At 42.6% G+C, this 72,089-nt stretch overlaps 1 protein-coding gene across 1 annotated transcript; it reads right to left on the bottom strand.

Moving 5' to 3' along the window:
- Positions 1-46,481: 46,481 nt before the first annotated feature.
- On the bottom strand, positions 46,482-70,749 carry LOC128693584 (nuclear factor Y-box B). The gene is made up of 4 exons (XM_070097433.1): positions 70,607-70,749; positions 61,199-61,288; positions 56,311-56,418; positions 46,482-47,312 (listed from the first exon to the last, which is right to left on the bottom strand). The coding sequence occupies exons 1-4, from the start codon at positions 70,622-70,624 to the stop codon at positions 47,151-47,153; spliced, it is 378 nt and encodes a 125-aa protein (XP_069953534.1). The 5' UTR covers positions 70,625-70,749; the 3' UTR covers positions 46,482-47,150.
- Positions 70,750-72,089: the final 1,340 nt, after the last annotated feature.

The following is a 72,089-nucleotide window of genomic DNA, read 5'->3' as shown; positions in this document are numbered from 1 at the left end:
AAGGCCCGGGCCGGGAAAATACCGGCTAATCTTTAACTAACTAACTAACTACAACCCAATCTCAGTTACATGCTCTTCCCCAAAAATTAAACCCCTATACAATAAGAAGTACCTAAGCACATACATACGTGCCTCACTACAACCTCTTTTCAAGCATTGAAAAAAAAAAAATCAAATCCTAAATCAAAAATCAAATCCTAAGCCTCACACTTATACTAAATAAATATTAACAAATATTACTAAATATTAATACAGCCTCTTCCACCGGCTGAGCACATTATATAAAGTAAGAGACTAAACCATACTGTCCCATTACAAACTTTTAACGAGGCATTACAAATTTATGGAAGTCATTATCGTTCCATCTAGCAGCAACTGGATGAGCACATTATATAATTCTAAAATAAAGACAGTACACTCGCAAAAAAAAAAAAACCCACTACACTCAACACAGACATAATTTAAAAAACCTCTCATTGCGATACAATTATCGCACATGAAATATGCCCAATAAAGGCTATAAAACCGCACTCTACATAAGCCCTAAAGCTCTTCACGGTCTGAAAACTATAATCTTGACACCATTCACAATTAAAACATGAATAAGGTCATGACGACCCTGACTCCTCAAACACAGAAATTCTCCATTCAGGTACTACGTAATTACTTGATATCACCTTTGCTTTCTGTGCCCACTTGCATGCTACATACACGTATGCCACTCATCTACACCTTCATATACCCTCATACACCTTACTCACACCCCTCCCCAGGAGGCGACCCCGCTGTGTCCCCCTGAAAACCCCCTTTCCGTATGTATTCCCCAACCCCCCCCCTTACTCACTCAGCCCCAGTCGTAGATTTATGAGAAAACCTAACGTTAACATTCTATACCCTTCCGAAAAATCCTTCTCCCACCTCCTCCCATACAGTTCTCTATTACGACACATCGTACGATAAACCGTTACCGCTAGTACCCGCCTCCGCACCTCACAATTCCCCCTCCCCCTCATCACCCACAATATATATATATAATCCACTATTATATAATCCAAAGCTCTTATAACACTCTCATCGAACCCTCCCACATCTAGGCTTAGTGCACGCAGAACCGACACCCCTCGACCCCCCACCCCCTGTACTACCCTACTTAACCAATACCTAACACCCTCCAGTTCCCCACAAAAGTATACTGCATGGAACGCCGTCTCATCCTCCCCACAGATTCCACACCTTCCGCCCACAATTACCCCTCTTGTTCTTAAAACCTCCCCCGACGGTAGTATGCCATGCAAAAAACGATACATTACCTCTCTTACCCTAGGCTTTAACTTCAACCTGCCAAACCTATACCAAATACTCGTCCATGCGTACATGGGGAACAATCCCTCAACTGGTACAACAATCCTGTCTACAAGCAGCTTACACAAAACCCCTACTCGAATTTTCCTGGGTTCTCTAACCAACATCAAAGCCCTCAAAATAGTTTCACATTCCCTCAACTCCACACCACCATACAGCTTACTCAACCTATCATGTACTTTTCCCAGCTGCCCTCCACTCACACCTTCGCGCAAAACCTCCCATTTAAGAAACACACATTTAATCCTCCTCCTCAGATCCAACAACCCCAACCCACCCTGGCGCACAGGTAACATTACAACCTCTCTCCTCAGCCAATCGCACCTTGAACCCCACAAAAAGTTAAACACTCGTCTCAGAATTCCCACAATCGCCGTCCCTGTTAATGGGAACACGGCTGCTACGTGCCAAACCTTACTATACAATAATACATTTATAACAATCACACGTTGCCCGAGAGTCAAATGATGAGGTCGCAATGCACCCAGACGTCCCTGAATCCTTTCCATTAATCTATTCGAGTTTTCCTCCCGAGCAGCTTCCAAATCACCCATATAGGTGATACCACAAATTTTTACAGACACCGTTTGTTTTCTCACAACGTTACATCTCCGCCCCCCCTCCACCCAATCACCCAACCCCATGATCATTGACTTCTCTCTATTTACCTGCATCCCTGTTGCATTTCCGAACTGTTGCACAACATCATCCAAAACACCCAACGTCATCCCCTCCCGAACCAGGACTGTTGTATCGTCTACGTATCCTATGATTCCCGGCCACACTTTCCCTACCCCACCCCCCCTCCCTCCACTCGTGTCACATACACAACGTTCAACCATTCTATAGAAGGGGTCCTGAATGCACGCAAACAACATTTGTGACATGGGACACCCCTGCCTAAGTCCCCTACCCATTACAATCCCCTCCCCCAAGCATCCATTAATCTGTACCCTCATCTTGGCACCATTGTACAACGTGGATACCCAATTAACTATTTCATCCCCATAACCCTGCCTCCTAAGTATAGCTCCCAATGCTCCGCGTTCCACCCTGTCATAGGCCCCCTGCCAGTCTAAAGCCAACAACGCCGCCCTCCCTCCCCCCCCTTTTGACTCCACAAAACTTCGCAGTATTCCATGACCCTCAATCATCGACCTTCCAGGCAAACCATACTGCGTTTTCGAAACTACTCTCCCTACCACACATTTGAACCTATTACCCAAGACTTTAGCGAACAACTTATAATCAGCACATAACAGGGATATGGCACGGTACTCCTTGAGGGTGTGCTGCCCCTTACCCTTCTGGACCAACACTACAACTGCTGTTGCTTGCTTGTCCCCCATCACACCCTTCTCCTTCATCTGATTAAATAACCTACCCATGAAACCCCTTATCACCTCCCAATGTTGGAGATAAAATTCAGCCGGGAGACCGTCTATTCCTGGTGCTTTGCCTTTCCTCATTCCCCTTAAAGCCAACTCTATTTCCTCCTCTGTTATTACCCCCCCTAAAGCCTTTCTATCACTATTCCCTAAATTACACGTCACATACTCACACACCTTCTCTAAATCCACATTTCCCACCTTCCCACTTGTCCAATACCCTTCATACCATTTATCCGCATACACACACATTCCTTTTGTAGTTAGTATCTCCTGACCCATTCTATAACCCCCCGCCATCTCGTGTACCTCTAACCTCGGAATAGCTGTAACCTGCTGTCTTTGTTTTTGACGTCTCAACACACACGCCGATGGTTTGTCACCCCATAGCACCTCCTCTACCCCTGCCTGCACCCTTACCGCTTGAAACCTCTCATTTTGTAACTCCCTCAGTCTCCCCTTGACCTCGACAATTTCATCCATAGGATAGTTGCCCCCCACAGCCCCCTTCTCATAACAGCCCCTTAACCTGTCCTCCAGATAATTTGAAAGCCCATATTTAAAATCATTTATACGTTTGCCCACCCCCACATAATATTTCCTAATCCTTTCCTTAGCAACACAATCCCACCATTGTACGACATCTTCCACTCCCTGTGCCTCCTCACTAAGCTCCTTCCATAGGACAGAAAATCCCTCTAACCCCTCCTCATCACTCAATGCACTTATATTTAATTTCCAGTAACTCCTGTGTATTTCTGCAAGCGCCTCCCACCCAACCTCCACCAACACTGCTCTATGATCTGACCATGCTACTTCAACAGTTTTGAAAGCTCTCACTACAACCCCGTGAGAAAGATACACTCTATCTAACCTCGCTGCATACCCTCTCCTAACAAATGTATGCTCTGTCTCCCACGCCCCCCCCTCGAATGCGTCTCTTAACCTAATATCTCTCAATAAATCTCGTAGGGCCACCGACACATAACCTGCCCCTTTCGGTTCCACATCAGCCCTCCTAATGACGCAGTTCCAATCACCTCCTACTATTGCCACCTCCGGTAATGCACGGAAAAAAAACACAAGGTCCTCGCACACAAACTCCTGCTTCACCTGTACGTTATTCTCTGCAGGCGCATATACACTAATAAAAGCCACACGTTTTCCCATCCACAAACCATCTACGCGCAACACCCTTCCCCCTCCCCCCCCCCTCACTTCTCTGCAAAACAAACGGGCTCGCCTCCCTAATTAAGATACCCACCCCCCCTTTTAAACGGGCAGATGGCAGGGTTACCACCTGAAACCCCTCCATCTCCAACACCCTACCCTCCTTAAAATTGTGCTCCTGTAGGAACACAACATCCACTCTAAATTTATTCAGAAACTTTCGAAACCATTCTCTCTTTACACTATTACACAAACCATTAACGTTTACTGTCATACACCGGAGGCCTTTTAAAGTTTCCACCCCTGCCTCCTCTCTTCACTCTTCCTATGGCCACCAGAACGCGTGGGACCACTTGTCACCTGCACACTTCCCTCTCTCCCTCCCCCCTTCTTTCGGTGCCTCCTGTCCTGGCCACCACTACCTTCACTTTCTGCCCATATTTGCTTCCCAGTCCGCTGCGCTGGCGTTAGGACATCATCTGAATCCGATGCCGCGGCTCTCTTTCTTGTGACAGGCGCATCCTCCATGGCTTGGTCTGGGGATGCCTCACAATGTACCTCTACCTCCACTGTACACAGTGACAAAGATCTCGGTGACACCTCAGTCACGCTATCACTCCCTTCGTCCGAATAATTCTGTTGTTGATGCCCCACAGCCTTCACCTCATCTTCTACTACCCTGCCAGGAGCATCCACCTCCTCAGGCGGTGACAAGGACTTCAGAACCTCGGCTAATTCCTCCTCAAGTTCCAACACTTCCTCCTGTACTTTTTGCTCAACCCGATCCACTGGAAGTGTGTCTGGACCAGGTAACTGGTCAAGGGCCTCACCCTCTCCCCCAGCTTTATACGCCTCATCCACTATCTCGCTCCATAGACGACCACGCCCTCCTTCACGTCGTTGATCAACACCTGCTTCCCCTGGTGTAGAAGCGGATGTCTCCGCCTCTGGGCCAGGAGCTCGTTGCCGCTTCCCACACTCCGCCGCTATGTGATCGTATTCCCCACATAGTCGGCAGGTACGCCTTTGCCCCGCGTATGACACCATGACCTGTGTCCTGAATTCCTTTAGGTACACGTAAGACGGTATGGGGTGTCGCAATGACATTTTTAGGTTAAAAGTGCCCTCCGGCATACCTGTGTAGGCACCCGACACCCACTTACCATGCTGGGCCACATGAACAGTTCCGTATTCCTCAAATACTTTTCTGATATCTGTCTCATCCGCCTCAAAGGGGACATTACGCAATTTAATCCATGTATAATGTCTGGATACATCGATCATCCTCACACACACAGCTGGTGTTGCATCAAGACTTACGTCCTGAAAACGGTTGACCAACGACTCGTAAACCGTTGCTGAGAGCAGTTTCACAAAAAATCTACGTGCTCCGTTCAATGCTACGCCGTACAACTCTTCATCCTGAATGCCATACGTGTCTCTGATGATTTTAGGTAGTAATACCTGGGCTGAGGCTGGCGTTATTGCCCCACTGAGAAGTTCAATACCGACAGTGTTAATCCTGCGTCTGTAACTGCACGCCATGTTGACTAATAGTAGTTCTCCTGGTCTGACGACAGAGGCGCGACAAGCACCACCTCACACTACTGCTGTCAGGGAACTGAAGAGCGTTTGCGCAGGAGGTCTGCACGGCCCAATAGCGATGCAGACAATGACTCTGCAGTTCTAGAGTTCTCAGGTAGGGTATTCCAGATTTTAGGGCCTTTGACATACATTGAATTTTTGTAAAGGTTTAGTCGGACACGGGGAATGTCGTAGAGATGTTTGTGTCTGGTGTTATGCCTGTGGGTTCTGTCACAACTATCAAGAAAGCGTTTTAGGTCAAGGTTGATATTAGAGTTTAAGGTCCTGTAGATGTAGATTGCACAGTAGTAAGTGTGGATGTACTGAACTGGGAGTAAGTTTAGGTCTATGAAGAGTGGGGGGGGGGGGTGTTGCCAGGGATGGGATTTAGTGATTATTCTTACTGCAGCTTTTTGTTGGGTTATTATTGGCTTTAGGTGTGTTGCTGCAGTTGATCCCCAAGCACAAATAGCATAGGTGAGGTATGAATAAATAAGTGAGTGGTATAGTGTGAGAAGGGCATTTTGCGGCACGTAGTATCGTATCTTGGAGAGGATCCCAACCGTTTTGGATACTTTTTTGGTTATATGCTGGATATGGATGCTGAAATTCAGGTTGTTGTCAAGGTATAAGCCTAGGAATTTGCCCCCATTATTTCTGGTAATTAGAGTGTTGTCAATCTTAATGTTAATTTGTGCATCTCCTGCTCTGCTACCAAACATAATATAGTAGGTTTTGTCAGTGTTAAGCGTAAGTTTATTGGCTGTCATCCAAGTCGATATTTTAATCAGCTCCTCATTCACAATGGTGTTGAGGGTGGCAAGATTAGGGTGAGAGATGACATTATTATTATTATTATTATAATCAAAAAGAAGCGCTAAGCCACAAGGGCTATACAGCAGAGAGATGACATAAGTCGTGTCATCAGCAAAGAGAATGGGTTTCAGGTGTTGGGATACGTTTGGAAGGTCATTGATGTATATGAGGAAGAGCAGGGGACCAAGGACACTTCCCTGCGGAACTCCAGTATCAAGTGGCCGTGTTGCTGATGCTGTGTCTTTAATGGTGACGTACTGATACCTATTAGTAATGTAAGATTTGAAATAAGCAAGAGCATGGCCTCTTATACCGTAATGATCAAGTTTGTGGAGTAGGATGTCGTGGTCTACTGTGTCAAAAGCTTTTCTTAGGTCAATAAAAATTCCTAGTGGATATTCCTTATTTTCCAATGCTGTGTAAAGCAGATCTAGCATTTTTATGATTGCATCATTAGTGCTTTTATTTTTCCTGAATCCAAATTGGCAGGGGTTGAGTATGTTTTGAGCCGTTATAAATGAATACAGTCTCCTGTGCACGAGTTTCTCAAAGATTTTGGATAGCAATGGTAAGTTAGATATTGGCCTATAGTTATTTAAATCTGTAGGGTCACCACCTTTATGTATTGGTGTAACCCTTGCCATCTTGAGTAGTTTCGGGAAGGTGCTAGTCTCTAGTGACTTGTTAAAAAGTAATGAAATAGCATGCGAAAGGACATGGGCCGCTCGCTTGTACAGTAGTGGTGGGACATGAGACAGATTCCCCGAGTTATTTTTAAGTGACTTTATAATCTCAGTGACTTCCGTGGGCTCAGTTGGTGCAAGATAGAAGGAATTAGGGAAATTCCCATCTAGGTAGTCCCCGGCATGGGCATTGGTATGTGGGATTTTACTGGCGAGATTAGATCCTATGGTTGAGAAGAAGTCGTTTATCTTGTTAGCTTTGATGGCTGAACTAGGTACAAGGTAATGAACTCACAAGTTACAAAGGTAATGAACTCACAAGTTACAAAGGTAATGAATACTGTAAGAATGGTTACTTACGTTTATACATGGCTGCAATCATGAACAAATTTTAGAGTAATGAGCAATTCACACTTCCACACCTGGTCACAACTGTAGTGAGTTATTGGTGCAAATGTTGATTGCCGAGTCTCACACACACACACACACACACACACACACACACACACACACACACACACACATACAAATTCATACACACACACACATAAACACACACACACACACACACACACACACACACACACACAGCGAAGAGGCGGGGCCAGGAGCTATGACTCGACCCCTGCAACCACAAATAGGTGAGTACAAATAGGTGAGTACACACACACACACACACACACACAAACTCATACACACACACGCACACACACTCATACACACACACACACACACACTCATACACACACACACACTCATACACACACACACACTCATACTCACACACACACACACACACACACACACACACACACACACACACACACACACACACACACACACACACACACACACACTCACACATACACATACACACAAACACACACACACACACACACACACACACACACACACACACACACACACACACACATGCACATATGTGGTAATGCTTTATTTACAGCTAGCAAAGTCAGGGTATTTCTCCAGAATGGTCTGTAATATACCACTGTGGATAAAATACTTAGCCATTTCTTGAACACTTCTGAGTGAGTTGTTTCTAAATTCATTAATTTTATCACACTCCAGTACATAATGACGCAAGGTGTGACAATAATCCATCTGGCAAAGTTTACATTTCGTTTGGTCTACATCTGGTGGTGGTGATTTAACCTGCCAAAGATACTTGTAACCCAGCCGGAGCCGGGCAGTAGTGACATCCAAGAGTCTGCTTATTTTGTTGGATGCACCATAGACATGTGCCTCCTCCTGCATGATAGAATGATGATAGATGGACTCACTGGTGTCAATCTCCCTGAGCCTTAAGTCCATAAAATTCAGTTGAAGTTCTTTTCGTATTATTGTTCTCAAACTACTACCTGACAAGCCAAGATTGTAATCTACTCCCTCTTTGAAAGCATACAGCTTAGCCAATTTATCAGTTCTATCATGCATCTGAAGACCAATGTGAGATGGAATCCACAGCATGTGCACTCTGACTCCACTGTCCACAATCCTACCATACCTGTGTCTGGCTTCTGACACAAGCATGCCACAATTTATGCTTAATGAGTTGAGAGCATTTATGGATGACAGAGAATCAGTTACAATTAAACTGTCAATCTTTGATACATAGATGCATGTGTCAGTGGGATGTAGTGGTGTTTCATTAGGTTTAGTTAGGACAATATTCTTGGTTTTTCTCAGTTTGTGGGTCCCTAGAATCTGAGAGAGTGTTTTCCAGGTCTTTTTTATATCTCCTCTAGTGTCTGTGAATCTGCTGGAGTAGTATAGTTGTTTGGCTTTCTTTATTACTTTGGTGAGAACTGATGAATAGTGTTTAAGAATATCTTTGTGTATTAAGCCCTGTCTATATTGCTTTTCATATTGGTGTTTCTTGTCAATGGATTTCAGAATGGTGCTGGTTAGCCATGGGCAACCAAGTAAGTTTATTCAGGTACAGATACACATAAATACAGTAACATAAATTATCATACATAGAAGCATATGTGTGGATTTCTTAGGATGACCCAAATAAAAAATCAAAGTGATTTTATTTCCACTGGGATTCTTGTAATGACCTGAGTTTATTACCTTTGTAACTTGTTCATCTATCAAAACTTTGGGGTACAGTCCCTGGACCCATTATGTACATCTGTAATGTTTTGACTACTACCCACAGGATGGGTATGGGATGACTACCACCCACAGGATGGGTATGGGATGACTACCACCCACAGGATGGGTATGGGGTGACTACCGCCCACAGGATGGGTATGGGATGACTACTGCCCACAGGATGGGTATGGGATGACTACCACCCACATAATGGGTATGGGATGACTACCATCCACAGGATGGGTATGGGGTGACTACCACCCACAGGATGGGTATGGGATGACTACCGCCCACAGGATGGGTATGGGATGACTACCACCCACAGGATGGGTATGGAATGACTACCACCCGCAGGATGGGTATGGGATGACTACCGCCCACAGGATGGGTATGGAATGACTACCACCCACAGGATGGGTATGGGATGACTACCGCCCACAGGATGGGTATGGGATGATTACCGTCCACAGGATGGGTATGGGGTGACTACCGTCCACGGGATGGGTATGGGGTGACTACCACCCACAGGATGGGTATGGAATGACTACCACCCACAGGATGGGTATGGGATGACTACCACCCACAGGATGGGTATAGGATGACTACCGCCCACAGGATGGGTATGGGATGACTACCACCCACAGGATGGGTATGGGATGACTACCGCCCACAGGATGGGTATGGGATGATTACCGCCCACAGGATGGGTTTGGGATGACTACCACCCACAGGATGGGTATGGAATGACTACCACCCACAGGATGGGTATAGGATGACTACCGCCCACAGGATGGGTATGGGATGACTACCGTCCACAGGATGGGTATGGGGTGACTACCGTCCACAGGATGGGTATGGAATGACTACCACCCACAGGATGTGTATGGGATGACTACCGCCCACAGGATGGGTATGGGGTGACTACCGTCCACAGAATGGGTATGGGGTGACTACCGCCCACAGGATGGGTATGGGGTGACTACCGCCCACAGGATGGGTATGGGGTGACTACCGCCCACTACTCCCAGGTCCTTCACATTAGTTTTGTGGAAAATTACATTTATTTGAATGTATCATTATGTACATAACAGTAAATGAACAAAGATAATTATTATTTATCAGTTAGACAAGTAGGAATTTGGGACACCTAGGTCGCAAAAAATGTCCCCCTTCGATACCTACCACTGTCATATCCACAAGTTGCTCTAGACCTATTAATTATAAATAAAATATACATCACCAGGAATTCTGGTAAATATATAAATTTGTGGAATGTATATTAAAAGTAAAAAATGGTTATATATACACACATTTACATAACAGAAGGAGAATATCTCAATATCACTCACCAATTTGACTGGAGATTAAGGTGTATCATACTCAGAATGGTCTGAGCTTGCTACCATCTGCAGCTCATAAGACTGCCATCCCCACGAGCCCCTTTGAGGCGGGGTAGATGGCAGACCAGAGGCCTAGCTTCTTCCTACGAGCCCCGTGAGGGCGGGGAATGTGGCTAGGCCTGGGGACACTTGGTCCCAAAGATGAGGAGGTACTTGTACCTCCTCCCATGGGAGACTTAAGTCTCGAGACACTCCCCAGATAGGGAGCCAAGGCCGGGTCACCACTACTTGGAAAAGACCCGGGCCGGGAGAATACCGGCGAATAAAAAAAAAAAAAAAAACATACAGGCCAACCCCACCTTGTTGCCTGTTTATTCTGTCACATATGAATACGTTATAACCTGGTACTCATATTCCTCTGTCAAAGTGATCCTTTATGTGGGTCTGTGAAAGCTGCAAACATTGCATTTGACTCTGTGAGAAGTCCATTGATGTTTTTTTGATTCGCCAGTACTCTCCCGGCCCGGGTCTTGGAAGGTATCTTGTCTCTTGCTGGCTTTAAACCATGTATGTTTGCTGGCACTAATACCTAGCAGTAGGTAAGTACCTGGGTGATAGCCGTTTGTTGTGAATTGTCTTTAAGGAGAGGATAAGATGAGAGAAGATAAGATTTTGGTCCGATTTTTAACCCCTCCAGCCACCCAAGAAAGTGCGTCATCGAGGGAGTCTCAGTCTTGTTCCCCAGGATGCGACGCACGCCAGTCAACTAACACTCAGGTACCTAATTGCTTGCTAGGTGAACGGGATAACAGGTGTAAGAAACACGCCCAATTTTTCTACCATTGTTGGGAATCGAACCGCGGACACTGTGTGAAGCGAGAGTGTTGCCTACAATGCCAGGGGCCACCATAGATTAAAAGATCCTAATGGATATAGGCCTAATGGATATTAACCCTCCGAGTTAATAATCAGAAAAGGATCTACTTTTAGGCTTAGGCCATTACCGACAAATTACCCAACTATTGCATTAGTTACCCTTAAGATATTTCCGTTCTCTAAATTGAAAGTTTAAATAAATTAATTAATATTAATTAAAAATAATTTACAAAATTATTACTAAAATTATATTTCTATAATAATTATAATAATAAGTCTTGAAAAAGAAGTGTATATTTTAAACAGTAATATTGTAATTACATAAAATACTGATATTTTTATAAAAACAAATATTTTTTTATTCTTATTTTCTTCCTCACTGGTGTAGTTAATCAGTCCGTCAACCTAAGAAGAGTATTTTTTAAAATACCCACTGGGTATTGTAAGATCCATATAAGTACCTGTAGGGTATTGAATGATAATTAAATAACATTCGCTGCTGGCTGCGGTGGAGTGAGGTTGTGCTTTGTATCCCTCTGCTTGGCGTAGATGTTCCCTTTAACAAATTCACTATACCACAACTAAATAAGAAATGCAAAGATAGGCTAAATACTGTCACGAGCTGTTGCTGGCTACCTCAACTATAGTGCTAATGTGAGAATGATGTACATAGCCTATGTTAGGTCCTTAATTGATTATGCTGTTGATATTACCTAGAGAAAGTTCTCTCCGACCCTTGGAGTTTTTTTTATATTTTATTTAAAACAACATTACAAAAATATATAAAACTCATGTAGAGCTATAAATTGTCTGCATCGCTCTTGGGCCGTGTAGACCCCCTTGCCTGACGCTCCTCAGTAACCTGACAGCAGTGGTACGAGGTGGTGTTGTGCATTCGCTGCCTGGATGAGGTAGAGTGCGGTCGTGCTTTGCACCCCTCTACTGTTTTCCCAGACGAGCTACTCAGTCAACAACATGGCGCCAGGTGTGCGCAGGAGAGTGAATACTGTGGGCATTGAACTCATTAGTGGGGCTTTAACGCCTACGTCAGTCGATGTGTTATTGCCCAAAATTATAAGAGACGTACAGCATCAGAGACGAGGATTTATATGGAGTGGCACTTAACGGTGTATATAGAATTTTCGTGAAAGTGCTAACTGCTCAAGTATACGAGGCTTTGGTTGATCGTTACCAAGATGTCAGCATTAACGTAACACCGGCAGTGAGGGTCAAGTTGACGGAAGTATCACGACATTATTTGTGGGTTAAGCTCCGAAACGTGCCTTTTGAGGCTGATGAGGTAGATATTCGAAATGTATTCGAACGTTATGGAACTGTACATCTGGCCCAACCTGGCAAATGGGTAAAAGGAGCTTATACAGGATTTCCTGAGGGTTCTTTTAATCTCAAGATGATGCTAAGGCATCCTATACCCTCGTATGTATATCTCGAGGAGTTTAGAACCCAGGTAATGGTAGCGTATGTGGGGCAGAGACGTACGTGCCGAATATGACCATATGGCAGCAGACTGTGGCAAGCGGAGTATGGCTCCTGGGCCGGCAAGAGGCGGAGCACCTGTGCATGAGCACCCGATGCCTAAGGAAGAACGGGGTAAAGGAGAAGGGCGTGGTCGCATGTGGAGTGAAGAGGTGGTGGCTCCTCCTGTGGAATCGGAAGGAGAAGTGGTGATCCATGAATCGCCTGGCCCATCAACAGTACAGTTGTCAAGTGAGGAGGTGCAGGAGGGCACAGCATTGAAGGCTATTGAGGAGGAGTTGGAGACGGTGATACAGGCTATGTTACAGTCTACGGAGGTGGAGAGTTAAAGCGAACAAGAACCTGGGTTCAGGGCAGGTGGTGTGTGTGGGGAAGGGGAGGATCAGGTGGCACCTGTGGTGGACAGTGCGAGTGCCATGGAAGGACATGGAGGCGGATTAAGGGTGGTAGAGGTGGAAGTCCATTGTGCTGGCTCCCATGACTTAGATATGGAAACTGAGGGAGCTACAAGGAAAAGGGCAGCAGCGTCAGATTCGGACGATGTTCTGACGCCGGCGCAAAGGCTGGGGAAAAAGACATGGGGTTATGGTACCCAGAGTGACTCTGCGAGAGGTCCACAACAGAAGGGGGGGATGGTTGGGAAGGAGGGGGGAGAATGTGGCAAAGGCACAGTCCAGGGGAATGGTCTGAAAGGGAAGAATCTTGACATGAGGCGGGGAAGGAAACCTTAAACTGGCCTCAGGTGTGTAACAATAAATATTAATGGTCTGTATGATGGTGTTAAACGTGAGTGCTTCAGGATGTTTTTGAATAGGTACAAGGTTGACGTAGCTTTTGTGCAGGAGCACAATTTTAAGCTTGGTCGTGAATTAGTGGTGCCTGGGTATCAGGCTTATGTGTTGCCGTCTGAGCGTTTAAAAGGAGGAGTGGGTGTGTTGATCAGGGAGGCGAGCCCGTTTGTATTGCATAGGAAAGAGGGGGGGAGGGGGGAGAGTATTACGTGTGGAAGGATGGTGGATGGGAGAGAGAGTGGCGTTTGTGTGTGTGTATGCCCCAGCAGAAAGTGACGTGAAAGTGAAGATGGATTTTGTGTGGGAGGAGCTCGTGTACTACCTACGCACGTTACCGTCTGTGGCGATTGTGGGGGGGATTGGAATTGTGTAATTAAGAGGACAGACGTGGAACCCAGAGGAGCGGGATATTTTTCCTCAGTCTTGGGGGGCCTGCTTAGAGATCTTCAGTTATGTGATGCTTTCGGGGGAGGTCTGTGGGAGGTGGAACATACGTTTATAAGAAGGGGATATGCGGCTCGTTTGGACAGGTTATATTTATCTCAGAGGGTTTTGGTAGAGTCTTTTAAAACTATTGAGATGGTGTCTTCCGATCATAGGGCGGTATTAGTGGAGGTGGGATGGGATGCTTTGGCTCGTAGGCAGGGAAGTTATTGGAAACTGAACACGATGGTTTTGGGGGATAGGGAGGGAGTGGAAGCGTTTGCAATATTTTGGGAACAGCTCTGTGCAGACAGAAGGACTGAGGAAGATGTGGTAGGATGGTGGGATAGTGTGGCTAAGTTAAGAATACGTCAATTTTATGTGAGGGAGGGCAAACGCATTAATCAATTGCGGTATGGTTTGTCAAATTATTTAGAATCTAGATTACGGGATTGTTACGAGGGGGAAGCGGTGGCCGGGGTGTACCCGGTGGAGGATATACACATGTTGAAGGACAGGATACGGGATTTGCAAGAAGAACGTTTTGCAGCTGTACGGGTACAGGCGGGGTTGGACGAAGTACTCTGGGGCGACAAGCCATCAGCTTGTGTGCTGTGAGGACAGAAGGTACGACAGCGAACGACTACAATACCGGGTTTGCAAGTCATATCTTCTGTGGGGGGTTTTAGAGAGGGTCAGGTATTAAGGGACACCAAGGGGATGAGTGCATATGCAGATAGATGGTTTGAGGAATACGGGAAAAGTAGTGAGGTGGATGGCGAGGTTCTTGGGAAGGTATGTGAGTATGTGCCGTGCAAACTGGGGAGGAGTGATCGGGAGGCACTGGGTGGGGTCATTGAGGAGGGGGAAATATGGAGAGCCCTTATGGACATGAGAAAGGGTAAGGCACCCAGGATCGATGGTTTACCAAGCGAATTTTATGTACAGCACTGGGGTCTGCTTAGGGATTTCCTAGTAAGGTTAATGAATGCCATGAAAGACAGAGGTAAGATGGGAGAATCTCAGGCAACGGCGGTGGTGGTGTTAGTCCCAAAGGGTAAACAGCAGAGTACCCTTCAGGATTACCGAGCCATTTCGTTGCTTTGTGCTGATTATAAATTATTTGCAAAAATTCTTGGGAATCGGCTTAAATGTGTTGTGGGGAGGGTCGTGTTTGAGTCTCAGTTTGGGTTACCTGGTAGGTCAATGGGCGAGGGCCACGGGATTATCAAGGGGTTCCTGGAGGACATGGAAAGGGGAAGAGGGGCGTTGGTGGCATTGGATTGGCAAGGGGCTTATGATAGGGTGGAAAGAAAGGCTTTGAGGGATATTCTCCTACGACAGGGGTTTGGCGAAGAAATAGTGGGGTGGGTGGATACGTTGTACTCAAACGCGAAGGTAAGGGTGCAGATCAATGGGTGTGTGGGGGGGGGGGAGTCAACATGGAGCGGGGTCTTCGGCAGGGATGTCCTTTATCACAAATATTGTTTGCATGTGTTCAGGATCCCTTTTTAGGATGGTGAGCGTCTAAGAAGGGATGGTGAGCTGAAGCCGTGGCCTGGTTTGGTGGGCTATGTTGATGATACCACTATTTTGGTAAGTGAGGAGACACGGTTAGGACTTTTGGGGGAAGTTGTACACAATTTTGGGAGAGCTACTAGGATGAAGGTAAATCTGGAAAAGTCAATGATCATGGGGCTGGGAGAGTGGGCAGAGAGATTAGATTGGGGATGTGATGTTGTGCAGCGGAGGACCGGGAGTCTGAAAATCTGCGGTGTCATGTATGAGGCTGACCTGAGTGCTGCAAGGGTTAGCAATTCGAATAGGATGGTGGAACAGGTGCAGCGACGGTTGGGAATGCTGCGACCTCACCATTTAACCCTTAGGCAACGTGCAATTGTCATCAATGTATTACTATATAGTAAAGTCTGGTTTGTTTCGGCTGTGATGCCGTTAACAGGAATGGCGATCACGAGTATTCTTAGAATGGTGTTCAAATTTTTGTGGGGTTCAGGGTGCAACTGGTTGCGAAGGGAGGTAGTGACATTGCCAGTATGTAGGGGAGGGTTGGGTTTGTTGGACTTGAGAAAGCACGTGAAATGTGTGTTTATTAAGAGGGAAGTGATGAGTGCAGGTGGATGGAGGGGGGGTCAGCTAGATAAGGTACATACTCACATGAGGAAATGGTATGGAGGGGCGGAAATGAAGGAATGTGAAACAGTGTTACGTGCCTTAATATTAGCCAGGGAACCGGGGAAAGTAAAGGTGGGAACTTTGTGTAAATCGTTAGGGGGATATGTAGCGGCGCCAGTTGAAGGGATCTACCCCATGTATGCATGGGATGTAATATGGTGAAGATTTAGTAAGTTAAGAATACGACCTAGGGCGCGTGAGGTTATGTACCGTTTCCTGCATGGGATTTTGCCAACGGGAGCGATGCTCCGAGATAGGAGGGTTATTGAGGGTGGGGGGTGTGGCAGATGCAGTGGGGAAGAGACTGCGTATCATGTCGTCTATTTTTGTGAAGGTTGAGTGCATCAGGGTATGGATGAGTAAGGTAGTGGTGAGGGAGGGGGGTCAAGGTGTGTCGGTATTGCGAGCGTTGAGTCTTGATATGAGTGGTGTGGATGAGAGTGTGGTAAGAGGTTTAGCATATGTCATCGTGGACTACATATATGTTTTATGGGGTATGAGGGGGAAGGTGGGTGGGGATGTGATGAGAAGGACTTTGGCGGCGACGTTTTATCGAACTTTGTGTCGCAATAGAGACATTTTTGGGAAAAGGTGGGAAGAGTATTTTTCTGAGGGTTATAGAGGACTAACAATAGGGAATTTATTGGCGTTATAAGGGGCTTTAACTGCCAGGGTGAGTAGGTTGGTAAAAGGATGGGGGGGTTCAGGGGATTTCAACAGGGTCACCTCCTTGGGTATGCAGTGATGTGGTTGGGTGTGATTGGAGGTACTAGTGTGTGACTAGATGAGAGGTTGTGCAAGATTAGTTTTGCTTAGTTCCCTTGATGGGGAAGGTGTAAAGAGCAGATTAAATATATAACATGTATTAATGTATAACCTATAAATTATATTACATGTATATTTCTTTGGTAGCGTATTATGTTCCACTTGCACTGGTATTGCAATTGAATTTGAATTTTTCTTGAGAGGGTCTTCCTTTCACTATTAGTCCTGTACCATTCATGGTTGTAAATGTTTCCTCAAGTGACATGTGTCATAATAATCCTAAATTGAGGATAATTAATGTCATGATTATTCAGGTTGGTGATGGGGTTAGTTTTCAATGTGTGTGTGTGAATGGGGGGAGGATGATGGGTCACCTGTGTTGCAGCACAGGTTTCTTAATAAGGCATATTGTAGGTCTGGTGTAATTTGATGCGAGTTGTATTACGGGTGCTGTCCTGGGAGACAGTAATGGTGAAGCTGGAGGTGCTGTCCTGGGAGACAGTAATGGTGAAGCTGGAGGTGCTGTCCTGGGAGACAGTAATGGTGAAGCTGGAGGTGCTGTCCTGGGAGACAGTAATGGTGAAGCTGGAGGTGCTGTCCTGGGAGACAGTAATGGTGAAGCTGGAGGTGCTGTCCTGGGAGACAGTAATGGTGAAGCTGGAGGTGCTGTCCTGGGAGACAGAAATGGTGAGGCTGGAGATGCTGTCCTGGGAGACAGTAATGGTGAAGCTGGAGGTTCTGTCCTGGGAGACAGTAATGGTGAAGCTGGAGGTGCTGTCCTGGGAGACAGTAATGGTGAAGCTGGAGATTTTGTCCAGGTAGTCGGGAATTATACGCAGGATGGAATACATATAAATGACCTCATAGGGGACAGGAGCCGTAGTAGGGAAACAAGTGTAGTCAAAGATAAGATAAAACCAATATTGCAAACTAGAAATACCGCAGGAAATAGCAAACAAGAAGACCCCACTAGCAATAGTGAGGATATATTACCAAAAACAACTGGTGCGAGCTCCATTGATGGTGCTAGGGAGGATAGGAATAAGACAGGAAAACATGCACCAACAGGGAATACAGTCACAGAAACCCAAGGCAAACGGAAACCAAGCCTGTGCACATACTATGCACTTGGTATCTGCAGACATGGGAAATCTGGAAAAACAGATGGGACGTGCAACTATAACCACCCTAGAAAATGCCATGCCCATATGACAACAGGAAAATGCAAACTCCCTTCCTGTAAGCTTTTTCACCCTGAACTGTGTACCTCTTCAGTACAGGAAAGACTGTGCTATAACCTAAATTGCCAGGCACACCATCTAAAGGGGACAAAAAGATACAAAACATCCAGGCCATGGGAAAACCTGGGTAGCCACAGCCACTCAAGAGGGAGAGGTTTTTTAGTGCCAGGAAGAAAAAAAAACTGGCAGGAAATGGCAGAAATCGTACACCAAATACAGTCATTCCTGGAGTGGAACCACAGTCGATGGCCTCCACTCCAAACCAACAGATACAGATACTAATGCCGGAAAAAAAAATCCCCCCCAGTACCAACAATACCACCAATCTGATAACATTCTTCTTTGCAAATATACAGGGTCTAAAGCCAGCAACAAACAACAAAATACCTTTCATCTGTGGACTGCTTGCAGAGGCAAAGGCAATGTTTGCGGCTTTCACTGAGACCCACATAAAGGATCACTTGGACAACGAAATATGGATCCCAGGTTACAACCTATACAGATGTGACAGAGTGAACAGGCAAAAGGGGGGGGGGTTGGCCTGTACATTGCAGAGTCACTTGTTTGCACAGAACTGCTTAATGCCTCAAATGATGTAGTGGAAGTTTTAGCAGTAAAGGTCGAGAACCAAAACTTAGTCATTGTGGTAGTCTACAAGCCTCCGGATGCAACATCCCAGCAATTCCAGGAACAGCTGTTAAAAATTGACCACTGTCTGGAAAATCTTCCAGCTCCTGCACCCAACATCTTGCTCCTGGGGGATTTCAACTTAAGGCACCTAAAATGGAGGAATATAGCAAATAATATTGTTGCAGTAATAACACCAGGAGGCAGCTCTGATGAAAACTCCCACTCACACGAGCTTTTAAATCTCTGCACAAAATTCAATTTAAACCAGCAAATAATAGAGCCTACTAGACTGGAGAATACACTAGACCTCATCTTCACTAACAATGATGATCTGATAAGAAATGTCACCATATCAAAAACAATATACTCAGATCACAACATAATTGAGGTTCAGACATGTATGCGTGGAGCCCCAGACCGACATAATGAGACTAGTCACGAGGGAGCATTCACCAAATTCAACTTCAATAACAAAAACATAAAGTGGGACCAAGTAAACCAAGTCCTAACCGATATAAGCTGGGAAGATATACTAAGCAACACAGACCCCAACTTATGCCTAGAACAGATTAACTTGGTGGCACTCGATGTATGCACAAGGCTTATTCCTCTAAGAAAAAGGAGTAGATGTAAAATAGAAAGAGACAGGCCCTCCCTTTACAGGCGACGGAAAAGAATAACAGAGCGGCTAAAAGAGGTCAATATATCTGAAATGCGTAGGGAGACACTGGTCAGAGAAATAGCAAGCATCGAACTTAAGCTAAAGGAATCTTATAGGAGTCAGGAATCGCGGGAAGAACTAAAAGCCAAAATGAAATCGAAAGAAACCCAAAGTATTTCTTCTCCTATGCCAAATCAAAGTCGAGAACAACGTCCAGTATTGGGCCCCTACTTAAACAAGATGGGTCCTACACAGATGACAGCAAGGAAATGAGCTACTCAAGTCCCAATATGACTCAGTTTTTAGCAAGCCGCTAACCAGACTGAGAGTCGAAGATCAAAATGAATTTTTTATGAGAGAGCCACAAAATTTGGTTAACACAAGCCTATCCGATGTTATCCTGACGCCAAATGACTTCGAACAGGCAATAAATGACATACCCATTCACTCTGCCCCAGGGCCAGACTCATGGAACTCCGTGTTCATCAAGAACTGCAAGAAGCCCCTATCACGAGCCTTTTCCATCCTATGGAGAGGGAGCATGGACACGGGGGTCGTCCCACAGTTACTAAAAACAACAGACATGGAACCACTCCACAAAGAGGGCAATAAAGCAACAGCAAAGAACTACAGACCGATAGCACTAACATCCCATATCATAAAAATCTTTGAAAGGGTCCTAAGAAGCAAGATAACCACCCATCTAGAAACCCATCAGTTACACAACCCAGGGCAACATGGGTTTAGAACAGGTCGCTCCTGTCTGTCTCAACTATTGGATCACTACGACAAGGTCCTAAATGCACTAGAAGATAAAAAGAATGCAGATGTAATATATACAGACTTTGCAAAAGCCTTCGACAAGTGTGACCATGGCGTAATAGAGCACAAAATGCGTGCTAAAGGAATAACAGGAAAAGTCGGTCGATGGATCTATAATTTCCTCACTAACAGAACACAGAGAGTAGTCGTCAACAGAGTAAAGTCCGAGGTAGCTACGGTGAAAAGCTCTGTTCCACAAGGCACAGTACTCGCTCCCATCTTGTTCCTCATCCTCATATCCGACATAGACAAGGATGTCAGCCACAGCACCGTGTCTTCCTTTGCAGATGACACCCGAATCTGCATGACAGTGTCTTCCATTGCAGACACTGCAAGGCTCCAGGCGGACATCAACCGAATCTTTCAGTGGGCTGCAGAAAACAATATGAAGTTCAACGATGAGAAATTTCAATTACTCAGATATGGTAAACACGAGGAAATTAAATCTTCATCAGAGTACAAAACAAATTCTGGCCACAAAATAGAGCGAAACACCAACGTCAAAGACCTGGGAGTGATCATGTCGGAGAATCTCACCTTCAAGGACCATAACATTGTATCAATCGCATCTGCTAGAAAAATGACAGGATGGATAATGAGAACCTTCAAAACTAGGGAGGTCAAGCCCATGATGACACTCTTCAGGTCACCTGTTCTATCTAGGCTGGAATATTGCTGCACACTAACAGCACCTTTCAAGGCAGGTGAAATTGCTGACCTAGAAAATGTTCAGAGAACCTTCACAGAGCTCATAACGGAGATAAAACACCTCATTTACTGGGAGCGCTTGAGGTTCCTAAAACTGTATTCCCTGGAACGCAGGCAGGAGAGATACATGATTATATACACCTGGAAAATCCTAGAGGGACTAGTACCGAACTTGCACACGAAAATCACTCACTACGAAAGCAAAAGACTTGGCAGACGATGCAACATCCCCCCAATGAAAAGCAGGAGTGTCACTAGCACGTTAAGAGACTATACAATAAGTGTCAGGAGCCCAAGACTGTTCAACTGCCTCCCAGCATACATAAGGGGGATTACCAACAGACCCCTGGCAGTCTTCAAGTTGGCACTGGACAAGCACCTAAAGTCGGTTCCTGACCAGCCGGGCTGTGGCTCGTACGTTGGTTTGCGTGCAGCCAGCAGCAACAGCCTGGTTGATCAGGCTCTGATCCACCAGGAGGCCTGGTCACAGACCGGGCCGCGGGGGCGTTGACCCCTGGAACTCTCTCCAGGTAAACTCCAGGTAATTACGTAGAGAATCTGGGATTACATTTGGCCATGAAGCAGGATCTTTTAAGACAAATCCTGTGGATGAAATGTCCATTGAGACAATGAGAGGAGACACAAAAGAAGTAGATGCTGGCTGAGAAATAATGGAGGGAGGGCTTCCTGTATGATCTGACGTATCTGCAGATTCAACTGGACTGGTAACATCAGAAACTGTTTTCGTGAGCATGTCTGTGATCTTTCTGCAGCTTCCTACATCTTTCTTTTTCTGTTCTTCTTCTTGAATTTTCTTCTTTCTTTTCTGTGAGCCACTCGCATAAGAACGTCCAGCATCACGTTCACGAGATGCCATAATGAGGATGTATCACTGTCTGTAATCATGCAAATACAAATTTTGCATTATCAATTATTATTAATTTTTTAATTATTAATTTTTTTTCTGTCAGTTGGGGGGATATGGCCCTTGTAGCCCCCTTTCCTCTGGCTGCGCATCTAAAAATTCAAAACGTTACCAGAAAGGAGTCATATACAGAACTTTTACCATAGATTAGGTTAGTGATTTGGGCTACGAATATTTTACTAATTCATCCTCCTTGATCTCCAATTTACTTAAACAGAAATCATACTGAGTCCAAGAACAATGCACAATGGTATTTATATTACCATTTTCATAACTAAACTAATCATTATGTTTTGCATGATATATGGCCTACCACCATAGATAAGGACATGAGAATTAAAGAATGCAGGGACAATTTTCAGTTTCACCCAACCAACGATTTTCTGATGTGGCTTATGTGTTTCTGGGGAAATATGTAGTAAATTAATTGATGTTCTACATCACTTCCGTCGCAACTTGAAAACTAAGCATTTGCGACGGAAGTGATGTAGAACATCAATCAATTGAGATCTGTTATTGAAATGATAAAGACTTAAAGACAGGACAAAGTGCTTTTAAAGCCTACAAACGGAAGTCAGTTTGCGTTTTTAGGTTTTTCTTTATAGTATTTTTACCAAAAATGCGTCTTTACTGGTCCATGCGTCTTTACTGGTCAAGTAACCCTATCAGGTACCTCCCTTAACATTTAGAGGCGAAAACAAACATTTATCCATACACATCAATGTCTATCAACAACACTTCAGTTAATTTGTCACAGTACAAGTCTAGATAACATGTAATTACTACAGAAAATTGGAGAGGAATCTCCCATACTCACCCATTAGCGGGAAAACACAGCTGTTCTGATGTAAACAAAGGCATGTTGAGTGTTGCCATCTATGGTTAGGTTTATTTATTTTTATTTTATTTTATTTCATTATTTATTTTTGTTTTGATTAATTTTTAAAAATCAATTTTACTCTCCAAACACTTGAACTTTTTAGGTAGGGACGCCTTTGCACTTGCACCATGTGCGCAGTCTTGGATAAGCCCCTGAACCCCTTGGACTGTGGGGCCCCCAAATGCGTGGGGCCCTAGGCAAATGCCTAGTTTGCCTATGCAGTAATCCGGCCCTGGGTGTGGGTCGCATCCTGGGGGACAAGATTAAGGACCCCAATGGAAATAAGTTAAGACAGTCCTCGATAATGCACTGACTTTCTTGGGTTATCCTGGGTGGCTAACCCTCCGGGGTTAAAAATCCGAACGAAATCTTATCTTATCTTATCAAAGCCCACAAGACGGTTTCACATTCCCTCAACATTGTATCAATCGCATCTGCTAGAAAAATGACAGGATGGATAATGAGAACCTTCAAAACTAGGGAGGCCAAGCCCATGATGACACTCTTCAGGTCACTTGTTCTATCTAGGCTGGAATATTGCTGCACTCTAACAGCACCTTTCAAGGCAGGTGAAATTGCCGACCTAGAAAATGTACAGAGAACTTTCACGGCGCGCATAACGGAGATAAAACACCTCAATTACTGGGAGCGCTTGAGGTTTCTAAACCTGTATTCCCTGGAACGCAGGAGGGAGAGATACATGATTATATACACCTGGAAAATCCTAGAGGGACTAGTACCGAACTTGCACACGAAAATCACTCACTACGAAAGCAAAAGACTTGGCAGACGATGCACCATCCCCCCAATGAAAAGCAGGGGTGTCACTAGCACGTTAAGAGACCATACAATAAGTGTCAGGGGCCCGAGACTGTTCAACTGCCTCCCAGCACACATAAGGGGGATTACCAACAGACCCCTGGCAGTCTTCAAGCTGGCACTGGACAAGCACCTAAAGTCAGTTCCTGATCAGCCGGGCTGTGGCTCGTACGTTGGTTTGCGTGCAGCCAGCAGCAACAGCCTGGTTGATCAGGCGCTGATCCACCAGGAGGCCTGGTCACAGACCGGGCCGCGGGGGCGTTGACCCCCGAAACTCTCTCCAGGTAAACTCCAGGTAACTCCACTCCACCATACAAATTTCCCAACCTGTCATATACTTTATTCAGCTCACCCCCCCCAACCCTCACTCCCTCACGCAACACCTCCCATTTAAGAAACACACATTTAACCCTCCTTTTCAGGTCCAGCAACCCCAACCCACCCGATGCACAGGTAACATTACAACCTCTCTCCGTAGCCAATCACAACTCGAACCCCACAAGAATTTAAACACCCGTCTAAGAAGGAGGTGTTATGGGGGGACAGGCCATCGGCCTGTGTATTGCACAGACAGAAGCAACGGCAGCAAGCCACTGCTATCCCATGCTTAGAGGTCCATGCGTCGGTGGGAGGTTATCGGCAGGGTCAGGTGTTACGGGTCACGAAAGGTATGTGTGCATTTGCGGATAAATGCTATGAGGAGTATTGGAAAAGTAGTGGGGTGGTAGGGGAGGTTTTAGAGCAAGTGTGTGCATGTGTCCTGCAATTTGGGGAGGAGTGATAGGGAGGCTTTGGGTGGGGTAATTACGGAGGAGGAAATATGGAGGGCGTTAAGTGGGATGTGTAAGGGCAAAGCTCCAAGCATCGATAGTCCCCCATGCGAGTTTTATCTACAGCATTGCGAGCTGATAAGGGTTTTTTTGGTCCGGTTATTGAATTCGATGAAGGAGAGGGGTGAGTTGGGAGAGAAGCAAGCAATGGCAGTGGTGGTGTTGGTTCTGAAGGGAAAGCAGCAGAACACCCTTCGGGACTACAGAGCCATCTCGTTGCTATGTGCAGATTATACGTTGTATGCGAAGTGGGGAGGGTGGTATCCAAAAATCAGTTTGGGTTATCAGGGAGGTCTATGGTTGTGGGGCATGGAATACTAAGGGGATTCATGGAATCAAGAGGGGGGCAGGGGGCAGCATAGTTGGCACTGGATTGGCAGGGTGCATATGACAGAGTGGAAAGTGGAGCATTCAGAGCTATACTCAGTAGACAGGGTTTTGGTGAAGAAATTGTGGGGTGGGTTGAAGGGTTGTACCGGAGTGCCAGGGTGAGGGTGCAGATCAATGGATGTAAAGTAAAAGGACACAAGTGCAGCTAATGTGACATTTTTATTGTGGCAACATATTGCTCTCCAGGAGCTTTGTCAAGCCGTTATTGTCTGTAATTCTACCAATTTTATTACAGATCAATGGATGTTTGGAGGAGGCAGTTATCATGGGACGAGGTCTTAGGCAAGGGTGTCCAGTGTCACAACTATTGTTTGCGTGTGTCCTGAACCCCTGGAGCAATGCGTGTGCAATGGGGAGGGGTAGGTGTAGGGAGGGTTTGGCCTGGTTTGGTTGGATATGTTGACGACACAACTGTCCTGGTACGAGAGGGGATGTTGCTAGGGGCTTTAGAGGATGCTGTGCAATTGTTCAGAGGTGCTACTGGTATGAAAGTAAATTTGGAGAAGTCAATGGTCATGGGGTTGGGGGCTTGGGCAGGGAGGGTCGAGTGGGGATGTAACATCGTGCAGTGGCAGGCGGGGCTTTTGAAAATATATGGTATCATCAATGCGGATGACCTGGGTGCCGCACGAGAGGAGCACTCGAATAGGTTGGTGGAAAGGATCCAGGGTTGCCTGGGGACATTGAGACCATATCACCTGACCTTTGTGCAAAGAGCTATGGTAATTAATGTTTTATTGTGGCAGCCGTGTTTCCATTAACTGGGACGGCGATACGAGCATTCGTAGACGGGTGTTCAAATTCTTGTGGGGTTCGGGTTGTGACTGGCTTCAGAGGGAGGTTGTAACGTTACCAGTGCATCAAGGAGGGTTGGGGTTGCTAGACCTGAAACGGAATTTAATGTGTTTTTATCAAGAGGTGTTGTGTAAGGGAGTGTGTGGTGAATGGCTGGATAAGGTACATGACAGGTTGAGACATTTGTATGGTGGAGTGGAGCTGTGGGAGTGCGTGACTGTACTGCGTGCTTTGGTGTTGGCTCGGGAACTGGGGAAAGTCAGGATAGGTGTTTTGTGTAGGTTGCTCGTGGGGAGGGTTGTTGCCCTAGTGGAGGGGATTTTCCCCATGCACGCATGGTGGAATATATGGTGCCGCTTTAGTAAGTTGAGGTTAAAACCTAGGGCACGTGAGGTAATGTATCGTTTTCTGCATGGTATATTGCCGTCGGGAGTGGTACTCCGGAATAGAAGGTGAGGGTGAGGTGTGTGGCATTTGTGGAGGGGAGGAGACAGCGTATTATGTAGTATATTTTTGCTAGGGGTTAAGGGGTGTAAGAGGGTTGAGTAGGGTGGATCAGAGGGTAGGGGGATGAGGGGTGTCGGTACTGAGAGCACTTAGTCTTGATTTGGGAGGGTTGGATGAGGGTGTCACTAGGGCTTTGGGGTACATCATGGTCGATTATATATATATATATCGAGGGGAATGAAGGGGCGGGGAGTTTGGGAGGTGTGGCGGCGGGTTTTAGCGGTTACATTTTATCGCACGATGTGTCGTAATAGGGAAATTTATGGGAGGAGGTGGGTGCAGGCTTTTTCAGAGGGATATAGAGTGCTAACATAAGGGGTTTTATTGGTTCTGTAAATCGGGAGGGAGGGTGTATCGGTGTGTGTTGGTTGCCGCATATATGGGAGGGAATGCCAGGGGTTGCAGTGGGGTTGCCTTCTGGGGTGTGTGTGTGGGTGTGGAAGTTGTTAACGTGTGCACAAGGTAGTCTCGGGCGAGTGTGGCCTGGGAGTTTGAAGTGTTCAGAGCGATGATGTGATATAATTTTGTATTTAATGTGTGTGGTATTATTGTTTGTTAAATGTAATTGTTTAATATTTGTTCTGTGTGTTTTGCAGTGCATGTTGTGTGTACTGTTTTTATTGATTTATATGTACATAACCTGTGTTGGTGTTAGTGTGTTTTACAAAATTGAAACCTTATCTGGGATAAGGTTAAAAGGCCTTTGTTGGCAAGTAAATGATATATGTGCTCAGAATTTTGAGTTAACAGCCATTATTATAATAGTATATGTCTGTTAGGTTGTGAATAGCAGGGGGAGGAGAGGATAACCACCGGGGAGGGGGGAATTTTTATAGGATTCCTAGATGTAAATACAGGATGTACTTATGTCTGTGCTATGTATTTCCAACAATACCACCAGTCCGATGACATTCTTCTTTGCAAATATACATGGTCTAAAGCCAGCAACAAACAACAAAATACCTTTCATCTGTGGACTGCTTGCAGAGGCAAAGGCAATGTTCGCGGCTTTCACTGAGACCCACATAAAGGATCACTTGGACAACGAAATATGGATCCCAGGTTACAACCTATACAGATGTGACAGAGTGAACAGGCAAAAGGGAGGGGGGGGGTTGGCCTGTACATTGCAGAGTCACTTGTTTGCACAGAACTGCTAAATGCCTCAAATGATGTAGTGGAAGTTTTAGCAGTAAAGGTCGAGAACCAAAACCTAATCATTGTGGTAGTCTACAAGCCTCCGGATGCAACATCCCAGCAATTCCAGGAACAGCTGGAGGAATATAGCAAATAATATTGTTGCAGTAATAACACCAGGAGGCAGCTCTGATGAAAACTCACACTCACACGAGCTTTTAAATCTCTGCACAAAATTCAATTTAAACCAGCAAATAATAGAGCCTACTAGAATGGAGAATACACTAGACCTCATCTTCACTAACAATGATGATCTAATAAGAAATGTCACCATATCAAAAACAATATACTCAGATCACAACATAACTGAGGTTCAGACATGTATGCATGGAGCCCCAGACCGACATAATGAGACTAGTCACGAGGGAGCATTCACCAAATTCAACTTCAATAACAAAAACATAAAGTGGGACCAAGTAAACCAAGTCCTAACCGATATAAGCTGGGAAGATATACTAAGCAACACAGACCCCAACTTATGCCTAGAACAGATTAACTTGGTGGCACTCGATGTATGCACAAGGCTTATTCCTCTAAGAAAAAGGAGGAGTAGATGTAAAATAGAAAGAGACAGGCCCTCCCTTTACAGGCGACGGAAAAGAATAACAGAGCGGCTAAAAGAGGTCAATATATCTGAATTGCGTAGGGAGACACTGGACAGAGAAATAGCAAGCATCGAACTTAAGCTAAAGGAATCTTATAGGAGTCAGGAATCGCGGGAAGAACTAAAAGCCATAAATGAAATCGAAAGAAACCCAAAGTATTTCTTCTCCTATGCCAAATCAAAGTCGAGAACAACATCCAGTATTGGGCCCCTACTTAAACAAGATGGATCCTACACAGATGACAGCAAGGAAATGAGTGAGCTACTCAAGTCCCAATATGACTCAGTTTTTAGCAAGCCGCTAACCAGACTGAGAGTCGAAGATCAAAATGAATTTTTTATGAGAGAGCCACAAAATTTGGTTAACACAAGCCTATCCGATGTTATCCTGACGCCAAATGACTTCGAACAGGCGATAAATGACATGCCCATGCACTCTGCCCCAGGGCCAGACTCACGGAACTCCGTGTTCATCAAGAACTGCAAGAAGCCCCTATCACGAGCCTTTTCCATCCTATGGAGAGGGAGCATGGACACGGGGGTCATCCCACAGTTACTAAAAACAACAGACATAGCCTCACTCCACAAAGGGGGCAGTAAAGCAACAGCAAAGAACTACAGACCGATAGCACTAACATCCCATATCATAAAAATCTTTGAAAGGGTATTAAGAAGCAAGATCACGACCCATCTAGAAACCCATCAGTTACACAACCCAGGGCAACATGGGTTTAGAACAGGTCGCTCCTGTCTGTCTCAACTATTGGATTAGATTAGATTTTGCCACCGAAGTGGCTAGTTTATTGTGCACCCCATATCCATCCTGTGGACGGTAGCGCGAGAGCATATGGATACACAAAAGGCCTAGGAACTAGGCCCCAAAGGGTTAACAGGAATACATATGGATTTATATCTACATATCTATAGTTCACTTATCTGTTATCTGGTATCTTATTTTCATTAATAAGATATCTTGACATGTCACATAGGTTATTATACTGTCTGTCTCTGTATTCCTCAATAAGTGGACAATTAAGCACATAGTGTTCAAGAGAATGACCATATGCCTGATCACATAACTATTGGATCACTACGACAAGGTCCTAAATGCACTAGAAGATAAAAAGGATGCAGATGTAATATATACAGACTTTGCAAAAGCCTTCGACAAGTGTGACCATGGCGTAATAGCGCACAAAATGCGTGCTAAAGGAATAACAGGAAAAGTCGGTCGATGGATCTATAATTTCCTCACTAACAGAACACAGAGAGTAGTCGTCAACAGAGTAAAGTCCGAGGTAGCTACGGTGAAAAGCTCTGTTCCACAAGGCACAGTACTCGCTCCCATCTTGTTCCTCATCCTCATATCCGACATAGACAATGATGTCAGCCACAGCACCGTGTCTTCCTTTGCAGATGACACCCGAATCTGCATGACAGTGTCTTCCATTGCAGACACTGCAAAGCTCCAGGCGGACATCAACCGAATCTTTCAGTGGGCTGCAGAAAACAATATGAAGTTCAACGATGAGAAATTTCAATTACTCAGATATGGTAAACATGAGGAAATTAAATCTTCATCGGAGTACAAAACAAATTCTGGCCACAAAATAGAGCGAAACACCAACGTCAAAGACCTGGGAGTGATCATGTCGGAGGATCTCACCTTCAAGGACCATAACATTGTATCAATCGCATCTGCTAGAAAAATGACAGGATGGATAATGAGAACCTTCAAAACTAGGGAGGCCAAGCCCATGATGACGCTCTTCAGGTCACTTGTTCTATCTAGGCTGGAATATTGCTGCACACTAACAGCACCTTTCAAGGCAGGTGAAATTGCCGACCTAGAAAATGTACAGAGAACTTTCACGGCGCGCATAACGGAGATAAAACACCTCAATTATTGGGAGCGCTTGAGGTTCCTAAACCTGTATTTCCTGGAACGCAGGAGGGAGAGATACATGATTATATACACCTGGAAAATCCTAGAGGGACTAGTACCGAACTTGCACACGAAAATCACTCACTACGAAAGCAAAAGACTTGGCAGACGATGCACCATCCCCCCAATGAAAAGCAGGGGTGTCACTAGCACGTTAAGAGACCATACAATAGGTGTCAGGGGCCCGAGACTGTTCAACTGCCTCCCAGCACACATAAGGGGGATTACCAACAGACCCCTGGCAGTCTTCAAGTTGGCACTGGACAAGCACCTAAAGTCAGTTCCGGATCAGCCGGGCTGTGGCTCGTACGTTGGTTTGCGTGCAGCCAGCAGGAACAGCCTGGTTGATCAGGCTCTGATCCACCAGGAGGCCTGGTCACAGACCGGGCCGCGGGGGCGTTGACCCCCGGAACTCTCTCCAGGTAAACATCTAAATACCTATTGGGTATTGTATAATACATCTAAATAGCTATTGGGTATTGTATAATACATCTAAATACCTATTGGGTATTGTATAATACATCTAAATACCTATTGGGTATTGAATAATATATCTAAATACCTATTGGGTATTGTATAAAGCATTTAAATACCTATTAGGTATTGTATAACATTTAAGTATCTAAAAAGTTCGGCAAGTCACCACTTCAAGGAAACTTACATGTTCACCTTTGGAGAATTTGTTTTTGAGATCTTCAAGGATCAACCCTGTGAGGTTTCAGGACTCCAATTGAAATAAGTCACTTTGTCCAACCTTTTTTTTGGGTTATCCTAGGTAAATAAGTAACGTAATTTTTTTTTATATTTTTATTTACTACAAGTACATGTACAAGGTATACAGACCATAGCTGATATCAATGACATACTACTGTATAGAAAGCCGCTTGTTATGCTGAGCATTATGGGCAAATTAGGTCAGATTTGTCCCAGGATGTGACCCACACCAGTCCGCTAACACCCAGGATGCGACCCACACCAGTCCGCTAACACCCAGGATGCGACCCACACCAGTCCACTAACACCCAGGATGTGACCCACACCAGTCCACTAACACCCAGGATGCGACCCACACCAGTCCGCTAACACCCAGGATGCGACCCACACCAGTCCGCTAACACCCAGGATGCGACCCACACCAGTCCGCTAACACCCAGGATGTGACCCACACCAGTCCGCTAACACCCAGGATGGGACCCACACCAGTCCGCTAACACCCAGGATGTGACCCACACCAGTCCACTAACACCCAGGATGCAACCCACACCAGTCCACTAACACCCAGGATGCGACCCACACCAGTCCACTAACACCCAGGATGTGACCCACACCAGTCCACTAACACCCAGGATGCGACCCACACCAGTCCAATAACACCCAGGATGCGACCCACACCAGTCCACTAACACCCAGGATGCGACCCACACCAGTCCACTAACACACAGGATGCGACCCACACCAGTCCACTAACACCCAGGATGCGACCCACACCAGTCCACTAACACCCAGGATGCGACCCATACCAGTCCACTAACACCCAGGATGTGACCCACACCAGTCCACTAACACCCAGGATGCGACCCACACCAGTCCACTAACACCCAGGATGCGACCCATACCAGTCCACTAACACCCTGGATGTGACCCACACCAGTCCACTAACACCCAGGATGTGTCCCACACCAGTCCACTAACATCCAGGATGCGACCCATACCAGTTTACCTGGAGTTTACCTGGAGAGAGTTTCGGGGGTCAACGCCCCCGCGGCCCGGTCTGTGACCAGGCCTCCTGGTGGATCAGCGCCTGATCAACCAGGCTGTTGCTGCTGGCTGCACGCAAACCAACGTACGAGCCACAGCCCGGCTGATCAGGAACTGACTTTAGGTGCTTGTCCAGTGCCAGCTTGAAGACTGCCAGGGGTCTGTTGGTAATCCCCCTTATGTGTGCTGGGAGGCAGTTGAACAGTCTCGGGCCCCTGACACTTATTGTATGGTCTCTTAACGTGCTAGTGACACCCAGGATGTGACCCACACCAGTCCACTAACACCCAGGATGTGACCCACACCAGTCCACTAACACCCAGGATGTGACCCACACCAGTCCACTAACATCCAGTATGTGACCCACACCAGTCCACTAACATCCAGGATGCGACCCATACCAGTCCACAAACACCCAGGATGTGACCCATACCAGTCCACTAACACCCAGGATATGACCCACACCAGTCCACTAACACCCAGGATGTGACCCACACCAGTCCACTAACACCCAGGATGTGACCCACACCAGTCCACTAACACCCAGGATGTGACCCACACCAGTCCACTAACACCCAGGTACCCATTATCACTAGTCAACAATATTTTGACAAGTTGTATGTTTCTTAAATGAGATTAGTTAATTCTTATGTATTGTGGAAAATTACATTTACCTGGATGTATCTCATTAGATACATACCGGTAAATGGTAACAAAGATAATTATTATTTATCAAAGTTACCGAGACAAGTAGGAATTTAGGACACTTAGGTCGCAAAAAATGTCCCCCTTCGATACCTACCATAATCTATCTCTCCACAAGTTGCTCTAGACCTATATTAATTGCAAATGAAATGTACATAACCAGGAATTCTGGTAAAATTTAATATAAATTTGTGGACTGTATATTAAAATTAATAAATGATTACATATACACATTTATATAACAGATGGAGAATTTATAATCATAACACTCATCAATTTGTCTGGAGATTACTGTGTATCATGTACAGAACCCCTCTCTACCCAAATTTATGATGATAATACTGGCCAGAATTACAAACATAATTTAGATAGCTAATCTGAGGTTCCTGGAGCTGTCCTGTTCATCTACTTAATGCTCAAATTATGCAGGAATGCACATCCAACAATTTTGGCTCCTATTTGAGAGGTTTTAAGCCCAATATAACCCCTAGAGCGGCGAAAATTATACACCTTACATTAACGTGCTTTTAACACATTAAAAAAACAATGGCGTCTCCTCCCTGCTCATCAGCGCAGGCGCAGAGCCTCCCTCTCGGCTCCATTCTCTAAAATACACTTTTAATCAGGTTTATTTACACAGCATAATTTTGGGAATTATTTTCCACATGTATTTTCATCTCCTGAATCCAATTATCACCTTGAAAAATGCTTATTGACTGTAGGTTTAAAAATACGAGACATGTAATATTTGATTATTTGATTATAACGTACAATATGTTTTAAACTCTAATCTGTACCTACTCTCTGCCGTACCTACTCTGCCGTACCTACTCTCTGCCGTACCTACTCTCTGCCGTACCTACTCTCTGCCGTACCTACTCTCTGCCGTACCTACTCTGCCATACCTACTCTGCCGTACCTACTCTCTGCCGTACCTACTCTCTGCCGTACCTACTCTCTGCCGTACCTACTCTCTGCCATACCTACTCTCTGCCGTACCTACTCTCTGCCGTACCAACTCTGCCGTACCTACTCTACCGTACCTACTCTCTGCCGTACCTACTCTGCCGTACCTACTCTCTGCCATACCTACTCTCTGCCGTACCTACTCTCTGCCATACCTACTCTCTGCCGTACCTACTCTCTGCCGTACCAACTCTGCCGTACCTACTCTACCGTACCTACTCTCTGCCGTACCAACTCTGCCATACCTACTCTGCCGTACCTACTCTCTGCCGTACCTACTCTCTGCCGTACCTACTCTCTGCCGTACCTACTCTCTGCCGTACCTACTCTGCCGCACCTACTCTCTGCCATATCTACTCTGCCGTACCTACTCTCTGCCGTACCTACTCTGCCGTACCTACTCTCTGCCGTACCTACTCTCTGCCGTACCTACTCTCTGCCGTACCTACTCTCTGCCGTACCTACTCTGCCGTACCTACTCTCTGCCGTACCTACTCTCTGCTGTACCAACTCCGCCGTACCTACTCTCTGCCGTACCTACTCTCTGCCGTACCTACTCTCTGCCGTACCTACTCTCTGCCGTACCTACTCTCTGCCGTACCTACTCTCTGCCGTACCTACTCTCTGCCGTACCTACTCTCTGCTGTACCAACTCCGCCGTACCTACTCTCTGCCGTACCTACTCTCTGCCGTACCTACTCTCTGCCGTACCTACTCTCTGCCGTACCTACTCTCTGCTGTACCAACTCCGCCGTACCTACTCTCTGCCGTACCTACTCTGCCGTACCTACTCTCTGCCGTACCTACTCTCTGCCGTACCTACTCTCTGCCGTACCTACTCTCTGCCGTACCTACTCTCTGCCGTACCTACTCTCTGCTGTACCAACTCCGCCGTACCTACTCTCTGCCGTACCTACTCTCTGCCGTACCTACTCTCTGCCGTACCTACTCTCTGCCGTACCTACTCTCTGCCGTACCTACTCTACCGTACCTACTCTCTGCCGTACCAACTCTGCCGTACCTACTCTGCCGTACCTACTCTCTGCCGTACCTACTCTCTGCCGTACCTACTCTCCGCCGTACCTACTCTCTGCCGTACCTACTCTCTGCCGTACCTACTCTCTGCTGTACCAACTCTGCCGTACCTACTCTCTGCCGTACAAACTCTGCCGTACCTACTCTCTGCCGTACCTACTCTCTGCTGTACCAACTCTGCCGTACCTACTCTCTGCCGTACCTACTCTCTGCCGTACCTACTCTCTGCCGTACCTACTCTCTGCCTTGGTTGAAATATCTTGGTGAAACCTTTCACCAAGTTCGTCACTAACTGCCCAACAGTTCCCTGGAAAAATGTCTAAATGTGAGTCCAAAAAGTGGATTATAAGTGACATGTTACATCCCATGTTCATGATGAGGTTTTCCACCAGTTCTTCACAGTTGCCTTCCCTTCTGTTTCCATGAAATACCTTCGCCACTAACTTAAATGCTTCCTAAGTAGCTTTCTCCTCCCCATGAAGGTCTGATTCAAAGTCACCGTCTTTAAGAAACTCTCGAATCTGTAGCAGAAGTTGTCTTCATAATTCACACAAGTACGAGTCATCTGAAAGTTTTGAGGTGGTCAGTCCCTCAGTCTGGAGAAGAGTATTGTTCCATAGTCTGAAACAATATTGTTTCAGACTATGGAACAATACTCTTCTCCAGACTGAGGGACTGACCACCTCAAAACTTCAAGGGTGATGGACTGATTACATCGTCTTCAAGTATCTTCTGCTTCTATCAACTTTTCTGTACTCGACTGAAGAAGCCTACTGTGTAGGCGAAACGTTTCGAAATATACCTAACTGTTGCATATGTGTCTTACCTAACAACCTGTCGGTATTTTATACCATTTGAATGTTCAATTAGAAGATAAATGGAAAATTTATTCATTAATTTATCGTTATAATACAGAGCATCACAGCTAAGCAGAAGTATTTATGTCATTCAGTAGGAAAGTAAAATTAACATAGGCCTCACATGCATATCAATAGTTTGCTCAGTGAATATTTAATGTAAGTTTAAAAAGTGTTTGGCTAAGAAAATCACCGACCTTTCACCTTACAATATAAACTTGGACATCACAACCACCTTCTCTGACTGCTGGAACAATAATGATGGTCAGTCAGACTGTGAGTGTGGTAAGAAACATACTGACACAAGCCTGTTGGAACCTGTTGTGATACGTAGGTGTATATTAAAAAGTAGAGCTAATAAACGATTTTAACCATGATATTAAGTGACCTAAAGTTAGTTGGAAATTGTTACTCTGGTCTTGGAAGCATTTTGGTTGTTGACCAGTGAATTATTACTGAGGGATGAATATGGGCAACCGGTGTAAGGAAACACGGCCAGTGTTTCCACGTCCCCAGGGCAGCTCTCCCTCGGGCTGTTAGCGGAGTCGCTGACCTCTTGGGGAGGGTCGATGGTGCTCCTGCAAGCAACAGATCCTGGCGCAACCTGCTGCTGTCTACAATGGCTGTCTGGTTGTCCTGCCGAGGAGGGACAAGCACCTAGCAACGTCTGTTGTTGGGGCAATGGATGCATTCCCTAGAATGTTTGTTAATTGCTCATTACTCTGTAATTTGTTCATGATTGTAACCATGTATGGACGTGTTTATGATTCATTACCTTTGTAACTTGGTCATGATTGTGACCAGATCTAGTTCATTACCTTTGTAACTTGTTCAGCTATCAAAACTTTGGAATCCAATCCCTGGACCAATTATGTACCTCTGTAATCTTTTGACTACCGCCCACAGGTCGGGAATCGAGCCAGGACCCTCATCGTCTGAAGCGAGAGCTTTTGCCACCAGGCCACAGGGCACCGTATTTTACACATATGTATACCTGGAGAGGGTTTCGGGGGTCAACGCCCCCGCGGCCAGGCCTCATGGTGGATCAGAACCTGATCAACCAGGCTGATCCTGTTGGCTGCACGCAGCCTGACGTACGAACCACAGCCCGGCTGGTCAGGTACTGACTTTAGGTGCCTGTTCAGTGCCTTCTTGAAAATAGCCAGGGGTCTATTGGTAATTCCCCTTATGTATGCTGGGAGGCAGTTGAACAGTCTTGGGTCCCTGACACTTATTGTGTTGTGTCTTATGCTAGTGGCACTCCTGCTTTTCATTGGGGAAATGTTGCATCGTCTGCCGAATCTTTTGCTTTCATAGAGAGTGATTTTCGTTCGCAAATTTGGTACTAATCCTTCTTGGATTTTCCAAGTATATATAATTATACATCTCTCCAGCCTGCGTTCTAGGGAGTACAGGTTGAGGAACTTCTAGCGCTCCTAGTAAGTGAGGCGTTGTATCGCAGCTGTGTGCCATGAAAGTTATCTGTACATTTTCTAGGTCAGCAATTTCACCTGCCTTGAAAGGTGGTGTTAGTGTGCAGCAATATTCCAGCCTAGATAGAACAAGTGACCTGAAGAGTGTCATCATGGGCTAGTGAACAGATATTGGTTCCTTGACTTGACCTTAGGTGAAGGTCCCACACAGTCTATGATCAGGTCTGAGAATGGCTCTCCATTATCGGGTCTAGGACACAGTGATGCAGGTTTGATGTGTCTGGGTTTCCCCACTTGTTGACACTGCAGGATCTGATGTAACTCCAGACATCTCATTGGGATACCCTATTATTACAATCAAAACTAAGTGCTAAACCCACAAGGATCACAGAGCACTGCTATGATATTCTATATTATTATTATAATCAAGGGGGAAGCGCTAAACCCGGAGGATTATACAGCGCCTGGGGGGGGGGATGTGGAAGGCATTCAGGCTTAATTCGGGGAACTGGAGCACAGATCCAATTCCCTAAATCAAGAGCCCCTCACCAACATCAAGGAACCTTCCTTGAGGGGATGATATTCTATAAAATGTTCTAGTGACGCCCTATTACCCTCCTAAGGATGAGTCATGAGTGATCCTCAAAACTTGGTCTAAATTTTTTTGGTATCACAAGCCTGTCAAATTCGGACACCCCCCTTACCTCCTTATCAGTATGTTAGCTAAATAATATATTACTTTTGAGTACATATTTAGTGGGTGTACAGAGTTGACTAGTTGTAGCTGACTGAAATGCCGAGAGAAGAGAAAAGTCCCTTAGCTGCTCTTCCCTGAAGGTCAGTCTATTTTGGGCATGGAGACAGGAGCATCTGGCAGTCCTGCTACCCAGGAATAGGAAGGCTTGATAAGGGGCATTTCACTTGATTTATGAAGCTCTGGCCACATGCCATTATAAAACAATTTGTCCACCCCAAGATCCAAGTCCCTCAAGGTAAGTCAGCATTCTCATCAGACTTTCCCTTGGACATTGCCGGTAGTTTACCTGGACTTACCTGGAGAGGGTTTCGGGGGTCAACGCCCCCGCGGCTTGGTCTGTGACCAGGCCTCATGGTGGATCAGAGTCTGATCAACCAGGCTGTTACTACTGGTTGCACGCAAGCTGACGTACGAACCACAGCCCGGTTGGTCAGGTACTGACTTTAGGTGCCTGTCCAGTGCCTTCTTAAAGACAGCCAGGGGTCTATTGGTCATCCGTTTTATGTAGGCTGGGAGGCAGTTGAACAGTCTTGAACCCTGGACACTTATTGTGTTGTCTCTCAAAGTACTCGTGGCACCCCTGCTTTTCATTGCGGAAATGTTGCATCTCCTGCCGAGTCTTTTGCTTTCATAGGTAGTGATTTTCGTGTGCAAGTTTGGTACCAATTCCTCCAGGACCTTCCAAGTTTATATCATCATGTATCTCTCTCGCCAGCATTCCAGGGAATACAGATCAAGGACCTTCAACTGTTCCCAGTAATTTAGGTGCCTTATCGTGCTTATATGTGCAGTGAAAGTTCTTTGTACACTCTCCAGGTCTGCAATGTCGCCAGCCTTGAAGGGGGCAGTTAGTGTACAGCAGTATTCCAGCCTAGAGAGCACAAGCGATTTAAAATGAATCATCATGGGCTTGGCGTCCCTAGTTTTGAAGGTTCTCATTATCCAACCTACTATTTTCCTGCCAGGTGAGGCCGATACATTGTTGTGGTCTTTGAAGGCGAGGTCCTCTGACATTATCACTCCCAGGTCCTTCACATTACTTTTCCACTCTGTTGTATGGTTAGAATTTGTCATATACCCTGATACATTTATAATTTCCTTAAGTTTCCCATATCTGAGTAGTTGAAATTTCTCCTCGTTGAACTTCATATTGCTTTGAGTGGCCCATTCGAAGATTCGGTTGATGTCCACTTGGTTGATGACACTCTTCAGGTCACTTTTTCTATCTAGGCTGGAATAATGCTGCACACTAACAGCACCTTTCAAGGCAGGTGAAATTGCTGACCTAGAAAATGTACAGAGAACCTTCACGGCACGCATAACGGAGATAAAAACAACCTGTACTTCCTGGAATGCAGGCGGGAGAGATACATGATTATATACACCTGGAAAATCCTAGAGGGACTAGTACCGAATTTGCACACGAAAATCACAACGAAAGCAAAAGACTCAGCAGACGATGCAACATCCCCCCAATGAAAAGCAGGGGTGTCACTAGTACATCAAGAGACAATACAATAAGTGTCAGGGGCCCGAGACTGTTCAACTGCCTCCCAGCATACGTAAGGGGGATTACCAATAGGCCCCTGGCTGTCTTCAAGCAGGCACTAGACAACCACCTAAAGTCAGTACCTGACCAGCCGGGCTGTGGCTCGTACGTTGGATTGTGTGTAGCCAGCAGTAACAGCCTGGTTGATCAGGCTCTGATCCACCATGAGACCTGGTCACAGACTGGGCTGCAAGGGCGTTGACCCCCTGAACTCTCTCCTGGTAAACTCAAGGAGTCTCACATTGACTTCGATGGAAGTCACTGCCATGGTAATCCGGGTGTCATCCACAAAGGAAGACCCGGAGCTATGTTATTGCCCAGCAACAGAAAAGCATCCTTCATGGGAAAGCCCCAGACACACCTACAGTTAAATAACCAGTGTAATACTGGCTCCTAATAAATTATATGTAGAGGAACTGAAAAAACAGCTCCCCTATAAGTTTCTAACAAGACTGAGGATTTTATTGAAGTCTTATTCGAAATTGGGAGTATTCCCAAGAGGGAACAATAAGCCCCTGTATCCCTAAAACTGATGACATCAATGTGACAGTCCTGCTCATTAAGGGATATTTGACTGGCACTAAAGGAAAGTGCCAAACCGGCATCTGCTTCATTCTGATTAGTTGTGATGTTCGTATATTAATGTTTCTCACTGGTTGTGGTACTGACAGAACTCTTTAATTTATATTATCATTATTATAATCATGGGGAGCACTAAACCCATGGAGATTATACAGTGCATGTGGGGGGGGGGGGAAATGGAAGGCATTTACATTTAATTCAGGGAACTAGAGCACAGATCCAATTCCCTAGATCAAGAGCCCCTCACCAGCATCAAGGAGCCTTCCCTGAGGAGTCTTTAATTTATGGCAGGTGGTCTTGACATGGCCAGGCTTGTGGCAATAGTGACAGGTTACGGGCTTGGGAATCTTGCCTTGTGCACATTGTTGGTCTTGAGGCGAGTGTCATATCTCGCCTCCAGCTTCTGTCCTTGACTAAACACAGGTTTTTTTCCCAATGATCTCTGTCCATACTAAGCTGATACCTCAGAGGTATCAGCCAGCTTAGCTGCCTCCATAGCAGCAGCTAACAAATGATCTTACAGACCTGACCAACTCACTCAAGGCAATTACTGACCATGATTAACTGCACCAATTTGCTAGTTAGAAATCCAGCTGCTCGATACCACTCAGTGATCTTGGTCTAGAGCCCAACAAAGTCAACACAAAACTGGCTGGACTGACACATGCTCTACTTACTCTCTCTATGACATTCAGCATATATCTACATGCTCGTAGCACAGCCACTTTCACAATGCTGTAATCAGAGAAGTTTTCATCACTTAAACCAGCTGTGAATTCCTGTGTTTTACCATACAACACTGTATGAACCCGTGCTGGCCAATGGTCAGCTGACCACTGCACAGCTCAAACCTGATTTTTCAGAACTCGAAAAACTGTTGATTATAAAAAAGAAAGCGCTAAACCGACAAAGGTCATGTCAAAAAACTGTTCAGGCTATGAATCGGAGAAACGAGGTACCAGACACAAACTTCTGCACACACATATTATCACCACCAGTATGCCAAAATTGTCTCCTCTCCCTCTTTCTATCACATTCCTCCTTTGCAAAGGCACACTGTTCCCTAGTTTTTTTTGAAGAGAAATTTTTGCTAGGTCAAGAGCCAATGAAGCTGACTGATCCTGAGATAAACATGGTTCACCATCCATTTCTACAGGTGGGAAGTTGTCATGCAGACATTCAGGAGTATGACCTGTACCATTACTTGAAGCAAGAAATCAAAGCAGGGAGGGGCAATTAACACAAGCTCTGATAGTAGCTGAAGCACCCGGTTGGAATGTCATACAATACAATTTGGATCTTAATTTGTTGCATGTACACTCACAAAGAGCTGTACAGCAGTAAGAGTACGTTAATACTCTAACACCAATTGAACAAGCAATTTGCCAACAGCACTGTAGAAATAGTCTGGGTAAGTTTTGCAAAGTATATGTCATCACCAAACCCCTAACACAAGCAGGTGGCATAACCAGCCTGCACTAATACAAAGCACTACCCTATAACAATACACTCAAAACACAGACAGCTGTAACCAGTAGTAAGCAACAATATAAGCAGGCCTGCAATGCAAATACAATGCAGAGGACACAATGGTTTCAGGGCAGGCACCCCATATTATGAACACAGGTGGTAGTCTGATGGCCTGTTACACCTGGCCGTTACTCAGTCAGAAAACAACTTAGCAGGGCAAAGCAAACAAGGATTTAGATTTCTTTACCCATGTATTCCTTCACCAATATATACACTATGTACAATGTAATGAGAGTAAAAGAGACTGGAAGTAGTACATATGAAAGCCACTCAAGCAACAGTCAACACGACCAAAGAAAGTAGAAGTCTGCTTTCTCAGTCAGGTGTGTTGAAGATATCGCCTTGGCTGAATTTATGGGCTTTCATGTTAATGGCTATTTAATTACCAATAAGCACAGCAGTTGGAACCCGACCTGCTACACTCTGAATTGCTAGTTCGCTGGTCGAGAGGGCATACCAAATGGTCGTATGAAGAACATCAAATAAAATGTAACATGCTCAGTGCACGCCAGTGATCCCTTCACAAATATCACCTTCCTCACACACCTATAGCACATTACATCCCAAAATTCACATGCCTCAAACTATTAGAAATACACTAAATGGGTAATAATAAAATGAATAATGATCACCTTAAATAATAAATTTTATTATCACACATGAATCAATTTACACAGGTACTGTACTGTCAACATGGGCAGCATCTTGCAGTGAATAGCAACAGTAGTAGAGACATTGTATTTCATGTATAATCATCAATTCTACATTTAAAATCACAAATGACCTTGCAAAGAAAATATTACTGTTTGCTAAATAATAATACACATACCACATTAAATCATTAACCCTTAAACTGTCCAAGCAGATCTACGTTCACATGCATAGTGCTCCAAAAGTAGATCTACTATTTTTTACATATTTTCAAATACAGTGGACCCCCGGTTTACGATATTATTTCATTCCAGAAGTATGTTCAGGCGCCGGTACTGAACGAATTTGTTCCCATAAGGAATATTGTGATTAGATTAGTCCATTTCAGAACCCCAAACATACACGTACAAATGCACTTACATAATTGGTCGCATTGGGAGGTGATCGTAAAGTGGGGGTCCACTGTACGTATAACAAAAAAAAAAAAATAGATCAAAGTTTTTTACACATTTTCAAATGTAAAAAAAAAAAAAAATCTACTTTTTTTTACGTACTTTCAAATGTTGAAAAAACGTATATATACGTTTGGACCGTTTACGGGTTAAACTGTCCAAATGTAGATCTATGTTCACTGGTGTAGTGCTCCGAACATAGATCTACATTTTTTCTTACATTTGATTGCATGTAAAATTAAATGTAGATCTACGTTTGGAGCACTATGTGAGTGAACTAAGATCTACGTTTGGACAGTTTAAGTGTTAAGCTTCCATGACCTCTAGAATAGTTAACCCTGAAGGTTAACAGTCTTGACTTAATAGTCTAGGTAACACAGAAGCTTTGTCAATAACTTTACATTGCAGTACATCAAGTTGTGGGTAAATTGCTTGTTGTGAATTGTAGTCATGGTACTATAATGTGATTTATTCTTCTGGTGAACTGTAAGCTTAAAATGTCTCAAAAATCAAAAGACAAAACTGTAAACAGGAGAGTAATGTACAATAATTGTAAAAACTTGTGAAATAAAGTTTGCTCTTCAGGATGCCATGTGAGGACACCAGTGTGGTCTTGGCCATCAGTCAATCAGGTACAACCTCTCAGGTACTCACTCAATGGACAAAATGAGCTACACAAACACTTAATACCCCCTGCTGCTACCATAAGAATATGGAAATATCAAGATATGTCCCAATATTTTAAGTGTCATCTAAAATATTTTTTTGGCCAAATTACCAGACAATTAATGAAGTATTTGAAGTTAACCTCTCATGAGGGCCATGGTCCAGTTGTCATAAAAGATAAAAATTTTGGACCATCATACATGGTTGTGGTACAATGGACTAAGCCTTAACCCGTAAACGGTCCAAGCAGATCTACGTTCACATGTGTAGTGCTACAAAAGTAGATCTAAGATTTTTTTTTTTTCATATTTTCAAATATAAAAAAAAAAAAAAAAAGTTGATCAAAGCTTTTTACACATTTTCAAATGTAGAAAAACAAAAAATCTACTTTTTTTACATACTTTTAAATGTTGAAAAAACGTATATATACGTTTGGACCGTTTATGGGTTAAATACCTTCTGTCCAAGTGCCACTTCTTCCTTTTTTTTTTTTTTTTTTTTGTAGAGGGAAGGCCTTCATTAATTAACAATGCTTAGTAGGAGGAAGTTCTGGTATATGACTGATGCATTAAGACACCTTAGATCCTATATAAGAATTTGACATGCATTCAAGTTATCATTATTATAGTCAAGTTAAGCACTAAACCTGAAAGGGTCAAAGTCCTGCTGGAGGAAACAGATGCAAAAAAATAACATTCATCTGAAACAGAATAGGCAACAGATAGCAAGACATAAGGTCACTAATTTCAAGCATTTATCCAAATCATAAATGAAGTCTGAGATGAATAAATAAGTAGAGTCCTTGCCAACGAGTGAAGGTTTAGAAGAAACACTTTCAGATGCTGCCATGAATGACCCATCACCACCAGGCCCGAGTGTAATTATTTCAAAATACAAGGAAGGGAAATGTGGCCCACTGTCTTGTTACAGGACTGTAAGTGCTCAAAGAACATTAATCTTACTGTTGTCCATTCACTAAAAGACTGAACAACAGTGCAAATACAGAGAGAATAACAAAACATTATGGCAGACAACAGTGCCACAAGTTTCTGCCACCTGTGGCAGTAGACATTTTTCTTTTTTCCTAGAACTTTTCTCTAATTACAAAATAAAAGCCTAAAAGAAATGAATAATTTGAAATGCCACATACACAAATATTTGCATAAGACAGATTTTCATGGAAGGCATCTGTGTGGGTATTGAGGAAACACTGTACTGCATGTAAAATCTCTGTCATAGACAAGTTTAATAAACAGACTGTAATATTCAGAGTTGATAATAAAAATTTAGCACTATACAGTAAATTCTATACATCCCGGCACTCTTGGGACTAAAGCCACATTTTTTTTTTTACTAACACATCACACTGGCTGTTTCCCACTGAGGCAGAGTGACCCGAAAAAGAAGTGTCTAGATAAAATCTTCAAGCTGGGTTTTGAGAAACGTGTATCTGCATAATTCTCAAGAAATTATAAAACATTTAACAATTTCACCACGAAGGCAAGGTAACCAAAAACAAGGCAACATTTACCATCACTAGTTCACTAGCTGTCTTTCCACAAGTGCACATCCACACAGCTGAAATGACCCTCTCAACTGCAATATTTTTTCCATTCTTCATGAAGGATAAAAATGGTTAGGTATCGCCTCTCAAAGATCATCCAATTTGGATTAATCTTTCAATTCGAGGGATTTCCTAAAAAACTAATCTTTGAGGTGTCCATCTGTAAAGTTTTTAGTTTCTACTGTAACAAATGTCATTACAAAATTTGACAGAGAAGGAATGGTCCCTGTGGACAGCTCGAAGGAAAAAATGTGGTTACAAAAAACTTTTTTCTATCTTAATGTTAAGATGTATCTATGCTAATGTATCTGCATGCCACCATCCACTACAATAATTATTCTCAAGGATTTTTACAAAACCCTAAAATTATTTGTCTATAAAATTAATAATGCAAAAAACGAATCTTGTCACTCTGCCTAAACCACCAGATAAAAACCTTCCTTTTGTTGTATATAAAGATCACCAGTTTTGTACCATTCAATTATAATTTTTTTTTTTTTTACTTCATCAGCCATCTCCCACTAAGCAGAATGACCTAAAAAATAAACATTCACCACCATTCATTCAATAGTTTTCTTGCTAAAAGTGCGCAGCCATCAAGTGTGTGCATCATAATTCAAATAACCTGTTGAACTGCATCATGACCCCTTACTCAGAGTGCAGGCACCGTGCTTCCCACTTGCAAGACTAAGTCTGCCTGACCAGTTTTTCTGAATCCCTTTATAAATGTTACCTTGTTCACACTCCAACAGCACGTCAAATCCCTTAAGCACTTGTCTTCACTAGCCCTGATCTAACATGCTCTCACACACATCATCTGGATGCTCAAGCCCTTACCATATAAAACCTTCACACCTTTCTGAGACAACCCCTACCCATTCTACCTTCCACCATGGATTAAATACCCTCCTGATCATCCTATCATGTTCCATCTTCTCTTAAATATCCAAACCACCTTAACACTCTTACCTTCGTCCTCTGAATATTTTTCATAACACCACACAGTCTTCTAACTGCTACACTCCAAATTCACTGTTTAATACAGTATTCACACCACACATTGCTCTTAATTAAGCACCACCGTCACTTACACCACTCTGTTCATACCTGCTCCTATGATTTACAAAATACACCAGCTGTACCACTGTCTACCCACTCCTGTGATTCACAACATACACCAATTGTACCACTGTCTACCTGCTCCTGTGAGTTACAACATACACCAACTGCACCATTGTTTACCTGCTCCTGTGATTTAAAACATACACCAACTGTACCACTGTCTACTGCTCCTGTGATTTACAACATACACCAACTATACCACTCAGTCTATACAAAGGAGAAAAAATATCCCAACAGCATGAATTTGCATTAATATGAAAACATTTTAAGATACAAGAGTGCAATATTAAACATTATATAGCTAAACTTTACCAAAACACAAACACTGCCTAACTCTCGAGACTATTTTGAATCAAACTGACTAATAGCCAACAATCGTCAAAATGGCTGTTCTTGACAAACCATACCATGGGCGGGATTTGAACCCACGGTCAGAGAGTCTCAAAACTCCAGACCGTCGCGTTAGCCACTGGGCCAGCTAGCTTCAATAAGATTCGTCCAACTAGGTGTATTTCTACACCATAGGAAGGTTAGCATAGGCACCACTGTGTCCACCCGCTAGCATGCCGTGACGAACTCTAGCTCAATTCCCTCGAAGCCCTCAACATGACTCACGAAATCGTAATGACACGATTGCAAACAAACCGTACCACGGGTGGGATTTGAACCTGCGGTCAGAGAGTCTCAAAACTCCAGACTGTCGCATTAGCCACTGGGCCAGCTAGCTTCAATAAAATTCGTCCGACTAGGTGTATTTCTACACTATAGGAAAGTTAGCATAGGCACCACTGTGTTCACAAATGCAAGTTTTTACAGACGAATCTCCTGGCCATGCTAGCGGGAGATTCGTCTGTAAAAACTTGCATTTGTGGACACAGTGGTGCCTATGCTAACCCTCCTATGATGTAGAAATACACCTAGTTGGACGAATCTTATTGAAGCTAGCTGACCCAGTGGCTAACGTGACGGTCTGGAGTTTTGAGACTCTGACCGCGGGTTCAAATCCCGCCCGTGGTATGGTTTGTTTGCAATCGTGTCATTACGATTTCGTGAGTCACTGTTCTTGAATTCACAAGAAAATGTCCAACACAAAGAGGTCCTGGGAAATGAGAGGTAATCAGGCATGATCCAAGAAAAAGAGAGGGTTAACTCAAATTCCTTAGATCAAGAACCCTTGAATATGCAAGCTCATGAAGTTGAAGCACATTCATTACAGCTTTTAGAAGATTTGGAAAGTGGCTGCCTTACAGAGCCAAGGTAAGTACATTCAAGTCCCTGAGTTTTCAGTGTGAATGTGAGATAAACTCTTATGTATTTTCAAAAACTAGCTTGCCCCAGACCCTTAAGAAATGTAATGTATGTTGTAGAGTTGTGATGCTACACTCCAGCTGTGCTGAGCCTAATCGTGTGTTCCATGTTAACTGGAACGAAACTGATATTTTATAAGTAACAAAACCTTTAAGAAACACTGTACTCCTCCAAATGTGATCTGTATCCAGTCCCCTTAAATATTAGGCATAAAAACTCCAAACAAAACGAGAACTCAGACTAAAGATGATAATTTTATCCTAAGGTAAACTGTTGAGTGACTTGACCCGGACCGTAGGTGCAAACAATCTCAGACTGGTTAACGTGGTCGGTGGTGAATGTGGCCATGTTGTTTGTAAAGTCTACATCATAACTTCCTTCCATTGAGCCTTCCATTGGCTTGTCTCCTTTGGTAGACTGTGGGAAAAGAAAAGAAAAATAATCAGAATCAATGGTAACTGAGGCAACAAGCCAAAAAGGTGATAAATTAGACACATGTGCAACACTTGGGCATCTTTATTATGGGAACGTTTTGCCACAGTGGCTTCATCAGTTCAATACAAAGAAGAATAGTGAAGATCAGAAGTTTGAGGTAATCAGTCAAGATCAATGAACTGATTACATCAACTCCAGGCTGAAGGACTGATTACCTCATACTCCTCCTGATCTTTACTATTCTTCTTTATATTGGACTGATGAAGCCGCTGTGTGGCAAAACGTTCCCACAATAAAGATACCCAAGTGTTGCACATGTGTCTCATTTATCAACTAGCTGCTGCTTAAAACTATTCATCTATAAGCCAAAAAGCATTTACAGTATAAGCACATGTAATGCAAATCAACCATCTATTTTAACCCTTGCTCTGTTGAGACCTCTGAAATTAAGCCTTTTAGGGTCAGAGCCCCTAATCTGAAACTTGCTCTCAGGGTCAGAGAATAATAATAATAATAATAATAATAATAATCCTAGGTAGTAGGTTGGTAGACAGCAACCGCCCAGGGAGGTACTACCGTCCTGCCAAGTGAGTGTAAAACGAAAGCCTGTAATTGTTTTACATGATGGTAGGATTGCTGGTGTCTTTTGTCTGTCTCATAAATATGCAAGATTACAGGTAAGTCTTGCTACTTCTACTTACACTTAGGTCACACTACACATACATGTACAAGCATATATATACACACCCCTCTGGGTTTTCTTCTATTTTCTTTCTAATTCTTGTTCTTGTTTATTTCCTCTTATCTCCATGGGGAAGTGGAACAGAATTCTTCCTCTGTAAGCCATGCGTGTTGTAAGAGGCGACTAAAATGCCGGGAGCAAGGGGCTAGTAACCCCTTCTCCTGTATATATTACTAAATTTAAAAGGAGAAACTTCAGTTTTTTCTTTTGGGCCACCCCACCTCAGTGGGATACGGCTGGTACGTTGAAAGAAGAATAATAATAATAATAATAATAATAATAATAATAATAATAATAATAATAATAATAATAATAATAATAATAAAAATTACTTTTTCTTATGCAATGATAGAGAATCTTTTTCCCAAGGTAATGAAACCAAAAGTACAAAATTTGATGGAAAACTTATGGAATTACACTTGCAAAATTAGCAGTCTCTGTGATATTTGTGCATCAGCATTTTCACCCACTTGAAGCCCAATTCTCAGCCGATTCCATTGTTCCAGCCAACCAAACTCAACTATTTTGCTGTTATATATTCCTTCTATTAAATGACTGGGTACAAGAAACTGCCCATTTACCTATTTCAACTACCCAATAAAGGAATCAGAAATTGGTAATTTGGTTAATTTCACACAAAATTAAAAAAGTGCCAATTTAAAAATAGGGTCCAGAATAAACAATGTAGACATTCCTGGCACTTAGAAAATATTTCCCCTATTCATCAGTTATGTCCCTCAGCCTCTCCATTTTGAAATTTTTATTCACACAAAAAAATAGAAGATTTACTGTTATGCAGACTACTGCATTTTTGTAATAATTGTATAAATAATATCAGTGTATTTATGAACACATATTAGACCGACCAACTGGGCATGTATTGGACGAGTGACGTAATGTGTACTCTGAAATATCAGCAAAAATCGAACACTTGCGCTACTTTGAGCTCAAATTCAAGCTACTTTCAGTCCTGAAACCAATCAAAATCATCTCTGTTACTATATCATCCATTCTATCAAGTGAGACTAAGAAACTAAGGATACAAACCATACGAAAATACACTGCAAAGTTGCTCTTTTACACCAAAAATACTTGTTTTTTTTCTCATTATGCACTACATGCTGCAGATTTTTTTTTTATATGGTGCACACTTACTGCAAAGACCCATTCTCTCATTGTGTAGAACAACTGGACCGACCTGGGCTTTAAAGCCATAGTAGAATGGGAACCACCCTCAAAGGGTTAAAAGTGCTGATAGTAGAAATGTTTAGTGCCAGGAATGTCTACATTGTTTATGGACTATTTTTAAATAGGTATTATTTAATTTTGTGTAATATTGGCCAAATTTTGTATAAAAGTTTTAGGGCAGCTGAAACACCAGTTTCTTGCACTATCAACATAACAGAAGGCATACTAGCGAAATAGCTAAGAATTTGCTCAAACAACGGAAATGACTTAAAACAGGACTGAAATTGATTCAAGATAACCAATGCATACATGCGCCAAGACCACTAACTTTGAACCTGTGTAATTCCGTAAATTTTTCATCAAATTTTGTACTTTTTTTTTTTTTTTTTTCAACAAGTTGGCCGTCTCCAACCGAGGCAGGGTGACCCAAAAAAGAAAGAGAATCCCCAAAAAGAAAATACTTTCATCATCATTCAACACTTTCACCACACTCGCACATTATCACTGTTTTTGCAGAGGTGCTCAGAATACAACAGTTTAGAAGCATACACATATAAAGATACACAACATATCCCTCCAAACTGCCAATATCCCAAACCCCTCCTTTAAAGTGCAGGCATTGTACTTCCCATTTCCAGGACTCAAGTCCGACTATATGAAAATAACCTGTTTCCCTGAATCCCTTCACTAAATATTACCCTGCTCATACTCCACCAGATTGTCAGGTCCCAAGTACCATTCGTCTCCATTCACTCCTATCTAACACGCTCACTCACGTTTGCTGGATAGGAGTGAATGGAGACGAATGGTACTTGGGACCTGACGATCTGTTGGAGTGTGAGCAGGGTAATATTTAGTGAAGGGATTCAGGGAAACCGGTTATTTTCATATAGTCGGACTTGAGTCCTGGAAATGGGAAGTACAATGCCTGCACTTTAAAGGAGGGGTTTGGGATATTGGCAGTTTGGAGGGATATGTTGTGTATCTTTATATGTGTATGCTTCTAAACTTTTGTTGTTATCTTCAGAAAAAGATTCTCTACCATTTCAGAAGATATTTTTTTTTAAAAGTGGACACTGAGAGCAATATTAACCCTTTCACTGTCCAGATCTCCGAAATAAATATTGCTTTCAGTGTCCACTTTTTTTTTGTTTAATTTTTTCTTCTGAAATAGTAGAAAGGAACATCAGGAAAAGAAGTACTGCATGAATAAAGTGTATGAGTGTGAAGATCAAAATATGCAGGCTGCTGGAATTTAAAACATGGAAAGGAAGTGGAGTTAGAAAAGTCTACAAATGCTTCCCACAAATTGCAGTGAGACCCTTCCTACAGAAATGATCATTAAAAATCACTAAATGAAAGGAGTGGCAAAGGTAAGGAAGAAATCAGAAAATCAATATCAGGGATAGATAATGGGTGTAAAGGAGAAAGATACCAAGATCAGACTGTGTACTACCTGCTGAAAAGACACGTACCACAGTATAATGAGACAGTACAGATGAACTGAGAATAAGATATATCAATGCTCACAAGAAGTGCACTCTTGTTAATGTTTCATCAGGAAAAGCATCAAGTGACTGCAATAAAATAGACAGAGATAAGACCAAGAGTGGAATGTAATTTTGGTTCTTGCAAACACAGAGGACAAAACTGGGAGAGCAACACTTGGAACTCCCCTCAATTTTCCCTGTATAATCTTATATTACACTATAATAAAGACAGCAGTAAATGGGAAGACAATTGAAAGCAAGCAGTGGCTATCAGCTAGGATGGTCAGCACAGAGCAAGATTCAAAAGGGGTAGGTGGAGTAGAGGGAAGAGATATTGGAGCCTACCCAAGGAGTAGAAAGAGAGAGAATAGTGGTATACAGGGAAGAAGGAACCTAAGTAGAGACAGAGGGGGTAATGTCATTATGTAGGGGTGGATGGATGTCTAGAACTGTCACTGCCACACAAGGCAAGGGGCATGACTCAGAGGTATGAATAGTTAAGCACAGAGCAAACGGTTGGTAGGGAGTTTTGGTGACCGGAGGAGTTTTGGGCCTTTGAGGTGCTGAAATAAAGATGAAGGATTAGGTAGGGAAGGCTGTGTGGATGGAGAAACACACGGGATAGAATACAACAAAGAAATAAGCATGGGTGACTGTGGGTGATCTGGGAAGTAGGTTGGTAGACAGCAACCGCCCAGGGAGGTACTACCGTCCTGCCAAGTGAGTGTAAAACGAAAGCCTGTCATTGTTGTACATGACGGTAGGATTGCTGGTGTCCTTTATTCTGTCTCATGAACATGCAAGATTTCAGGTACATCTTGCTACTTCTACTTAAACTTAGGTCACACTACACATACATTTTTTTTTTTTTTTCAACAAGTCGGTCATCTCCCACCGAGGCAGGGTGACCCAAAAAAAAAGAAAGAAAATCCCCAAAAAGAAAATACTTTCATCATCATTCAAAACTTTCACCACACTCACACATTATCACTGCTTTTGCAGAGGTGCTCAGAATACAACAGTTTAGAAGCATATACGTATAGAGATACACAACATATCCCTCCAAACTGCCAATATCCCAAACCCTTCCTTTAAAGTGCAGGCATTGTACTTCCCATTTCCAGGACTCAAGTCCGACTATATGAAAATAACCGGTTTCCCTGAATCCCTTCACTAAATATTACCCTGCTCACACTCCAACAGATCGTCAGGTCCCAAGTATCATTCGTCTCCATTCACTCCTATCTAACACGCTCATGCACGCTTGCTGGAAGTCCAAGCCCCTCACCCACAAAACCTCCTTTACCCCCTCTTTCCAACCCTTTCAAGGACGACCCCTACCCCTCTTTCCTTCCCCTATAGATTTATATGCTTTCCATGTCATTCTACTTTGATCCATTCTCTCTAAATGACCAAACCACCTCAACAACCCCTCTTCTGCCCTCTGACTAATGCTTTTATTAACTCCACACCTTCTCCTAATTTCCACACTCCGAATTTTCTGCATAATATTTACACCACACATTGCCCTTAGACAGGACATCTCCACTGCCTCCAACCGTCTCCTCGCTGCTGCATTTACCACCCAAGCTTCACATCCATATAAGAGTGTTGGTACTACTATACTTTCATACATTCCCTTCTTTGCCTCCATAGATAAAGTTTTTTGACTCCACATATACCTCAACGCACCACTCACCTTTTTTCCCTCATCAATTCTATGATTAACCTCATCCTTCATAAATCCATCCGCCGACACGTCAACTCCTAAGTTCTTGTTTATTTCCTCTTATCTCCATGGGGAAGTGGAACAGAATTCTTCCTCCGTAAGCCATGAGTGTTGTAAGAGGAGACTAAAATGCCGGGAGCAAGGGGCTAGTAACCCCTACTCCTGTATATATTACTAAATTTAAAAGGCGAAACTTTCGTTTTTCCTTTTGGGCCACCCCACCTCAGTGGGATACGGCTGGTGTGTTGAAAGAAAGAAGAAAGACTGTGGGTGAGGGTACAACAAGGGCCTGAAGGTGCCTAGCAACTTTGGAGTATGAGAAGCACGGATGTCTCCCCTAACCCTTTCAGGGTTTCCGACGTACTAGTACGGCTTATGCACCAGGGTTATTGACGTACTAGTATGCCTAAATTCTAGCGCCTTCAAATCTAGTGAGAAAGCTGGTAGGACTACATATGAAAGAATGGGTCTATGTGGTCAGTGTGCACAGTATAAAAAAAAAATCCTGCAGCACACAGTGCGTAATGAGAAAAAAAACTTTGTGTTTTTGGTTTAAAACAGCAACTCTGCACTGTATTTTCGTATGGTATTTATGGTCATATTCTTGTTTTCCTGGTCTCATTTTATAGAATGGAAGACATATTACAGAAATTGAGATGATTTTAATTGGTTTCACAATGAAAAGTACCTCGAAATTGAGCTCAAAGTAGCAGAAATGTTTGATTTTTGCCGAAGTTCAAAAGTAAACAAATGCCACGCGTCCAATACACGTCAACTGGTGAGTCTAATATTCTTCCACAAGTGTGCTGATATTATTTATACCATTTCTACACTAATGCAGTAGTCTGCATAACAGTAAATCTTCTATTTTTTGTGAGAATAAAAATTCAAAGTGGAAAGCAAAAGAAATGTAAGAGGGGTGTGGGGGCATGACTAATGAACAGAGGAAATGTTATTTGGAAACTGGCATCTTTTGAAATTTGTGTGAAATTGGGAAAATTGCTAATTTCTGACCACTTTATTGGATAGTTGAAATCGGTAAATGGGTGGTTTCTTGTACTCATGCAATAGAAAAAATGGAGTTTTAGCGAAATAGTCATGATTTCTGTCGACTAGTACACTGGAATTGGCCGAAAATAGGGCTCAAAGTGGGCGAAATCGCCGATGCACAAACATAGTTGAGACCACTAACTTTGCGAGAGCATAATTCCCTAAGTTTTCCATCAAAATTCATACTTTTGGTGTCATTATGATCAGGAAAAGATTCTCTATCTTTTCATAAGAAAAAATAATTTTTTTTCCCGAAAAATTTTCGACCCTGAGAACAAGTTTAGGAGAGGGTCTCTTGAACCTGAAAGGGTTAAAGGTGGAAGAGAGAAACTGCCCTAGCATACAAGAGGCTCTTCTTATCTTTAACCCTTTCACTGTCCAGACCCCCGATCTGAAACTTGTTCACACTATCCAAGATTTTAAAAAAAATTGTCATTTTTTCCTTAAGAAATAGTATTGAATCTTTTTCTGAAGGTAATAAAACAAAAAGTATGAAATTAATGGAAAATTGATGAAATTATGCTTTTGCAATACTTTAAGTCCTATGTTAGGCCAATTACAGTGTTCCAGTCAGCCAAATTCTTAGCTATTTTACTAGTACGTCTTCCATCTCATTGACTGAGCACAAGAAATCACCCAATCTACTATTTCAACTACCCATAAAGTGATCAGCTCTTAGCCTGTCAATAAAGTTAGGTATTCTTAACCTGTAAATAGCTTGTCAATAAAGCTAGGGGTCCTTAACCTAACCTTGTCAAACCCTGTATATAAAAAAAAAAAGGTTCAGAATAAATAATGCAGGTATTCCTGGCACTAAAATAACATCTCCTCTTTTCATTAGTTTTGTTCCCAGGCTTTACAACATGAATTCCATTTTTATTTTTTTATTTTTAACACACCGGCCATATCCCACCGAGGCAGGGTGGCCCAAAAGGAAAAACGAAAGTTTCTCCTTTTACATTTAGTAATATATACAGGAGAAGGGGTTACTAGCCCCTTGCTCCTGGCATTTTAGTCGCCTCTTACAACACGCATGGCTTACGGAGGAAGAATTCTGTTCCACTTCCCCATGGAGGTAAGAGGAAATAAACAAGAACAAGAACTAGTAAGACAATAGAAGAAAACCCAGTGGGGTGTGTATATATATATGCTTGTACATGTATGTGTAGTGTGACCTAAGTGTAAGTAGAAGTAGCAAGACGTGCCTGAAACCTTGCGTGTTTGCGAGACAGAAAAATGGACACCAGCAATCCTACCATCATGTAAAACAATTACAGGCTTTCGTTTTACACTCACCTGGCAGGACGGTAGTACCTCCCTGGGCGGTCACTGTCTACCAATCTACTACCTAGGTTTGATTTTTTTCTTCACATAAAAAAATAGAAGATTTACTGTTATGCAATATTGTTATACACAAATGTATAAATAATATCAGCGCATTTGAGAACGCATATTACACCCACCAGTTAGACGTGTAATGGACAAGTGAAGTCGTTTGTTTACTCTTGCATATCGGCAAAAATCAAACATTTCCACTACTTTGAGCTCAATTTCAAGTTATTTTCAGTCCTGAAACTAATCAAAATCATCTTTATTTCTATATCATTCTATCAAATGAAACCAAGAATACAACCAAAAAAACCATGCAAAAATACACCACAAAGCTGCTGTTTTAAACCAAAAACACAGTCGCAGTTTTTTTCTCATTATGCACCATGTGCTGCACGATTTTCTTTATATGGTTCACACTTACCACAGACTCATTCTCTCATATTTAGGCCAGAATTTACTACTCACAGCTTATCCGAGTGAGCTGAGCTCAAGCCGAAGTACTACAGCATGGCCAGTGCTGGTTCAGATAATGTATTTTGTGTTCTGTGAGAAAAGTAGGCACTGGAGAGAATATGTAGGGTGACCCTCACTATGGTGAAGACAAAGAGGAAGCCCGGCTGCAGGATGAATTATTATGGTCAGCTACACCATAGTCCGGGCATTCTGCCAATGACCTACAATACTTAGCTAAATGGCTAAACCAACAGAAATTTCTGCTATTGGTAAGGATTAATTTCTTCACTTGCAAGTGCTGTCCTACTATATAAACCAAAGCTGGATGCAACTGTTAGTTTAAGGTCAGTTTAGCAACACTACATGGATAACACATCCTACCACAGGCAAGTACACAAAATTCTACTTTGATAACTGGGAGGTTCTTAAACCTAAGTTGCTCCTGAATATCCAGGCCACAATGAGCAACGTCCTGCTGGACTAAAGAATGTGGAATGAGGACAGTACTGCAGCTAGCACTGTCAGAAGAATGTGTGTGTTGTGACAGGGGTGTAGTCAACAGAGTGAAGGAGGGACAGATTATTACAGGAAATGTTTTGCCCAACATACCTCAAGAATGTTTTGTTATGCTATGGCCAGTGAAGTAATTTGTAGGTGTTGCTGGCTGAAGAGAAAAGAATTTTGACCAGGAGCATCTATGAAATGTAGACTGGAGGAGAAAAGGTTTCTGAGAAGCTTGTTCCTTAGAGCAGGAGTGAGCAGTGTCAGTGTCAGGATCATCAAGAACAGGTCAAGGATATGTGGACGGAGGAGTCAAGCCTCGTCAACACCAGTAAGCACTAAATCCTTTGGGGTCATGTAACATGTGGGAAATGGGAGATAATGATATTTCCATATAAGAAATACAACAAATTTACAGTTTACTTTAAAAGAGATACGTATATATTTCAGAGATTGTTATAATCTGTGTTGCTTCATACTCACTCCCTCACTCACCTCACGAAATTTTTGAAGGTAGATTTTAAGGGGTTCAACATAATTCTCAAACCCTAGTGCATTCATGGCCCACAAGATGTCTTCACCATTGATAGTCTTCCTTTTCTCCTGTAAAAGATAAACTACGTCATTAAATGAGCCATGAAAAATAATACTGTATTTCTAATAGCTACCAAATACATTCAAACCTTAAAATTCATGAGATTAGATTACAGGATCAAAAGCAAGGACAAAAACTGCTAACTTTGCAAGAGCATAATTCTGTAAGTTTTCCATCAAATTTTGTACTTTTGGTTTCATTACCTTAGGAAAAAGATTACTATTTCATAAGAAAAAAATTTGTTTGTTTTTTTAAATTTTTTTTTTTTTTTTTTTCAACAAGTCGGCCGTCTCCCACCGAGGCAGGGTGACCCAAAAAAGAAAGAAAATCCCCAAAAAGAAAATACTTTCATCATCATTCAACACTTTCACCACACTCACACATTATCACTGTTTTTGCAGAGGTGCTCAGAATACAACAGTCTAGAAGCATACACATATAAAGATACACAACATATCCCTCCAAACTGCCAATATCCCAAACCCCTCCTTTAAAGTGCAGGCATTGTACTTTCCATTTCCAGGACTCAAGTCCGACTATATGAAAATAACCGGTTTCCCTGAATCCCTTCACTAAATATTACCCTGCTCACACTCCAACAGATCGTCAGGTCCCAAGTACCATTCGTCTCCATTCACTCCTATCTAACACGCTCACGCACGCTTGCTGGAAGTCCAAGCCCCTCGCCCACAAAACCTCCTTTACCCCCTCTCTCCAACCCTTTCGAGGACGACCCCTACCCCGCCTTCCTTCCCCTATAGATTTATATGCTTTCCATGTCATTCTACTTTGATCCATTCTCTCTAAATGACCAAACCACCTCAACAACCCCTCTTCTGCCCTCTGACTAATACTTTTATTAACTCCACACTTTCTCCTAATTTCCACACTCCGAATTTTCTGCATAATATTTACACCACACATTGCCCTTAAACAGGACATCTCCACTGCCTCCAACCGTCTCCTCGCTGCTGCATTTACCACCCAAGCTTCGCACCCATATAAAAGTGTTGGTACTACTATACTTTCATACATTCCCTTCTTTGCCTCCATAGATAACGTTTTTTGACTCCACATATACCTCAACGCACCACTCACCTTTTTCCCTCATCAATTCTATGATTAACCTCATCCTTCATAAATCCATCCGCCGACACGTCAACTCCCAAGTATCTGAAAACATTCACTTCTTCCATACTCCTCCTCCCCAATTTGATATCCAATTTTTCTTTATCTAAATCATTTGACACCCTCATCACCTTACTCTTTTCTATGTTCACTTTCAGCTTTCTACCTTTACACACATTCCCAAACTCATCCACTAACCTTTGCAATTTTTCTTTAGAATCTCCCATAAGCACAGTATCATCAGCAAAAAGTAACTGTGTCAATTCCCATTTTGAATTTGATTCCCCAAAATTTAATCCCACCCCTCTCCCGAACACCCTAGCATTTACTTCCTTTACAACCCCATCTATAAATATATTAAACAACCATGGTGACATTACACATCCCTGTCTAAGACCTACTTTTACCGGGAAATAGTCTCCCTCTCTTCTACACACCCTAACCTGAGCCTCACTATCCTCATAAAAACTCTTTACAGCATTTAATAACTTACCACCTATTCCATATACTTGCAACATCTGCCACATTGCTCCTCTATCCACTCTATCATATGCCTTTTCTAAATCCATAAATGCAATAAAAACTTCCCTACCTTTATCTAAATACTGTTCACATATATGCTTCAATGTAAACACTTGATCTACACATCCCCTACCCACTCTGGTTTTGCTTTTGGTTACCCCAAAAGCAAGTTTGAGAGCTGGGTTACAACCCTGAAGGGTTAATACTGAGAGACAATAACAAAACAGCAATTACAATTTGAGAAATAGAAAATTATTGGAGTAGAAATATAGGAGAAAAGAAGTACATAGGTATTAATTCTGACTAGAATCAGGACTGACAATATGCTTTAGATATACAGTGGACCCCCGCTTAACGATCACCTCCCAATGCGACCAATTATGTAAGTGTATTTATGTAAGTGCGTTTGTACGTGTATGTTTGGGGGTCTGAAATGGACTAATCTACTTCACAATATTCCTTATGGGAACAAATTCGGTCAGTACTGGCACCTAAACATACTTCTGGAATGAAAAAATATCGTTAACCGGGGGTCCACTGTACAGCCTCTTCTCGCTTTATAACATTTCTGGTATATTTTTAAATGTTTATTCAGTGGTGTACTGTATATTGTAATAAAGAGAATAGAGGAAATCAGCTCTAATATACATTATTTAGGTATGCAAACTGGTCAGAGCCCATTGTAAGTCTGAGTCGTCAGGAAACGAGTACGTCACTAAGTGAGGAGAGGCTGTACGTGGAACTTATAGCTAGTCTTTATAAAACACATCAAATTCAGGTTGAGATTTTTTATAATGTTTTTGAAACAGAGTGCACATGGAGACCTTCTAGCAGTCTTTTCCATATTCTTGGGCCTTTTATGACCATGGAGGTTCTATGCGGGCTGAGTCGAACACTTGGGATATCAGTGTTTTTAATATGTTAATAAGTCACATAAAACACTGTAAATCCAGGAAAATTATTATTATTATGTATTATAATCATGGGGGAGAGCTAAACTTGTAGGATTATACAGTGCATGTGGGTGGGGTGGGGGGTGGAAGGTATTCAGGCTTAATTCAGGGAACCAGAGCACAGATCCAATTCCTTAGATCAAGAGCCCCTCACCAGCACCAAGGAACCTCCCTTGAGGAGAAATCTAGGAAAAATGAAGATTGAACAATGAGTGTTTGTGAGAGTGAACACACAAACTGACACAGGTAGCCTTAGACTCGAGAAACAATGAAAACAGACAGGCCCTGGACAAGCACACTCTGGCCCATACCAGACAAATGTTGGAATCATCAGACTTAGTCCACTGATTCAAAAGACTACTGGACACTACTGCTATGGACAAAATCTGGAATCTATAGTCTTTTTACATTTTGTCTGATTATAATTTTGATGTGTCTGGCTAATGTATCTTTGTCTACAGTTCCCAATATCTGTTAAATGAAGTCCATTAAAGAGAGGCTTTACTTCAGTTAGAAGACTGGTTGGTCCTCCAGCTTTAATACTTGGACACCACAGTGTTGAATCCAACCCTTACCAAGAGTTGTTCACAATTTTGTTAATGTGATTTCAAGTCACTCATAATGGTCTTCAAGGGACTTGAGACTGAGCTTGCCTCCAATGTGGTGGTGAAATTCATCTGTAAAAGCTAGCATTTGAGGTCATTGTAGGGCCCATACTAACCTTCCAAGTGTGCACAGAAATAAGCTTAACTGGATGATTTTTACTAGGTTAGCATGATATGCTGATCAGCTTCCTGGCCAGCTAGCTTAACCCGTAAACATATATATACGTTTTTTCAACATTTGAAAGTACGTAAAAAAAGTAGATCTTTTTTGTTTTTTTTTTTTACATTTGAAAATGTGTAAAAAAACTTTGATCTACTTTTTTTGTTGTTATATTTGAAAATATGTAAAAAAACGTAGATCTACTTTTGTAGCGCTACACATGTGAACGTAGATCTGCTTGGACCGTTTACGAGTTAAACACTGATATACCATGGCTTCAATTTCCACCCATTCTATGAGATACTATTATATTTATCAGTCATTTCCACACCTGCACCTGTATTAAACAGTTCAAATTTAAATGTTTATTTCTTTTTGTGTTAAAAAATAATGTAGTTTACATGTAATGAAACACTGATAAAAAAAAAAAAAAAAGCCACTAGTATGCAAAGCATTTAGTCTGACCAAAATGTTTCATGTAACAGGGGCTTCCCCCCCCCCCACTAATGCAGCAGTTTTTAACCCTTAAACGGTCCAAAGAGATCGACGTTCAAATTCGTAGTGCTACAAAAGTAGATCTACTTTTTTTGACATATTTTCAAATATAACAAAAAAAAAAATATGTAGATAAAAGTTTTTTACACGTTTTCAAATGTAAAACAAAAAAGAAGATCTACATTTTTTTACATATTTTCAGATGTTGAAAAAACGTATATATACGTTTGGACCATTTAAGGGTTAATTATACCCATTCTTCATTTATTTGGAATTCCTGCAATAAATATATTTACCACTCATTATAAGCTAAGGATGAAAATATTTTAATGAAAGTAAGCAATGTGTGTACTATATATTCATTTTTTAGGCCTAGTTTTATTGCTCACTTAATATATGATAGTGTAAACATGTTATCAGGCTTTTATATGCATTTGAAAGTAGAAAAAAAAAAGGGGGATATGATTCACTTTACAGCAGTAGCCTGGAACCTGACCTGCTGTATAAGTGGGGCCTGCTTGTGTATGCACTACATACACAATTCCCAAAATTGCAATATTTTAAATTTTTGGAAATAAAATTGATATTTTTATTTGTTGTATACAGTAAAATATAAAAGGTGGCTCATGACTCAAGAAGTGGTATCTTCAGTTCACATTTCAAGTACCTGGGTCTAATCCTAGGTGTTGGCCAACCTGTGGGTCGCATTCTTGGGAAGTGTGTGAAAATATCCCAGTGGCAATAAGCCAGCCCAGCTGCTTTCCTGGGTTATCCTGCATTACTAGCCCTCCAGGTTGATAATCTGGAAACAATCTTCACACACAATACATCATCAATAATAATCACAAGAACCATTAGAACGAAAACCAAGGGAACGCCAGATGTCACGACCTCACCACTCAGTATAACAACAATGCCAACGCACCTGGTGACATCTGTCTGAAGCTTCACTGGTCACAAAGCTGATGAACTCACTCACACACTCCTGTACACACTCACGAGCATCCTTGGCAATCTGAAGTGAAGGACATTTAACATTAACCCTTCATTATTAAACTATGATGGTATGTGCAACAATATGAAAGGTAACCTTCACTGCCTAAAGATTCACCCACAAAGGGGATTTATTAGTATCTAAACCTTACATTGTCCAGGCCTCTGAAATGAAACTTGCTCTAAATGTCGAAAAAAAAAAAAAATCTTCAGAAATGGTAGAGAATCTTTTTCTGAAGGTAAAGGCACCAAAAGTATGAAATTTGATGGAAAAACTTAGAGAATTACACAGATGCAAAGTTAGTGATCTCAGCACAATTTATGCACTGGCAATTCTGCCAACTGAGTCCCATTTTAAGGCAGTTCCATGGTTCTAGTTGACCAATTATTAGCTGTTTTGCTTGTGCACCTTCCATTCTATTGACTGAGCACAAGAAGCCAACCATTCAACTATTTCAACTACTCTATAAAGTGATCAGATTTCAGGAATTTGGCCAATTTCACATAAAATTAAAAAAAAAAAAAACCCTCTCCGATGTTACCCTTGCTTTCTATTTTGAATTCTTATTCACACAAAAAATAGAAGATTGTTTATTTCTCAGATAATAATATATAGCCAGGAAAGATTGTTCATGGTTTACAGCATCCCAGTAATTGAATCAGACCTAATAAAAACCCATTAAAACAGACTAGGAGATGTAGGTGGCTTCACCCATTCTCTGGATAATTGACAAAAATTGAATAGTTCCACTACTTTAGAGCTCAACTTCAAACTACTTCCACTCCTGAATCAAAATGTCTTCCATTGTATCAAATAATACCAAGAAACTCATAATAAAACTAACCATCCAAAAATACACTGAAAATTTGCTATTTTAAACTACACACAGAGTCATGGTTTTGTCTTCCACATCATGCTCTGCATGGGGCAGGATTTTTCTTATATGGCGCACTCTTACCACACAGACCCATTCTCTCATGTGTATGCCTCAATTTAAAGCTAATAGAATTTACAATATTATTACAGCATGGACCCCAAGCTCAAAGCTGTAATATTACAGCACGGACCCCAAAAGGGTTAACGGAAATGGCACATGTCTATTGGAAATGGAAGCCTAAATTTAAATCACAGAATAATGAAAACATGAGCTATGACTAAGCTCTTAAGGTTTTCTACTGCATATAGTTAAAAGTGCTTACATAATACTAAAACCAGAGAACAAGTTTATTATTTAGAATATGTAATATCTGATCACTACATCAGCATATTTATCAATTATAATACAAAGCAAAAAATAATAACCTGTATTGCACAATTTTTTGCTAAACTTTGATAGCAAATGCACAAAAAAATATAAAGTCGTACTGAACATACAGATTTTGGGAAATGTTGAGTGAATGCATGGGGAGTTTTGAACCAAGTGTGAGAGTAATGGTGGTTGGGGATTTCAATGCTAAAGTGGGTAAAAATGTTGTGGAGGGAGTAGTAGGTAAATTTGGGGTGCCAGGGGTAAATGAAAATGGGGAGCCTTTAATTGAGCTATGTGTAAAAAGAGGTTTGGTAATAAGTAATACATATTTTATGAAAAAGAGGATAAATAAATATACAAGGTATGATATAGCTCATAATGAAAGTAGTTTATTAGATTGGATAAATAAATATGCAAGGTATGACTCAAGAAATCGTAATGACACGATTGCAAACAAATCATACCCCCGGCTGGTCTAGTGGCTAACGCGACGGGCTGGAGTTTTGAGACTATGACCGCGGGTTCAATCCCGGCCGGGGGTATGATTTGATATGCAAGGTATGATATACATAGCTCGTAATGAAAGTAGTTTATTAGATTATTTTTTTTTTTCAACAAGTCGGCCGTCTCCCACAGAGGCAGGGTGACCCAAAGAGAAAGAAAATCCCCAAAAAGAAAATACTTTCATCATCATTCAACACTTTCACCTCACTCACACACAATCACTGTTTTTGCAGAGGTGCTCAGAATACAACAGCTTAGAAGTATATACGCATAAAAATACACAATATATCTCTCCAAACTGCCAATATCCCAAACCCCTCCTTTAGAGTGCAGGCATTGTACTTCCCATTTCCAGGACTCAAGTCCGGTTATATAAAATAACCGGTTTATGTATTGTTTATGATTATGTATTTATGATTATGTATTTATGATTTATGATTGATGGGTAGGCTACAGGATGTACACGTTTATAGAGGGGCAACTGATATATCAGATCATTATTTAGTTGTAGCTACAGTTAGAGTAAGAGGTAGATGGGCCAAGAGGAAAATGACAACGACAAGTAAGAGGGAGGTGAAAGTGTATAAACTAAGGAAGGAGGAAGTTCGAGTGAGATATAAGCAACTACTGGCAGAAAGGTGGGCTGGTGCAAGTATGAGTAGTGGGGGGGTTGAAGAGGGTTGGAATAGTTTTAAAAATGCAGTCTTAGAATGTGGGGCAGAAGTTTGTGGTTATAGGAGGGTGGGTGCAGGAGGAAAGAGGAGTGATTGGTGGAATGATGAAATAAAGAGTGTGATAAAAGAGAAAAAAGTAGCTTATGAGAGGTTTTTACAAAGCAGAAGTGTTATACGAAGAGTAGAGTATATGGAGAGCAAAAGAAGGTAAAGAGAGTGGTGAGAAAGTGCAAAAGGAGAGCAGATGACAGAGTGGGAGAGGCACTGTCAAGAAATTTTAATGAAAATAAGAAAAAATTTTGGAGCGAGTTAAACAAGTTAAGAAAGCCTAGGGAACGAATGGACATGTCAGTTAAAAACAGAGTAGGGGAGTTAGTAGATGGTGAGATGGAGGTATGTATTGGGTAGATGGCCATAATATTTTGAGGAACTTTTAAATGTCGATGAAGAAAGGGAGGCGGTAATTTCATGCACTGGTCTGGGTGGTATACCATTTTGTAGGAGTGAAGAAGAGCAGGATGTGAGTGTGGGGGAGGTGCACGAGGCATTACATAAAATGAAAGGGGGTAAAGCAGCTGGAACTGACGGAATCATTACAGAAATGTTAAAAGCTGGGGGGATATAGTGTTGGAGTGGTTGGTATTTTTTGTTTAATAAATGTATGATAGAGGGGAAGGTACCTAGGGATTGGCAGAGAGCATGTATAGTCCCTTTATATAAAGGGAAGGGGGATAAAAGAGATTGTAAAAATTATAGAGGGATAAGTTTACTGAGTATACCAGGAAAAGTGTACGGTAGGGTTATTATTGAAAGAATTAAAGGTAAGACAGAATGTTGGATTGCGGATGAGCAAGGAGGTTTTAGAGTGGGTAGGGGATGTGTAGATCAAGTGTTTACATTGAAGCATATATGTGAACAGTATTTAGATAAAGGTAGGGAAGCTTTTACTGCATTTATGGATTTAGAAAAGGCATATAATAGAGCAGATAGGGGAGCAATGTGGCAGATGTTACATGTACAGTGGACCCTCGACCAACGATGGCATCGTATAACGTTAAATCCGACTAGCAATACATTTTAACACAAAAATTTTGCCTCGACTAGTGCTAAATAACTCGACCAACACAATTCGTTCCATTCGAGACGCGTCCACGTGTGGCCTGCGCAGTGTTTACAAGCCAGCCACCGCAGTCGCATCCAAACATACAATCGGAACATTTCATATTATCACAGCGTTTTTAATAATTGCATCTGCAAAATAAGTCACCATGGGCCCAAAGAAAGCTTCTGGAGTTTACCTGGAGAGAGTTCCGGGGGTCAACGCCCCCGCGGCCCGGTCTGAGACCAGGCCTCCTGGTGGATCACAGCCTGATCAACCAGGCTGTTGCTGCTGGCTGCACGCAAACCAACATACGAGCCACAGCCCGGCTGATCCGGAACTGACTTTAGGTGCTTGTCCAGTGCCAGCTTGAAGACTGCCAGGGGTCTGTTGGTAATCCCCCTTATGTGTGCTGGGAGGCAGTTGAACAGTCTCGGGCCCCTGACACTTATTGTATGGTCTCTTAACGTGCTAGTGACACCCCTGCTTTTCATTGGGGGGATGGTGCATCGTCTGCCAAGTCTTTTGCTTTCGTAGTGGGTGATTTTCGTGTGCAAGTTCGGTACTAGTCCCTCTAGGATTTTCCAGGTGTATATAATCATGTATCTCTCCCTCCTGCGTTCCAGGGAATACAGGTTTAGGAACCTCAAGCGCTCCCAATAATTGAGGTGTTTTATCTCCGTTATGCGCGCCGTGAAAGTTCTCTGTACATTTTCTAGGTCGGCAATTTCACCTGCCTTGAAAGGTGCTGTTAGTGTGCAGCAATATTCCAGCCTAGATAGAACAAGTGACCTGAAGAGTGTCATCATGGGCTTGGCCTCCCTAGTTTTGAAGGTTCTCATTATCCATCCTGTCATTTTTCTAGCAGATGCGATTGATACAATGTTATGGTCCTTGAAGGTGAGATCCTCCGACATGATCACTCCCAGGTCTTTGACGTTGGTGTTTCGCTCTATTTTGTGGCCAGAATTTGTTTTGTACTCTGATGAAGATTTAATTTCCTCATGTTTACCATATCTGAGTAATTGAAATTTCTCATCGTTGAACTTCATATTGTTTTCTGCAGCCCACTGAAAGATTTGGTTGATGTCTGCCTGGAGCTTTGCAGTGTCTGCAATGGAAGACACTGTCATGCAGATTCGGGTGTCATCTGCAAAGGAAGACACGGTGCCATCCCTGTGATAAAAAGGGTGAGAATTAGTATGGAAATTAAGAAAGATTTTGAAGGGTTTGGGGCTAACCCTGAGACGCCTATGCCAGTTGTGGAATCCATTGTGCCTACTTCAAAGATTAAGGAAATGTGTGCAAAGTGGGTTGAACTGCAAACCTTTATGGATGAAAATCACCCTAACACAGCTATTGCAAGCCGTGCTGGTGACTATTACAATGACAATGTTGTGGCCCATTTTAGACCAATCGTAAAGAAACGGGAGGTACAGAGCTCTATGGACAGATATGTTGTGCGACAGAGGTCCAGTGACTCTCAAGCTGGTCCTAGTGGCATTAAAAGAAGAAGGGAAATAACCCCGGAAAAGGACTTGACACCTCAAGTTCTAATGGAAGGGGATTCCCCTTCTAAACACTAACACTATCCACACTCTCCCCTCCTCCCATCCCATCAATCATCACCAGATCTTCAATAAAGGTAAGTGTCATGTAATTGTACATGTCTTCTTCAGTTTGTGTGTATTAAAATTAATATTTCATGTGGTAAAATTTTTTTTTTCAATACTTTGGGGTGTCAGGAATGGATTAATTTGATTTCCATTATTTCTTATGGGGGAAAATTAACTTGACTAACGATAATTTCGACTAACGATGAGCTCTCAAGGACGGATTAACATCGTTGGTCGAGAGTCCACTGTACGTATATGGAATAGGTGGTAAGTTACTAAATGCTGTAAAGAGTTTTTATGAGACTAGTGAGGCTCAGGTTAGGGTGTGTAGAAGAGAGGGAGAATACTTCCCGGTAAAAGTAGGTCTTAGACAGGGATGTGTAATGCCAAAATGGTTGTTTAATATATTTATAGATGGAGTTGTAAAAGAAGTAAATGCTAGGGTGTTCAGGAGAGGGGTGGGATTAAATTATGGGGAATCAAATACAAAATGGGAATTGACACAGTTACTTTTTTCTGATGATACTGTGCTTATGGGAGATTCTAAAGAAAAATTGCAAAGGTTAGTGGATGAGTTTGGGAGTGTGTGTAAAGGTAGAAAGTTGAAAGTGAACATAGAAAAGAGTAAGGTGATGAGGGTATCAAATGATTTAGATAAAGAAAAATTTGATATTAAATTGAGGAGGAAGAGTATGGAAGAAGTGAATGTTTTCAGATATTTGGGAGTTGATGTGTCAGTGGATGGATTTATAAAGGATGAGGTTAATCATAGAATTGATGAAGGAAAGGCGAGTGGTGCATTGAGGTATATGTGGAGCCAAAAAATGTTATCTATGGAGGCAAAGAAGGGAATGTATGAAAGTATAGTAGTACCAACACTCTTATATGATGCGAAGCTTGGGTTGTGAATGCAGCAGCGAGGAGGCGGTTGGAGGCAGTGGAGATGTCCTGTCTAAGGGCAATGTGTGGTGTGAATATTATGCAGAAAATTCGGAGTGTGGAAATTAGGAGAAGGTGTGGAGTTAATAAAAGTATTAGTCAGAGGGCTGAAGAGGGGTTGTTGAGGTGGTTTGGTCATTTAGAGAGAACGGATCAAAGTAGAATGGCACGAAAAGCGTATAAATCTGTAGGGGAAGGAAGGCGGGGTAGGGGTCATCCTCGAAAAGGTTGAAGGGAGTAGGTAAGGGAGATTTTGTGGGCAAGGGGCTTGGACTTCCAGCAGGCGTGCATGAGCGTGATCGATAGGAGTGAATGGAGACGAATGGTATTTGCGACCTAACGATCTGTTGGAGTGTGAGCAGGGTAATATTTAGTGAAGGGATTCAGGGAAACCGGTTATTTTTATACAGCCAGACTCGAGTCCTGGAAATGGGAAGTACAATGCCTGCACTCTAAAGGAGGGGTTTTGGGATATTAGCAGTTTGGAGGGATATGTTGTGTATCTTTATACATACATGCTTCTAAACTGTTGTGTTCTGAGCACCTATGCAAAAAGTGATTATGTGTGAGTGAGGTGAAAGTGTTGAATGATAATGAAAGTATTTTCTTTTTGGGGATTTTCTTTCTTTTTGGGTCACCCTGCCTCAGTGGGAGACAGCCAACTTGTTAAAAAAAAAATACATACATACATACATATACAGTGGACCCCCGCTTAACGATCACCTCCAAATGCGACCAATTATGTAAGTGTATTTATGTAAGTGCGTTTGTACGTGTATTATAGGTAGTAGGTTGGTAGACAGCAACCGCCCAGGGAGGTACTACCGTCCTGCCAAGTGAGTGTAAAACGAAAGCCTGTAATTGTTTTACATGATGGTAGGATTGCTGGTGTCCTTTTTTCTGTCTCATGAACATGCAAGATTTCAGGTATGTCTTGCTACTTCTACTTACACTTAGGTCACACTACACATACATGTACAAGCACATATATACACACCCCTCTGGGTTTTCTTCTATTTTCTTTCTAGTTCTTATTCTTGTTTATTTCCTCTTATCTCCATGGGGAAGTGGAACAGAATTCTTCCTCCGTAAGCCATGCGTGTTGTAAGAGGCAACTAAAATGCCGGGAGCAAGGGGCTAGTAACCTCTTCTCCTGTATATATTACTAAATGTAAAAGGAGAAACTTTCGTTTTTCCTTTTGGGCCACCCCGCCTCGGTGGGATACGGCCGGTGTGTTGAAAGAAAGAAAGAAGTTTGTACGTGTATGTTTGGGGGTCTGAAATGGACTAATCTACTTCACAATATTCCTTATGGGAAAAAATTCGGTCAGTAATGGCACCTGAACATACTACTGGAATGAAAAAAGTTCGTTAACCGGGGGTCCACTGTATATATACTATATATGCAGTACAAAGAATACCCAACATCATGGCCCATGGCCTGGTAGGCAAAACGCTCGTTTCACACGCTGAGGGTCTGTGGTTCGATTCCCAGCAAGGGTGGAAACATTGGTTGTGTTTCCTTACACCTGTTGTCCCTGTTCACTTGTCAGTAAAATAGTACCTGGGTGTTAGTCGACTGGTGCGGGTCGCATCCTGGGACAAAATTAACCTAATTTGCCTGAAATGCTCTGCATAACAAGAGGCTTTCTATATAGTAGTATGTTGCTGATGTCAGCTGGGCCTGTATACCTTGTACATGTACTTGTAGTAATAAAGATATTATTATTATGATATCTATTTAATACATATATTGAGTAAGACAAGCATTTAAGAAAAAAAACAGACATAGTAAATTAACAGATAACATTAATGAAAAATATTAACACTACATCAGACAAGGAGCACAAAAACCTAAAATATAAAGAGAACTGAGAATTCAGATAATATAATGGAGACAAATTTTGGTAGTGAAAAATACAACTTCACAGGGTTTAGACAATATTTTCTGAGTTGTGGTTTAAATTTAAGGATACACAGTTTTTTATTTCTTCTGGTAGACTATTCCGGATTTTAGGCCCTTTTATTCACATACCATTTTGACACAGATTCAGACATATACAGTGGACCCCCGGTTAACGATTTTAATCCGTGCAAGAGGGCTCATCGTTATGCGAAATAATCGTTATGCGAATTAATTTTCCCCATAAGAAATAATGGAAATAAAATTAATCCGTGCAAGACGCCCAAAAGTATGAAAAAAAATTTTTTTTACCACATGAAATGTTAATTTTAATACACACAAACTGAAAAAGGCATGCACAATTACATGACACTTACTTTTATTGAAGATCTGGTGATGATTGATGGGATGGGAGGAGGGGAGAGCATTATCTTCTTACTGTTTAGAAGGGGAATCCCCTTCCATTAGGACTTGAGGTAGCAAGTCCTTTTCTGGGGTTACTTCCCTTCTTCTTTTAATGCCACTAGGACCAGCTTCAGAGTCACTGGACCTCTGTCGCACAACAAATCTGTCCATAGAGCTCTGTACCTCCCGTTTCTTCAAGACTTTCCTAAAATGGGCCATAACATTGTCATTGAAATAGTCACAAGCACGGCTTGCAACAGCTGTGTCAGGGTGATTTTCATCTATAAAGGTTTGCAGTTCAAACCACTCTGCACACATTTCCTTAATCTTTGAAGTAGGCACAATGGATTCCACAACTGGCATAGGCTTCTCAGGGTTAGCCCCAAACCCTTCAAAATCTTTCTTAATTTCCATACTAATTCTCACCCTTTTTACCACAGGGTTGGCACTAGAAGCTTTCTTGGGGCCCATGGTCACTTATTTTCCAGAAACACCACCGAAAACACTGTAATAATACGAAATATTCCGAGTGTATGCTTGGATGTTACCGCGGAGGCTGGCTGGTAAACAATGGGACAGCCGGCACATGTGAGGGCACATTGGACGCGTCTCGGACGAAAATCGGTATGCGGGTTTTTAATCGGTATGCGGGGCAAAAATTTTGCGATAAAAGTAATCGTTATGCGGAAAAATCGCTATGCGATGCCATCGTTATGCGGGGGTCCACTGTACATGGAATATCAAAGGAATTTAATTCATGTCTGATATTCATGGGTTGTGGTGAAGTTCTCTAGGAGGTCTTAATTCCAAATTGTTATCTTGCTCGAATATCTTGAAGATGTAAAACGAATAGCAGAATATATGAAAGGTATTTATGTTTAGCGAGTTTAACATTTTGAGTAGAGGTGGTGAGTGTTGTCCTAAGCTTGCATGTGATATAATACTAGTACCTGCATGACTAGTTGCATGAATACTGGTTTAAGATTGTTTAGAGATGTTGATCCCCATACATATTATTACTACAATCAAAACTAAGTGCTAAACCTGCAAGGGTCACACAGTCCACATACACAGATAACATTAGAGATATGGATAGATAAGATTGTGGTACAGAGTGAGCTGAGCAGGGGTAGGTATATTTGATGATTTCAATAATTGTATACAACATAGTTTCACTCCCTGTGACTTAATTACTCTCTCACATCCTGAATATGTTTCCTGTGTATCACTATTCTGTATTACTGTTTCATTTTCACTTGTGCTGATTTGTACCTGTGTTTCTACTCTTTCACTAGCTATGTAATCAATTTTTACTTTATTTTCCTACTTTTTGCTAATTATTTTATTAATTGTTATGAACTTCATATATACGTATATTAAATGTTGAAGAGGATAGGAAGGCTGTGATTTCATGCACTGACCAAAGCCAGAGTGAAAGAACATGTTTGTGAACCAAGTCAATGAAGGTAATTTTTCACATCTTTTCCTGCTGTAAAGAACTCTCATTGAACAAGGAAAAGAACTCACAGATCTCTGAGGAAAGATGTAGTGAAGAACTAAAGCTCCTGTGGAGAAGGCTCGGCATAATTACCAACTATTTTAAAAACCCAGCCTGCTTTTTTTAAAAAATGAATGAGTAAATATAGGGAAAACTTTTTAAATATGTTCCTATTAAACAACCTAAGTAAAAGAGGTTGCAGAAGAATGCCCTGGCATGAGGTATCCCCCTCCTATATTTCATGACTTTCAGGATTAGAGACGAGGAAATATTTCCTGCTTCAATGTTTCAAGCACAAGTTCCTAACACTGCAAAATGGTGCATGCTTATGGAAAGACAAAATAGATAAAGGAACACTGCCACCTTAATTTTATCTACTTCCAGACATTTGCTTAGTTGTGCCACAAGTTCAACAACCACCGAGAGAATACTCTCTACATCATATTTGGTCTGGACAAAATTAAAAAACATGCTAGGTGTAGATAAGCTTCAAAATTAGTTTAAACACACAAGCACTTGTGTTTACCAACTGCATATGTGCCTGATGTGGAGTCAATATACGATGTTTCTGGTCATCCAAGCTCCAAGTCAGACTGTCAGCCAATTGCACTGTCTTGTTAAATGAAAATTTTCTTGCCTTGCAGATAACGTAGAACTAGTATAGTTAAACCATACCACGGATGGGGTTTGAACCCGCAGTAAGAGTGTCTCAAAACTCCAGACCGTCGCGTTAGCCACTGGGCCAGCTAGCTTCAATAAGATTCATCCAACTAGGAATCTTGGACGAATCTTATTGAAGCTAGCTGGAACAGCGGCTAACGCAACGGTCTGGAGTTTTGAGACTCTTACCGCGGGTTCAAACCCCATCCGTGGAATGGTTTGTTTGCAATCGTGTCATTACGATTTCGTGAGACTAGTATAGTTAGTTAATTACA

The sequence above is a fragment of the Cherax quadricarinatus genome, chromosome 57 (assembly GCF_038502225.1).
Source record: "Cherax quadricarinatus isolate ZL_2023a chromosome 57, ASM3850222v1, whole genome shotgun sequence".
NCBI classification, from domain to species: Eukaryota; Metazoa; Arthropoda; class Malacostraca; order Decapoda; family Parastacidae; genus Cherax; species Cherax quadricarinatus.
Note: the sequence above shows the minus strand (reverse complement) of the source record. Positions and strands in the feature narration are given on the sequence as shown.

What these genes read in the sequence shown, in the direction of transcription:
- LOC128693584 (XM_070097433.1), bottom strand. An exon ending in CTTCAGACAGATGTCACCAG is followed by an intron (nt 56,419 to 61,198) that starts GTGCGTTGGCAT and finishes TATCTTTTACAG; the next exon opens with GAGAAAAGGAAGACTATCAA. An exon ending in ACCTTCAAAAATTTCGTGAG is followed by an intron (nt 47,313 to 56,310) that starts GTGAGTGAGGGA and finishes CTTTTCCCACAG; the next exon opens with TCTACCAAAGGAGACAAGCC.